The sequence below is a fragment of the Salvelinus fontinalis genome, chromosome 19 (genome assembly GCF_029448725.1).
Source record: "Salvelinus fontinalis isolate EN_2023a chromosome 19, ASM2944872v1, whole genome shotgun sequence".
Lineage (NCBI taxonomy): Eukaryota > Metazoa > Chordata > Actinopteri > Salmoniformes > Salmonidae > Salvelinus > Salvelinus fontinalis.
Window position 1 is genome coordinate 32,409,385 of NC_074683.1, and position 72,089 is coordinate 32,481,473.

General features: G+C 45.0%; 3 protein-coding genes across 4 annotated transcripts in view; 2 read left to right on the forward strand and 1 right to left on the reverse strand.

Annotated features, from left to right (window-relative positions):
• Nucleotides 1-30,604: 30,604 nt before the first annotated feature.
• LOC129816628 (dnaJ homolog subfamily B member 11-like) lies at nucleotides 30,605-43,463 on the reverse strand. Its single transcript, XM_055871343.1, has 10 exons — nucleotides 43,258-43,463; nucleotides 42,557-42,713; nucleotides 41,730-41,827; nucleotides 41,178-41,313; nucleotides 40,550-40,692; nucleotides 40,028-40,110; nucleotides 39,874-39,931; nucleotides 32,583-32,694; nucleotides 32,168-32,327; nucleotides 30,605-31,782 (listed from the first exon to the last, which is right to left on the reverse strand). Exons 1-10 carry the CDS (start codon nucleotides 43,329-43,331, stop codon nucleotides 31,718-31,720), a joined length of 1,086 nt encoding a protein of 361 aa, XP_055727318.1. The 5' UTR covers nucleotides 43,332-43,463; the 3' UTR covers nucleotides 30,605-31,717.
• A 45-nt stretch (nucleotides 43,464-43,508) lies between these two features.
• LOC129816627 (TBCC domain-containing protein 1-like) lies at nucleotides 43,509-49,172 on the forward strand. The gene is made up of 8 exons (XM_055871341.1): nucleotides 43,509-43,990; nucleotides 44,551-44,885; nucleotides 45,139-45,294; nucleotides 45,829-45,966; nucleotides 46,240-46,468; nucleotides 46,681-46,867; nucleotides 47,005-47,508; nucleotides 47,730-49,172. The coding sequence occupies exons 2-8, from the start codon at nucleotides 44,553-44,555 to the stop codon at nucleotides 47,941-47,943; spliced, it is 1,761 nt and encodes a 586-aa protein (XP_055727316.1). The 5' UTR covers nucleotides 43,509-43,990; nucleotides 44,551-44,552; the 3' UTR covers nucleotides 47,944-49,172.
• A 19,676-nt stretch (nucleotides 49,173-68,848) lies between these two features.
• Nucleotides 68,849-72,089, forward strand: part of LOC129816632 (ras-related protein Rab-5B-like) — an 8,169-nt gene continuing 4,928 nt past the window's right edge. The window contains exons 1-3 of one of the 2 annotated variants that reach the window (XM_055871358.1): nucleotides 68,849-68,937; nucleotides 71,541-71,802; nucleotides 71,999-72,089. The exon at nucleotides 71,999-72,089 is cut by the window's right edge and continues 61 nt beyond it. In XM_055871358.1, the coding sequence (XP_055727333.1) occupies nucleotides 71,640-71,802; nucleotides 71,999-72,089 (254 nt within the window). In that variant the 5' untranslated portion in view covers nucleotides 68,849-68,937; nucleotides 71,541-71,639. Of the gene's footprint in view, nucleotides 68,938-69,294; nucleotides 69,394-71,540; nucleotides 71,803-71,998 lie in introns of those variants that run through there. The other variant, XM_055871357.1, reaches the window with a different exon arrangement.

The window sequence follows — 72,089 nt, forward strand, 5'->3', positions numbered from 1 at the left end:
CTATAGTTAATGGGTTTTTTCAAACTTTAACGATAAATAATGTAATGGTCCACTGGCCAAAGTATAAGCCATGGTGTGGCCAGAGAACTGTGCCCGAAGCCACAGGCCAAGGCCCTCTGTGAAACCTTTACTGGCGAATTCAAATCGTCGGGTGCCACGGCAGCACCGCTCCATGCTGTCACAAACACCAACGTGGTAATTTACTATAAACTGCATCTGTGACCACACATTCCTTTAACATGGTGGATTTTGAAGGAGTATATTCTCAGTGCTAAGAAGTGATACCGAGAGCAAAGGCAAATAGGCTAGTAAAAAAAGCAATCGCCTAATATTTATAATAATTTAATTAACCTATAGATAATAACATCAACCACAACTAAATTATATAGGACTATTAATAGTCATAATAATAGTAACAATAATTATAATAAAATAATTCCTGGAAAAATAGTCTTAATTTAATTAACGTAAAATGTCTCAGTATTCAGTAAAAGGTCTAAGCAATGTAAACCTTCGCTTTAACGAAAATGCTCAATGAACCATGGCTTAAATCACCTATAATTAGAGCGGAAGGAGACTAACGCGAAATGAATGGCTGACGTTAAAACAGAAAACAGACAATTAAACAAAATCTAACAAAAATAAATAGCCTACATATTTTGCAGAACACCGATTTCTTTCACCAGATTCGTCACCTACGTCAATTCATCCTAATTAATGTAGATATATAAGGACATGTCATGGCTACGATTCAAGTTGGGGGTAGGAACGCACACATCTTTACAGTATCACTTGTGGTCACACAATTCTTGGCCTCTATATTTGCACAACATAGTCCTTTTGGTGGCTTGTCGACAGATATGATCAATTCATAAACATTGTATTCAAATCCATTGCCAATCTTGTTCAACACCGATTATAGCCCATCTAACACCATCCACAAAAATAAATAGTGTAGACCAGTAGTAGCCTATGTATGTAGTCTTCACCCGAAGAATATTAGGATACCTTTCTATCTTAAACTACCAAAATATAAAGGCCACAGCTCGACAATATCAAACAACTCAAACTATCGGTTGGCGCACGAGTGAACCTTACAGTGCAACTTAATGTTCTGGTTCAAGTGATCCGCGAGGTTTTGAGTGAATTTGAGGCGCGTCTAATGGCTTGTTTTTAAAGGATGTATCTCGTTGCCGGTTAGGATTAATGTGTCTTTTAATCGACATTCAAAGAGACGGAGCGGCAGTTGGAGCGCACCTTCAGCCCCAGTCTAAATTGCTTCCATACAGAGGTCATGACTCAGAGTCCATTATTGCCCCGAATAATTTTTGTTCGCTAATGGCCCTGTGCGCTACAGCGCTGCTGTCAGTAGGATTACATGAGCTACTCGTGACTGTATAGGCCTCTTAATACTAAAGATGGTCGATAACATCCCGAATGTTCTGTTTACTCAGCAGGTAGGACTACCGTATGTGTCTATTATTATTATTATTATTATTAGCCTATTATTATAATTATTATCACTAATATACTATTAGTATCACTATTATTATTATAATATTTGGCAAAGCAATTTAGTAACTTCACAGACAATATTAAAATTAAATCAGTCGTGCATTTTCAAGAAAAAAACGTATATGCGTATGAAAGTAAGACAAATTATGTGTTCGTATTCCCTTTGTGCATGTTCGATAGCCTATTTACGTTTTGGTTCAGCTATTCATTGCGAAAAAGGTTGAAGGATGGCAGCCTAACATAAAGCCCATATAGGATACATTAAAAACGCCAGCAAGGTATGCTGGAATCAGTTTTACTGTGCAGTAGGCCTAAAATGAAAATGAGATATCCTATCCGGAAATATGCACTTTGATACTCACTTCAATATCTCAATACTTTAGATAATATGAACCCTGAGCAAACTCAAGAAGTTTTAACTTTTCGTGCAAATTGCGTTTATCAAGAAAAACAGTAATCTTCTTATACCTGTTTCGAAATTGAGTCCTTGGGAGCTATGACATGCAACAAAGAGGATTGTTTTCCCTTAAGCTAAATGCCATGAACCTGGCACCCTCGTCGCCTTTTTTTCTCTGAATACGTTTTTACCTGAAATAAAATCCGTCTGACCTAAGACGCAGAGAGAGAGAGTTAGGGAGGGAGAACGCGAGTTGTTAGCGGCAGCACTCTGCACTGTGTCATTGGGCAGAAGTATTTGACAGTTGGAATGATCTGTAAATACTTCATTAAACTGTATATGAGTTAGACTACCCCTTGTGCCTCATGGTCCACTTCTGGTAAGATTTACAAATGATAACATAAACACACACCCCCCAAAAAATCTATTCGTGTTTGAAAGAGGTGGAGGTAGGAGGGGCTCGCGAGCTTCCAGAATTCGATTGGCCCACTTAAATTAAGAACAAACAGCGGAGGTCAAGTAATGATGGATGGAGCGCGTGCACAATGTTTGGGCCAGGAATAATTTGACCCGCTACATGGATTGTCCTCCAGAAGGACACCATGCCAGATGTGCATTATTGCAATAATTGTACAGCATTTTTCATATCACTTCCTATGGGATGTATGAAAAGCCTTTACTGGAAATCAAGAGGAGAAATCATGGAATATCAGACTGGGCAAAGCTCTATTCTTGAACATCTAGAAATTGAGACAAACAATTATCCAAATGGGGAACTGAGTGACTTAGTCATCTTGATGAGCATGTTATAGCTCAATGAAGGACTCAACAGGTAGTTTATTATGCACATTATAAACTGGGTGGTTCGAACCCTGAATGTTGATTGGCTGACAGCCATGGTATATCAGACCATATACCATGGGTATGACAAAACATTTATTTTTACTGCTCTAATTACATTGGTAACAAGTTTATAATAGCAATAAGGCACCTCGGGGGTTTGTGGTATTTGTCCAATATACCATGGCATGAGGGCTGTATCCAGGCACTTCGTGTTGCGTCATGCATAAGAACAGCCCTCATGCCTTATTGCTTAATTATGGAATGGTGTTTGCTTGACATTTTAATATCTGAAATAAGTTAGCGGTCTTTAATGGGTGTTGACAATACAGGGCAGGCACCAGAGAGAGGGTGAGTGAGTACCTGCCAGACCAGGGGCACAACAGCAAAATGACAGGTCCACTGGTTGTTGAGGGTATAGGGTGTATAGATATTGAAACAGGATGTATGGCTACAAGTCTAACTCCATTTCCATCCTGTCTCTTTAACCTACAGTTAGATTAAAGCACCGGGGAGGTGTAGCTCAGCTGAAAACACTGTTTTTCCAACACCGATGTCACACATTTACCCTCTGACCCAACGCCTAAAAGGGGACGTCAAGCTCAGGCATATGGTTAGAGCACATGGAAACAGATGTGGTTGAATACTAGCCCTATATTCAACCTAGGTACAACTATTCATGTGAGTAAGGAGGTAGATAGGCAAGAAAGAGAGAAGGAGAGAGAGAGAGGGGGGAGAGAGAGAGGTGGGGGGAGAGAGGAAAGAGAGAGAGAACGAGCGAGCGAGAGAGGGGAGAGAGAGTTGGGGAAAGAGAGGGAAGAGAGAGAGAGGAAGAGAGAGAAAGAGAGGGCGAGAGAGAGAGGGAGAGAGGGGAGAGAGAGAGAAAGAAGGAGAGAGGGGAGAGAGAGGAGAGAGAGAAGGGGAGAGAGGAGAGAGAAGGAAATCTTATCTGTTCATCAATGAAGGAGGGGCTGGGGGGGGTGACCATTTTATAGCTACTGATGCTGCAGCCATTTGAGAGTCGTCAAAGGCAAGCTGATAGGGTTTGAAGTCCACCTCACTAAGTCAAGGAGACAGAACAACAAACACATTTCTAACTAATCAACACACAGGTCCAACATCAAACATATACACTGATGTACGATCGCACATGCACATACACGCACGTACGTAGGCACATAAGCACGTAAGCACACACACGCATGCGCTCACACATGCACACACACACACACACACATTTATCGCTGCACCCATCAATATTGGTGGCCTTGACTCTGAGCTCACATGGGTATCTCTCACCAATGAGCACTCAGGAAGGAAGCCTTGAATTCTGGGAAAATAAACTTCAGGCTCAGCATTTATATCACACTACATTGTTTTGTACATTGTTTTGGTGTGAAGTTCGGTTGCCCTGATGCATGTAGATGTTGAAGTCTTCTTACCATGAGTTTCATCAGACCCTGGGGTCTTGTGGTTTTGCAAGGTCCTGTCCCAATCAGTGTGTCACTGTCTCAGCCGTCCCCCAGTGTTTCCGTCTCAAATGCATCTGAAGCGCTTTTCCGAACCCGGACATGAGAATGGCTTTGTGGGTAAGACAATAGCGGCAAAGACAGTTTCTCTTCGTGAATCCCTTAGTGGGCGGAGCTAGCTGCATGAAGAATGTCAATCATTGACTGACAGACACCAATGAGGAAGCTTTAAATCTCCCAGGTAAATCCCTTTGATTTGCTAAAAAACTAAAAGCTACAAAAAGCAGTTAATCATTGAAAGCCCTAGTGAAAGACATTTAATGTCCCAAAGATGAAGGGAACAAATACCTTGGTCCCGAGCGTCCGACACATGAACAGAAACTTCAGGATGGGTTGGAGATTCAACCATTCAGGTAACACAGATTTCGGTTCCACACAAGGGATTTCAATGTTTCTTATTGAGCGTTTCTGTGTGTGCGTATGCTTGTGTGTGTTTGTGTACGTGTGTGTGCTGCAGCTGTCCCTGTGTGGCAATGTTGGTGTGATACTGATCTATTCCTTGGTGAGGAGAGGCCAGGGTTTAGAGGCCAGGGCAGTGCTGTGATCTCCTATTTGTTATTGCTATGCTGCCCTTGGACAGGTTAACAAAGCACTACATCAACCCCCTCCTTTGAGTTTGACAGTATGGTAGTACTACCACCTCCCCCCACCGCCTTATCCATCAATCCATCTATCCATTCTTCAAAAGCCCTCTGTGGTCCTGCTAACATGGAACATATTGAGGGCCGTGTAGTGCCCAGGCCAGGAAGAAGCAGACGGCATCCGAAATGCACCCTTATTCCCTACATAGTGCAATACTTCTGACCAAAACTGATAGGGTTCTGGTCAAAAGTAGTGCTCTATGTAAGGAATAGGGTGTCATTTGGTGATGGCTTTGGTGGTGGCTTTATAACTGCTAATCACAAACAGATATATTCATCAGACCTCACCACCACCACCAACACTACAACCACCACCACCACCAACAATACTACTAGACCACCAGCAGCAATACTACAACCACCACAAGCACTATTAATACCACCATTACTTCCACTACCACCACCATTACTTTAACCACTACCACTACTGCAACTACCACCACCACCACCACTACTACTACGACCATCACTACCACCACTACAACCACCACAACCACCACAACCAATACTAATACCACCACTATCACTACCTCCACTACAACTACCATCATTACCACCACCACTATCACAACCATTACTACCACCACAATTACCACCACCACAAAACCACCATTACCACCAGCACTACCAATACCACAACTACCACAACTAACAACCCACCACTACCATCATGACCACCATTACTACCACCACCACCACTACTACCACCATTACCACTACCACCAACACTACCACCACCACCACTACCACCAATACTACCACCACCACCACTACCACCATTACCACTACCACCAATACTACCACCACAACTACCACTACCATCACTACCACTACTAAAACCACTACAACCACAACTACCACTACTATCACCACCAGGAATTCTACAACCACAACCACTACCACCACAACCAGCACCACCAATCCCACTACCACCACCACTACTACTACCACCACCACTACTACTACAGCCACCACAACCAACACCAATACCACACAAAAAACACTACTACCACCACCATAACTACCAGTACCACCATCACCACCACCACTATCACTACCTCCACTACAACTACCACCACTACCACCATCGCCACCATTACTACCACCACCGCCACTACCACCATTATCACTACCACCAATACTACCACCACCACAACTACCACTATCATCACTACCACTACTAAAACCACAACTATAACCACCACTACTTTCACCACCAGCAATTCTACAACCACCACCACCACTACCACAACTAGCAGCACCAATTCCACAACCACCACCACCACTACTACCAGCCACCCCGAACAACACAACCACCATCACCACTACTACTACCATCACCACCATTACTACCACCAGCAACCCTAAAACTACTTACACCACCACTACCACCACCACCACTACAACTACCACCACCAGCAGCAGCAATACTACTACCACCACCACTACTCTAACCACCACTACCACAACCACCACTCCCACAACCACCACTACCAAAACCACCACTACCACAACCAGCACCACCACTACCACAAACACCACTACCACAACCACAACCATCACTACCACAACCAGCACCACCACTTCCACTACCACCACCACTACTCTAACCACCACTACAACTCTAACCACTGCTACAACCACCACCACTACCACCACCACAAACAGCACTACTACTACCAGCACTACTACTAACACCACCACTATTACTACTACCACCATTACTTCCACCACCATCACCACTAGTACGACCACCACCACTACTACTACCACCATTATTTCCACCACCACCACTACCACAACATCTACTACCTCTACCATCACTACCACTACTAAAACCACCACAACTACAATCACCACCACCACAACTACCACCACCAATTCCACAACCACCACCACTACTACTACCACCACCCCGAACAACACAACCACCATCACCACTACTACCACTATCACCACTATTACTACCACCAGCAGCACTAAAACTACTTACACCACTACTACCACCACCACCACCACCAGAAGCAATACTACTACCACTACCACCACCACCACTACCACTACTCTAACCACCACTACCACAACCACCACCACCACCACCACAACCACAACCAGCACTACTACTACCAGCATTACTACTAACTCCACCACTACTACTACTACCACCATTACTTCCACCACAATCACTACTAGTACCACCACCACCACTACTACTACCACAATTATTTCCACCACCACCACTACTACTACCACCACCACCACAACTACCACCACCACCACCACTACTACTAACACCACTACCACAACCACCACTACCAACACCACTACCACAAAAACACCACTACTACCACCACCATCATAACTACCACAACCACCAGTACCACCATCACCACTACCATGACCTCCACTACTACTACCACCAGCACCACAACCACCAGTACCACCATCACCACCACCACGACCTCCACTACTACTACCACCACTACCACCACCATTACTTCAACCACCACACCAACCACTACCACCACAATTACCACAACCACCACTACTTCCACCACCACCACTAATACCACCACCACCACTACTACCACTACCACAAAAACCACCACTACTACACCACCATAATAACTACCACGACCACCATTACCACCACCACCACAACAACCACAACAATTACCACCACCAATACCACCACTACCAACCCACCACTACCACGACCACCACTACTACAACCATCACCACCATTACTACCACCCCCACCACTACCACCATTACCACTACCACCAATACTACCACCACGACCACCACCACTACTACTAACACCACTACCACAACCAAAACCACTACCACAAAAACCACCACTACTACCACCACCACTACTACCACCACCACCACCATCATAACTTCAATGACCACCACTACTACCACCACCACCACTACCACAATACCACCACTCCCACCATCACCACCACCACCACTATCACGACCTACACTACAACTACCATGATCACCACCATTACTACCACCACCACTACCATCATCACCACCACCACCACTACTACCATCATTACCATTACCACCAATACTACCACCACCACCACAACTACCACTTCAAGTATTATCACCACAAGCAATTCTACAACCACAACCACCACTACTACCAACACCACTACCACAAAAACGACCACTACTACACCACCATAATAACTACCACAGCCACCATTACCACCACTAACACTAACATTAACATCACCATTACCACTACCACCAATACTACCACCACCATAACTACAACCACCACTACCACTAATATCACCACCAGCAACTCTACAACCACCACCACTACTCTATCCACCACTACCACAACCACCACTACCACAACCAGCACCACCAATTCCACAACCACCACCACAACCCCGAACAACACAACCACCATCACCACCACTATCACCATCACCATTACTACTACCACCACCACAACCACAACCACTACCACTACCACCACCACTACTACTACTAACACCAGCACTACTACTACTACCACCATTACTTCCACCACCATCACTACTAGTACCACCACCACCACTACTACTACCACCATTATTTCCACCACCTCCACCACCACTTCTACTAACATCACTACCACAAGCAACAACACTAACACAAAAACCACCACTACCATCACTACCACTACTAAAACCACCACAACTACAACCACCACTACCACTACTATCACCACCACCACTTCCACTACTACCACCACTACTCTAACCACCACTGCAACTCTAACCACCGCTACCACCACCACCACTACAACTATCACCAATACTCTAACCACCACTACCACCACCACCAACACCACTACCACAACCAGCACTACTCTAACCACCACTACCACTACAACTACCACCACCACCACTACTCTAACCACTACTACCACAACCAGCACTACGACTACCAGCACTACTACTAACACCACCCCTATTACTACTACCACCATTACTTCCATCACCATCACTACTAGTACTACCACCACCACTACTACTACCACTATTATTTCCACCACCACCACTACTACTAACACCACTACCACAACCACCACCACTACCACAAAAACCACCATTACCACTACCACCAATGCTACCATCACCACCACCACTACTACCACCACCACCACTACTACTAACACCACTACCACAACCAACACCACTACCACAAACACCACCACTACCACCATCATAACGATCACGACCACGACTACTACCACCACCACCACTACCACAATACCACCATTACCACCACCACCACCACCACCACTACCATCATTACCACTACCACCAATACTACCACCACCACCATAACCACTACTACCTCTACCATCACTACCACTACTAAAACCACCACCACCACAACTACAATCACCACTACCACCACCACCACCACCAGCACCACCAATTCCACAACCACCACCACTACTACTACCACCACCCCGAACAACACAACCACCATCACCACTACTACCACTATCACCACTATTACTACCACCAGCAGCACTACAACTACTTACACCACTACTACCACCACCACCACTACCACCAGAAGCAATACTTCTACCACCACCACCACTACTCTAACCACCACTACCACAACCACCACCACTACCACCACCACAACCAGCACTACTACTACCAGCACTACTACTAACAACACCACTAATACTACTACCACCACCATCACTACTAGTACCACCACCACCACTAGTACTACCACCATTATTTCCACCACCACCACTACTACTAACACCACTACTACCAACACCACTACCACAGCCACCACTACCACAAAAAACACCACTACTACCACCACCATCATAACTACCACGACCACCAGTACCACCATCACCACTACCACAACCTCCACTACTACTACCACCACTACCATTACCACCACCCTTACTTCAACCACCACACCAACCACTACCACTACTACCACCACAATTACCACAACCACCACTACTTCAACCACCACCATTAATACCACCACCACCACTACTACTAACACCACTACCAACCACCATAATAACTACCACGACCACAACAACCACAACAATTACCACCACCAATACCACCACAACTACCACCATCACCACCACTATCACGACCTACACTACAACTTCCACCACTACCACCACCATTACCATGATCACCACCATTACTACCACCACCACTACCAACATCACCACCATTACTACCACCACCACCACTACTACCATCATTACCACTACCAGCAATACTACCACCACAACTACCACTACCATCACTACCACTAACACTACCACCACCATTACCACCAATAATACCACAACTACCACTTCCATTATTGTCACCACCAGCAATTCTACAACCACAACCACCACTACTACCAACACCACTACCACAAAAACCACCACTACTACACCACCATAATAACTACCACAACCACCATTACCACCACTACCACTAACATGAACATCACCATTACCACTACCACCAATACAACCACCACCACCACTACCACTAATATCACCACCAGCAATTCTACAACCACAACCACCACTACTACCAACACCACTACCACAAAAACCACCACTACTACACGTCCATAATAACTACCACAACCACCATTACCACCACTACCACTAACATTAACATCACCATTACCACTACCACCAATACAACCAGCACCACCACCACCACCACCACTACAACCACCACGACCACTAATATCACCACCAGCAACTCTACAACCACCACCACTACTCTAACCACCAATACCACAACTACCACAACAACTACCACAACTAACAACCCACCACTACCATCATGACCCCCATTACTACCACCACCACCACTACCACCATTACCACTACCACCAATACTACCACCACCACCACCACTACCACTACCATCACTACCAAAACCACCACAACTACCACTACTATCACCACCAGCAATTCTACAACCACCACCACGACCACTACCACCACCACTACCACCACCACTACTACTACAGCCACCACAACCAACACCAATACCACACAAAAAACACTACTACCACCACCACCATAACTACCAGTACCACCATCACCACCACCATCATCACTACAACTACCACCGCTACCACCACTACCACCGCCGCTACCACCATCACCACCATTACTACCATCACCACCACTACTACCACCATTACCACCAATACTACCACCACCACAACTACCACTATCATCACTACCACTACTAAAACCACCACCACCACAACTACAATCACCACTATCACAACCACCACTACCACAACCAGCACCACCACTTCCACAACCAGCACCACCCCGAACAACACAACCACCATCACCACTACTACCACTATCACCACTATTACTACCACCAGCAGCACTAAAACTACTTACACCACTACTACCACCACCACTCTAACCACAACCAGCACTACTACTACCAGCACTACTACTAACACCAGCACTACTACTACTACTACCACCACCATCACTACTAGTACCACCACCACCACCATTATTTCCACCACCACCACTACTACTACCACCACCACCACCACCACTACTACTAACACCACTACCACAACCAACACCACCAACACCACTACCACAAAAAACACCACCACTACCACCACCATCATAACTACCACCAGTACCACCATCACCACTACCATGACCTCCACTACTACTACCACAACCACCAGTACCACCATCACCACTACCTCCACTACTACTACCACCACCACCACTACCACCACCACCACTACTACCACCATTACCACTACCAGCAATACTACCACCACAACTACCATCACTACCACTAACACTACCACCACCATTACCACCAATACTACCACTTCCATTATTATCACCACCAGCAATTCTACAACCACCACCACTACCACAAAAAAAACCACTACTACACCACCATAATAACTACCACAACCACCATTACCACCACTACCACTAACATTAACATTACCATTACTACCAATACTACCATCACCACAACTACAACCACCACTACCACTAATATCACCACCAGCAACTCTACAACCACCACCACTACTCTAACCACCAATTCCACAACCACCGCCACTACTACTACCACAACCCCGAACAACACAACCACCATCAACACAAGTATCACCATCACCACTATTACTACCACCAGCAGCACTAAAACTACTTACACCATCACTACCACCACCACCCCCAGAAGCAATGCTACTACCACCACCCCCACCACCACCACTAGAAGCAATACTACTACCACCACCACCACTACTCTAACCACCACTACCACAACCCCCACTACCACAACCACCACTACAACCACTACCACCACCACAACCACTACCATCACCACTACTACCACCAGCATCACCAATACTACTACCACAACAACCACCACCAACAGTAACCCCACCACCACTACAATCACTACTACCGCCACCACCACGACCACCACTAACACCACCACCACTTAAACCACCACTACTAGTACAGCCACTACCACCAATACCACAACTACTACTACCACAACCACCACTACCACCACTACTACTAGCACAACCACCACTACCACCACTACCAAAACTACCACCACCACCACTGCTACTACCACCACAACAAACAATACTACTACCACCACCACTAACACGACCAGTACCCACACTACCACTAACACCACCAATACCACAACCACCACTACCACCACGACCAGTACCCACACTACCACTAACACCACCAATACCACAACCACCACTACCAACACTACCACCACGACCAGGACCCACACTACCACTACCACCACCACCACCAATACTACTACCACCACCAACAACAACACTACCAACACCACCACCACCATTACTACCACCACCACCAGCAATACTACCACTACCACCACCAATACTACTACCACCACCACAACCAGCACTGCTACTACCAGCACTACTACTGTCACCACCACCACCACTACTAGTACCACCACCACAATTACTTCCACCATTACTTCCACTACTACTACCAGTACTACTACAATACCACCACTAAAACCACCACTTTTACCACCACCATTACTTCAACTACCACCGCTTCCACAACTACATGTGGTGGTGATATAAATATTATGCATGCCAGTCTCTCTTGGCTAAGAATTCAGGAGAGACTGACTGCATCACTTCTTCTTTTATAAGAAACATGAATGTGTTGGAAATCCCAAATTGTTTCCATAGTCAACTTACACACAGCTCTAACACATGCACACTTACCCCACCAGACATGCCATCAGGGGTCTTTTCACAGTCCCCAAAGGCAGAACAAATTCAAGAAAGCGTACAGTATTATATAGAGCCCTTATTACATGTAACTTCCTCCCATCTCATATTGATCAAATAAACAGCAAACCTGGTTTAAAAACAGATAAAGCAACACCTCGCTGCACAACGCCTCTCCCCTATTTGACCTAGATAGTTTGTGTGTATGCATTGATATGTAGGCTGTGTGCCTTTACATTTTCTTTGTTCTGTCTTTGAGCTGTTCTTGTCTGTTGATGTTCTGTATTATGTCAGGTTTCATGTTTTGCGTGGACCCCAGGAAGAGTAGCTGCTGATTTTGCAACAGCCAATGGGGATTCTGATAAAATACCAAATATCACTACCACCACTACCATTACCAGTACCACCACCAGTACTACTACCACTACCAATACCACCAGTACTACTACCACTACCAAAACTACCACCACCAGTACTACTAACACTACCAATACCACCACCAAAAAATATTTGACCTGCAATCAAAAAGGGTTCTACCTGGAACCAAAAAGAGTTCTCCTATGGGGTAGCCAAAGAACCCTTTTGGAACCATTTTTTCTAAGAGTGTACCTCCCATCTCTTCCAATCCCTTGTCTACCCTCCACTATCTCAATCCTCTACATCTCAATCCTCTACATCTCAATCCTCTACATCTCAATCCTCTACATCTCAATCCTCTACATCTCAATCCTCTACATCTCAATCCTCTACATCTCAATCCTCTACATCTCAATCCTCTACATCTCTCTCTCTCTCTCTCTCTCTCTCTCTCTCTCTCTCTCTCTCTCTCTCTCTCTCTCTCTCCTCTCTCTCTCTCTCTCTCTCTCTCTCTCTCTCTCTCTCTCTCTCTCTCTCTCTCTCTCTCTCTCTCTCTCTCTCTCTCTCTCTCTCTCTCTCTCTCTCTCTCTCTCTCTCTCTCTCTCTCTCTCTCTCTCTCTATCTTCTAATTTCTCTCATCCTAGTCTCCTTTCATTTCAGACGGTTTGTCACCTCTTCCCCCCATTTCGCCGTTCCCTTTCTCCCTCCAGTAAATCTAGAACCCAGCCAGGTTCTAAGCATCACCATGGCTACAGAGGCACAAGAAGTGATGTCATAACTTAGACTGCTCACTAAAAGGAGGGGGTGATGGGGCACGAGAGAGAGAGGGAGAAGGAACAGAGAGAGAGCGGGGAGAGAGAGAGTATGTGTATATGGCCAAAAGAGGTTTGGGAAATTAAAACAAATGAGAATCCTGAGTAATACGTGAGCAATGGAGCACCTTGGAAAGCAACAAAAGCATTAGCGTGATGGTGAATAGTCTTGTTTGGCAGGTAATGGAGGGGAGAGGGGATGGAGGGAAGAGGGGAAGGAGGGAAGAGGGGAAGGAGGGAAGATGGGATGTAGGGAAGAGGGGAGAGGGAGTGGAGGGAAGAGGGGAGAGGGGAGAGGGAGTGGAGGGAAGAGGGGAGATGGGAGAGGGGATGGAGGGAAGAGGGATGTAGGGAAGAGGGAATGGAGGGAAGACGGGAGAGGGGATGGAGGGAAGATGGGATGTAGGGAAGAGGGGAGAGGGAGTGGAGGGAAGAGGGGAGAGGGGAAGGAGGGAAGAGGGGAGAGGGGAGAGGGAGTGGAGGGAAGAGGGAATGGAGGGAAGACGGGAGAGGGAATGGGGGAAGGGAGGGAAGGGAGGATGGAGGGAAGGGAGGATGGAGGGAAGGGAGGATGGAGGGAAGGGAGGATGGAGGGAAGGGAGGATGGAGGGAAGGGAGGATGGAGGGAACAGGGGATGGAGAGAAGGGAGGACGGAGGGAAGAGGGGATGGAGGGAAGGGAGGATGGAGGGAAGGGAGGATGGAGGGAAGGGAGGAAAGGGTGGATGGGGGGAAGGGAGGAAAGGCGAGGATGGAGGGAAGGGAGGATGGAGGGAAGAGGGGATGGAGGGAAGAGGGGATGGAGGGAAGAGGGGATGGAGGGAAGAGGGGATGGAGGGAAGGGAGGATGGAGGGAAGGGAGGGAGGAAAGGGAGGATGGAGGGAAGAGGGGATGGAGGGAAGGGGGGATGGAGGGAAGGGAGGATGGAGGGGAAGGGAGGGGAGGAAAGGGAGGATTGGAGGGAAGGAGGGGATGAGGGGAAGGGAGGATGGAGGGAAGGGAGGATGGAGGGAAGGGAGGGATGGAGGGAAGAGGGGGATGGAGGGAAGGGGGGGATGGAGGGAAGGGGAGGATGGAGGGGAAGGGAGGGAGGAAAGGGAGGATGGAGGGGAAGGGAGGATGGAGGGAAGGGAAGGATGGAGGGAAGGGGAGGATGGAGGGAACAGGGGATGGAGAGAAGGGAGGATGGAGGGAAGAGGGGATGGAGGGAAGGGGGGATGGAGGGAAGGGAGGATGGAGGGAAGGGAGGGAGGAAAGGGAGGATGGAGGGAAGGGAGGATGGAGGGAAGGGAGGATGGAGGGAAGGGAGGATGGAGGGAACAGGGGATGGAGAGAAGGGAGGATGGAGGGAAGAGGGGATGGAGGGGGGAAGGGAGGATGGAGGGGAAGGGAAGGGAGGAAAGGGAGGATGGAGGGAAGGGAGGATGGAGGGAAGGGAGGATGGAGGGAAGGGGAGGAAAGGAAGGATGGAGGGAAGGGAGGAAAGAGAGGATGGAGGGAAGGGAGGATGGAGGGAAGAGGGGATGGAGGGAAGAGGGGATGGAGGGAAGAGGGGATGGAGGGAAGGGAGGATGGAGGGAAGGGAGGATGGAGGGAAGGGAGGATGGAGGGAAGAGGGGATGGAGGGAAGGGAGGATGGAGGGAAGAGGGGATGGAGGGAAGGGAGGAAAGGGAGGATGGGGGGAAGGGAGGAAAGGGAGGATGGAGGGAAGGGAGGATGGAGGGAAGAGGGGATGGAGGGAACAGGGGATGGAGGGAAGAGGGGATGGAGGGAAGGGAGGATGGAGGGAAGAGGGGATGGATGGAAGAGGGAATGGCTGGAGGAGAGGAAACACTCACTACGCAAATTACGGGATAGAAATTTGTGAGGTGGGTCAGAACGTGCCAGAACTTTCCATGTGTCATTGATTAACTAAGTAGTGATGAAGTGATTTAGAGATGACAAAGCTTCACATAAGGGATTGGGCGGACTATTCCTAAAGCATACATGTAGAAGTATTGTTGGAAAGCCAGTTAAATCCTGATTTATCAATTCAGATTTTAAGTGCCATGGTGATTTATTTTACACTAAATACTGTTATTCACAAAATAATTTGGTAACTATGGAATACTTTATTCCCTGACAGAGAATTTAACAGAATGTCTGAGCAATAAAACTAATGAGTAATTCATTATTATGTTATTACCAATTTACCCTGAAATTGGGGTGGCAGGTGGTCAGAGCATTGGGCCAGTAACCGAAAGGTTGCTAGGTAGAATCCCCAAGCTGACAAGGTAAAAATCTGTCGTTCTGCCCCTGAACAAAGCAGTTAACCCACTGTTCCTAGGCCGTCATTGTAAATAAGAATTTGTTCTGAACTGACTTGCCTCGTTAAATAAAGGTTAAAAAAATAAATAATACAATTACAATGTAGAAAACCAGATAAGTCTACTGTAAAATAAAGCGTGACCCTCATTTGTTACAACACATTACAGTACTGTTGCTAAAAGAGATCCGTTTTGATTACACAGAACAATATCATCTCTCTTGCTCAACTACATAGTCGAAACAACATGGAAATCAGAGTACATCTGCTTCCCAACAAACCCCCCTCACCACGTTTGTTTGCCTTCTTCTTCTCTGACCCCACAGAGGATCAAGAACATAACCCCACTCAGTCAGGGAAAATAGAAGGAGGCTTTGGGGTGAGACGATGGGTGTCTGAGTCTGAGAGGGGGGGGAGGGTAAGAGGAGTGGGAAGCAATAGCCCAAAAGGTAAGAGAAAGAGAGCAGCCAAACACTTTTTTGGAAACTGATGTGGCACCTGGTTTCTCTCAGTGTGTCTGTGCGTGCTGTGAGAGAGTGCATGAAGGGGAGACATGGGGGAGACAGCAGGGGAGGCGGAGGGTGGGAGAGAGGGTCTTGTCAAGGACAAGGCCAAACCAGTTTTGTTTAGTGTGGCCTGCTGCGGCAGGGGAGGTGGATTCGGGCTATGGCTACAGTAAGGGTGGCTTGTGGCTGCTGGCTTGGGGGTCTGCCTGGAAGCCCCGCTCTGGGGCTAACTGATTAACCCTTCATTTTGAAGGGAGCCAAGAGGGAGCAGATCCCTTCACCCAGAGCCCCAAGACCCTGATCATCTCCCTGCCAGCCAGACGGGCGGGCGGGCCTAAGCCAGGGCAGGGACAGGCCGAGGTGGGTGTGCGGACTGGGGGGGGGGGGGGGGGGGTGAAGTATAAGCAGACGCAGGGATTGAGAGCAGGAAGTGATGATTTAAACAGAATGCCAGAGACTCCCCGAACTCTGAAGTGCCAGACTGGGGTCTTTCACCGGGTGAAGCCGCTATATCAATAAGCTACGTGTGCGTTTAAAGGAAAGGTAAGCCTTGCGTCATCCCACTTACCGGCCGGTGTCTACCATCCACTTAGTGTCTGGTTCGTTTGCCACTACGGTACCTGTAGTGTACGTCAGTGGATAAATGGGACTAATTGAGTTTAAATTTCTAAGAATCTATTGAAATTATCATGAATATTCAAAAAACGCCTGTACCTCACACACAACAGAGAAAATAAATGTACCTGCAGTTTATTATTCATAGATAGATAAATTGATACAGTTGTGCTTCTTTTATAATCCTAATTTGGTTATCAGAATCAGATATACTAGGTAGGTTTACCTTCAGGGAGAGGGTCCTTAAGACCTCCACTGAACCATATCTAATGTGAGTGTCTGGGAGGAAACTTCAGCACCGTAGCCGCTTCAGCCCATCAATATCAGACCTTCATTGACCCTCTGCAGAGCAGGCCAGAGCTGTAATTACCTGTTATCTGCTCCTTTCTCATAAAGCAGGTACTCTGGACGAGAAGGATTTCAAAGGACCGCTTGGTCCAATGAAGAAGGGTCTCATCTTGGAGTGGGTTTTATTTCCAGTTAAACAAGACAGGCAGTGACTGAACAATCTGCGTTCTTCCGCTGGGGATTCAAAGTCCACATCTCATCCCTGTTGGTGAGATTAGATAAACGGTTTAAAAGCAGGTATCCCTGCAGCCTCTCCTGTTTACCCAGTCATAATATTCCCGCCTAACAGCATCTGATCTAATGCCAGATTGCAGGGTAACTAGTCACTGTTGACAAAAGTGGCTAAAGTGCCATGGCAATGACAAGGATGTGGAAATAACAGGGCAAATCACAGGCCGCTATTCAATCAATCACAGATGAAAGAAAACATCATTGTGGGTTCACTGAGAATGTTCAGGCTACATTAAATGTGTTAATGGGTAATGGTCTTTTTCCTGAATAGGAAATTAACTCCTCAACAGTCAAATCATGTCAGCTTGGGAAATGGATAGTCTGCCCAAACTATATAAAGCCACAGCAGCCGACAGCCTACAAACAAATTCAACCACTCAAACACACATACAGTTACATTTCCAAGATCCATTTGTATAAGTCTCTCCATCTCCATTTTCTGACCAGCGTTCCTTTACCTATCTGTCCCCACCCCAGTCCAGGTGGCTGTGCTCTCTGGTCCCATGCCTGGGTGCTCCTGCCTGCAGCCACAGGCCGGGCAGAGGAGAGGCTCTGTTCGAAGGCCCTGTCTGTCCAGCGTCAGGCTAAGTGCCTCTGACAGCCCACCCCACAGTTATTAACTGTGATCCGCCACCACAAGGCCCGGGCACCGCCGAGCTGAGGGGAGGCCCCAGAGAGAGGCTCCCTTCGCTAGCTAGCTCCCACACAAAGGCTGCTTTGACCCAGAGGCCCCGCGGCCCACCACCCCATCCCAGTACTACAGCCCCCAGCCCCCCCCACCACACTAATATATATTTACAGCATTTCATATGTACATACAGTGCATTCGGAAAGTATTCAGACCCCTTGACTTTTTCCACATTTTGTTACGTTACAGCCTTATTCTCAAATGGATGAAATCTTTTTTTTTGTTGCATCAATCTACACACAATAGCCCATAATTTAAAAAAGGGATTTATTTGCAAATGTATTAAAAATAAAAAACTGAAATACCTTATATTCATAAATATTAAGACACTTTGCTATGATATTTGAAATTCAGCTCAGGTGCATCCTGTTTCCATTGATCATCCTTGAGATGTTTCTACAACTTGATTAAAGTCCACCTGTGGTAAATTCAATTGATTGGACATGATTTGGAAAGGCACAAACCTGTCTATATAAGGTCCCACAGTTGACAGCAAAAACCAAGCCATGAGGTCGAAAGAATTCTCAGAGACAGAATTGTGTCGAGGCATAGATTTGGTGAAGGCTACCAAAAAATGTCTGCAGCATTGAAGGTCCCCAAGAACACAGTGACCTTGATCATTCTTAAATGGAAGAAGTTTGGAACCACTAAGACTCTCCTAGAGCTGGCCGCCCGGCCAAACTGAGCAATTGGGGGAGAAGGGCCTTGGTCAGGGAGGTAACCAAGAACCCAATGGTCACTTTGACAGAGCTCCAGAGTTCCTCTGTGGAGAACCTTCCAGAAGGACAACGATCTCTGCAGCACTCCACCAATCAGGCCTTTATGGTAGAGTGGCCAAACGAAAGCCACTCCTCAGTAAAAGGCACATGACAGCCCGCTTGGAGTTTACCAAAAGGCACCTAAAGACTCTCAGACCATGAGAAACACGATTGTCTGGTCTGATGAAACCAAGATTGAACTCTTTGGCCTAAATGCCAAGCGTCACGTCTGGAGGAAACCTGGCACCATCCCTACGGTGAAGCATGATGCTGTGGGGATGTTTTTCAGCGTCAGGTACTGGGAGATTAGTCAGGATCGAGGGAAAGATGAACAGAGCAAAGCAGTGGCGGACTGGCCGTCGGGAGCACCGAAACATTTCCCGGTGGCCTGAGGGTCATTTTGGCCTGCCGTGAATAGTCAACTTGACCAGCGATAATATAGTTGGCAGGAATGAGTTGACAGAGAATCCTCCCATCAGGCGCGACTCTCACTCTCACTCCGCGACTCTCACTCTCACTGCAATGTCCCCACCTGAGGGTGCATGTGCCAAAAATGACATCAGGTCTCTCCGCAACGAACAAAACAACCGTCTACCTGCTTCTCTACCGATAACATTCTACACAAGTCGCACGGCGAAATGGACAGTCAAAAAAGGAAAGGTGGAGCAGAGAGGGAGAGAATGAAAAAGAGAAAGGCCCTTGCCACAGACACAGCTAAATGCTGCAAAATAAGCGACATGTTCGCCAGTAAGGGACCAGGTCAGTCAGAAACACACACACTGACACACACACACGACACCCAGCATGTCTAGCTAAGTAGCCTAGCTAATAATAGTGACACGGCGGCCGGTAGGCTAAACAGTTTGCACGTCTTACGTCTTCGTGGAGAAATTATATCATAGCAATGAGTGCAACATAGCGATCATAATATGACATTGAAGGCAATATGTTTCAACTAATAGTAAAACCTAGACTATGGACTTGCCAGAATTCGGTCATGACTCATACCACATAAGCTAGGGAAAGTGCACATACACTGTACAGCGAAACAGGCTACAGTAACGTAACCATAATACATCCATGAACATAACACAGTAGCCTGTGTGACACAGCACAGGCATTGACAAAGATCATTAGCGCCAAAGGTACCAGCATTACAAGTTACTACAATAATATACAGCTCTGGGAAAAATTAAGAGACCACTCCAAATTAAGAGACCACTCTTCATTTTTTCCCAGGGCTGTATTAATGTAGACTACTGATACACTACTGATAGTGAATATGATAATATAGTATTTTCTTTGTAAAGGTGGAGGAGGAAGCAGCAGCAGCGCTAGAGCTTCAGGTGCTCCTGCAGAACTGGAGATGGTGGTCAGTTCAGAGTCAGACTCAGAGCAGGAACCTTCAGGTGCTCCTGCAGAACTGGAGGTGGTGGTCAGTTCAGAGTCAGACTCAGAGCAGGAACCTTCAGGTGCTCCTGCAGAACTGGAGGTGGTGGTCAGTTCAGAGTCAGACTCAGAGCAGGAACCTTCAGGTGCTCCTGCAGAACTGGAGGTGGTGGTCAGTTCAGAGTCAGACTCAGAGCAGGAACCTTCAGGTGCTCCTGCAGAACTGGAGGTGGTGGTCAGTTCAGAGTCAGACTCAGAGCAGGAACCTTCAGGTGCTCCTGCAGAACTGGAGGTGGTGGTCAGTTCAGAGTCAGACTCAGAGCAGGAACCTTCAGGTGCTCCTGCAGAACTGGAGGTGGTGGTCAGTTCAGAGTCAGACTCAGAGCAGGAACCTTCAGGTGCTCCTGCAGAACTGGAGGTGGTGGTCAGTTCAGAGTCAGACTCAGACTCAGAGCAGGAACCTTCAGGTGCTCCTGCAGAACTGGAGGTGGTGGTCAGTTCAGAGACAGACTCAGAGCAGGAACCTTCAGGTACAACTGAAGAGCACAAACCTAAACATGGAGGCTATGATTTTACATTGATATGTGCTTTATTTATGAGATTATCAGTAGGACTGTAATCGGGGGGCATACAATCGATGACTGCACAAGTTATACAAGTTTAGGTTATTTACAATGTTATTCTCATTCTGCAGAGCAACCAGATGTGCAGATAGATAGAGAGAGATAGAGAGAGATAGCGATAGAGAGAGATAGATAGAGAGAGATAGAGAGAGATAGCAATAGAGAGAGATAGATAGAGAGAGATAGAGAGAGATAGATAAAGAGAGATAAAGAGAGATAGATACAGAGAGATAGCAATAGAGAGAGATAGCGATAGAGAGAGATAGAGATAGAGATAGAGAGAGGTTCAGAACCCAGTACAGGGAAAATAGAGAGGGACAGCGAAAGCACTGAATATCCATTTGATTATTTTGCCCGTCCTCAGTCCAAGGATTTTGACTTATTTTTTCAGTTCCACCCAAAGCAAACCCCTCAGAGTCATTCCCAATGTATTCCACTCCAAAGATGGCACAGACAGAAAATGGCTGACCTACAATGAAGTAACTCACTCCTTGTTCTGCTCAGTATGTCTTGCATTCGCAAAACCTTCAGCCAGTGATTGTGCATTTGTCAAAGGAGGCATGCAGGCCTGGAGACATGCCCATCAGAGAGTACAGGAACACGAGAGAAGCAAGACCCATAGAGAAAGTGCAGAAGCCTTTTTCTTCAGAGCCAGCAAAGCAGACATCTGTACCCTTCTGTGTGATAAGCAAATGTCAGTTCAACGAGACCAGGTCAGAAAGAGGAGGCAGGTCATGGAACGTGTGATTGATGTATTTAAAGTTATTGGTAAATGTGGGCTTAGCTACAGAGGACACAGGCATGAAGCTGCATGTAACTTGGAAAACATGGCCGTCAATCATGGCAAGTTTCTTGAGCTTATATTGTTGCTAAGCAAATATGATGTCTGCCTACAAGAGCATGTTAGTGGTTGCATTGAGAAGAGCAAGAAGCAGATGGGAAGTAAAGGACGAGGGTCCTTGGTAACTATGACGTCCAAAACAACAGCAAATAAAGTAATTGACGTCATCAGAATGTTGATCCAGCAGACAGTTGCTGTTGAAGTGAGAAAGCCAGGGATGTTCTCAATACGAATGGACACAACACAGGATTTAACATCCAAAGACCAGTGTGCAGTAGTTCTGCGATATGTCACTGATGTTGTCCACCAGAGACTCATTGCGGCCGTTGACTGTGAGTCATCGACTGGACAGTACTTTGTGGACCTGGTGAAACAGACCCTTGAGAAGATGGACATATATATCAAACACTGTGTTGGTAATGCAACAGACGGAGCAGCTAATATGCAGGGACAATACAGGGGCTTCTCTGCATTGCTCACAGGAGAGTCTCCTAACCAAGTATCCATATGGTGTTACTCACATGTCCTCAACCTTGTGCTAACTGACACCACTGGGTTTGTTGTGGCAAGTGAATCCCTTTTCTCACTACTGAATGACATTGCAGTGTTCGTTCGAGATTCCTACAAGCGCATTAAGCTATGGGAGGAAACCAGTGAGGACAGGAGACACAGACGGCTTGATGTAATTGGTGAAACATGCTGGTGGGCCATAGACGAGGCCTTGAGGAAAGTATTTGGAAGCTTTGCAAAGCCTGACCGTGCACTTTACACGGATGTGGTCATCCCTATGGAAAGAATTGAAAAGGATGTGACCAGAAAACCTGCCATCCGAAGCAAGGCCCAAGGGTACGAGGATGCTCTCCTAAAGTATGAAACCATACTTACAGCTGAGGTTTTTCTCTGGATTTTTGAGCAGACGTCCCCTCTCTCTAAATACTTGCAAACAAATGGCATGGATATCGTAATAGCACAGCACTTGGTGACGTGAACGGAGGATAACCTGAGAAAGTGTGGCCAAGACTGAGTGAGTGAAGAGGGCTGCAGACGACTTTGTTTAGTGGGCCAATGGCATTCTGGAGGAGCAGCAGGACTGTGATGCCGAAGCTCAGAATGCTCTCCCAGAGAAGAGAACAATAAAAAAAGAAGAGAAAATCAGGTGAGTTGGCAGAAGACGAGCCCATTGCTAATGCAGACATGGATTACAAAATCAAGATCCACAATGTGGTACTGGACACTGTTGTTGAAAGTATTCACCGCCGTTATGCAGCAAATGCAGTGCTGTGTGCAGATGTCTCCTGCATGAATCCCAAGCATTTTCCTTAGATCAGAGAAAAGGGCCTTCCAAAGACAGCCATGAAGGAGCTCAGCAAATGCTTACTGGAATTTGATGAACATGCCACTTTTGAGGATTTCCAGGCTGAATTGATCAGCCTTGCAGTGGGAAAGACTGAAACAGTCAGCATTGGAGGAGTACAACACCAGGGCCGCCTCCGCCAGTGATGAATCAGGGGAAGGCTTTGAGGATCCTGATGAAAGTGTGGAGTTGGTGAGCAGAAGTTGTTCCACGTGTAAAAACTGCCCAATATGCTGCTATCTTCTCCTGTCTCAGTACAATCTGCTCATGGATGCGTATCACATCATTGGTTTGGGCTACAAGTTCCTCCTCACCCTATCCATCACTCAGGTGGCGTGTGAGAGGACCTTCTCCACCCTGAAATTCGTGAAGAACCGCCTAAGAACCTCTCTCACTCAAGAGAACCTTGAAGTGTTCCTTTTGATGGAAACAGAGAAGGAGATTCTTTTGGGACTTGACAAAGATGATATCATTGACAAGATGGCAGAGAGCAGTGAGTTACTGCGCTGCCTACTGGTGTACTAGTGGTAATTACTTCCTGGTTACTCTGAAGTAGCTATGCCATGACTCTTCCTTAACAGGCTGACATGGGTGAAAGAACATTTGCTGTGAGTTAAAGCTTTTGTACAGAGGCATGTTTTTTGGACTTTCATATTATACTTGCAGTTCTGTAGCCAATGTTCAATTTCATTGACTCAGGGTATAGATGTGTTTATGTTTGTGCTGTTTGCTTTATGGACACCAGTAGTGAACATTGTAATCTACATTTTTTTGTAGCGGAGTGCTTTTTTGACTTTTGTATTATACTTACTTACATTGTTGTAGCTTATGTTCAAGTTCGGTGAATGTGTGTGAAGTTGTTTGATACTTTTGATATGCTGGATGCTTGAATATAAAGATAATAATTTGAACATTTGAGCTAACTCTGTATATCTCATTCTCTTTTTAAAAAGTGTAGGCTAATTGTTTTGTATGTCTAGCCGTGTACATTTGTATGTGCAATGATTGGTGTATTCCTAGTGAGTTTTTGAGGGTGCACCCATAGCCATGGCATACCTTGAAACCTCAGTGTTCAGATAGGCTACTTGTTGGTCAGTCCCAAATGTTTGTATTTTGTAATGTTAATAACTTTCTTCCCAGATTAACATAGTGGCCAAATGTATAACTAGTTCTGTACCCGTTACGTCAACAAATAGGGTTATCCTACAAAATTAGCGGCCTCGTGGTTTGCATGAACAGGGTGGCCTGGGATGGAGTCAAATTCCCAGCCTGAATTATTGCCCCTGGAGTAAAGTACAGAGAAATCCTTGATGAAAACCTGCTCCAGAGCGCTCAGGACTTCAGACTGGGGCGAAGGTTCACCTTCCAACAGGACAACGACCCTAAGCACACAGCCAAGACAACGTAGGAGTGGCTTCCGGACAAGTCTCCGAATGTCCTTGAGTTGCCCAGACAGAGCCCGGACTTGAACCCGATCTAACATCTCTGGAGAAACCTGAAAACAGCTGTGCAGCGACACTCCCCATCCAACCTGAAAGGATCTGCATAGAAGAATGGGAGACACTCCCCAAATACAGATGTGCCAAGCTTGTAGAGTCATACCTAAGGCTATAAACGCTGCCAAAGGGTCTGAATACTTATGTAAATGTGATATTTCCATTTTGTTGTGTATTGTTTGTAGATTGATGAGGGGAAAAAAACAATTTTATCCTTTTTAGAATAAGGCTGTATGTAACGTAACAAAATGTGGAAAAAGTCAAGAGGTCTGAATACTTTCTGAATGCACTGTATATGTACACATAAAATATATAATATGGCCCCATTCAAATGGCCCTGGACCTTGGCCCTTGGACTCGGTCCTGACAGTCTGAGGTTTATCAATGTCCTGCAGGGAATGTGACTCTACAAGCATCCAAACCCTTGACATTCGTTGGTAAAAGTTTAGGGAAGAAGGAAAAAAAATCTCTATGTATTGGCTGAGTGCACAACTGTACAGTTAAATTCATTGAGTTTGATCATTTAATGAGTGATTATGCCTGATAAAGGAACATGCGTACAAACCACGCAAGCTGGAAGACAGGGCTTTACGTTGATTTGAAACACTGTCCATGCTCTTTCATCCTGATAGGTGGTCTATAGCACTGTTTGTCCTCTACAGGCTCAAGAGAGACTGCCTCCCCTCCGCTGCCTCGAGTCACTACCCTTTCAAATCAAATCAAAGTTTATTTGTCTTGTGCGCAGAATACAACAGGTGTAGTAGACCTTACAGTGAGATGCTTACTTACAGGCTCTAACCAATAGTGCAGAGAAAAAAAAAGTGTGTGTAGGTAAGTAAAGAAATAAAACAACAGTAAAAAGACATTTGAAAATAAGAGTAGCAAGGCTATATACAGACACCGGTTAGTCAGGCTGATTGAGGTAGTATGTACATGTAGGTATGGTTAAAGTGACTATGCATATATGATGAACAGAGAGTAGCAGTAGCGTAAAAAGAGGGGTTGGCGGGTGGTGGGTGGGACACAATGCAGATAGCCCAGTTAGCCAACGTGCGGGAGCACTGGTTGGTCGGGCCAATTGAGGTAGTATGTACATGAATGTATAGTTAAAGTGACTATGCATATAAGATAAACAGAGAGTAGCAGCAGCGTAAAAGAGGGGTTTGGGGGGGGACACACAATGCAAATAGTCCGGGTAACCAGATGGTTACCCGTTCAGGAGTCTTGTGGCTTGGGAGGGAGGGAGACTCAGCTAGTCTCTTCAACCACAAAATGGGTCATTAAACTACAGAATTGGGACATAAATAAATACATGTTTGAGGGGAATAGGAAGAATAGCCAGACATAATGACAGCTGACTATGTTTAGCCCAGGAGCATTTAGATAAACAGCAATTCTTCCTGCCTACAGCCCCACTATTCATTGTTGAATAGTTGAGGCTTTTCCCTTTGAGGTGACTGGCTTTTATACAGCAACACGACATGCACAGTGACGCTACAGCCGCCCCCAGCCGTGTTCAAACTAAGCTACAGCGAGAAGAGCAGAGGACACTGCTGACACAAAAGCTGCCTATTCTTTGCTTTATGCTCAGCCACAAATTGTAGGCTTTGTCCGTTACCATTTATTTTTCGGGGTGCTCGTTCCTCCCTTCTGAGACACATGTTGGTGCTGCATCGATAACCACACAGGGATGAAACAGATGACGTGTTGTGTGTTGTTGAACTCATCCCTGCTCTGTGTGTACGGTTTTCAGGCATACTCTCTCATGAATATTCCCTGTGACAATTGATTGAATTTTAGTAACACAGAAAGCGGGACGTTCTGAGCGTTTGCATCAGTCTAAAGTTTGGACGTGTTATTTAATGAAATAAAAGATAAAGGCTGTGTGTAAAGCACACTTACATTTGTAAGGCGTTATTATTTATTTTTGAAAGACAGACTAGTAAATCTTTTCCAGAGTGTTCATATTATTATAATAATTTTTGTAAGGCGTTAAAAAACATTCTCCATTAAAGAAGTCATAATACACAGAGACTTTCAGTGCATGTCATCATTACTGCTTTGGGTTACTACTACTAGCAGTGCTACCATACTGAGCTGTTATCCCCGCACTCTGAACCCCTCCCACACACACTCTGAACCCCCCCCCACACACACACACTCTGCGCCCCCCCCCCACACACACACACTCTGCGCCCCCCCCCACACACACACACACTGCGCCCCCCCCCCCCCCCCCCACACACACACACACACACACTCACACTCTGATCCTCCCCTACACACACACACCCCCCTGAACGCTTGCCTCACACAGGGTCAGGCTCCATCAGCTGAGCACACTGCTCAGTCAGTACAGGTCAACATGGCGCCATCTCTCTCTCCTCTCCCTCAGCCACTTCCCTTCCCTGGCTAGCAGATTGTGCAATTAGACATCACATCACATGGTCCACTTAACACTTAAAGAGTGTCATTGCTCTGGGTCAAGTGCACCTACGCTCTACCTACAGCCGGGTCCCACAGAGCTCTGAAGTGTGCTTGGACTGACTGAGGTCCCCTGAGAGGCTGCAGGGGAGGTCTGTCGGCCCATCATACAGGCAATGCTGCCTTATTGTACCTTAGAGGGGTAGTTCATAATTTCAAAATCAAAGTTTGTCAATCCAGATTCCCTAAATGGTGCTTTCTAGGATCCTTGGGATGACCCTACGCTAAACCCTGACCTTAACCATCACCCTTACCTAACCTTACCCATTTTACATTTAAACTTCAATGGGATAGGGGATGTCCCAAGGATCACGGAAAGCAAGGACCATTCCTAAATTAATGGGAAAGATAGTTACCATCTAAAATGATTAAAGTAGACAGTGGCAATCTTTCTCATTCATTTGGATTGCAGGCATATTTATGCAGCTGGATCTATAAAACTTTGCGGGACTTATACTCGTCTCACCAATAGACGACATTTGAAGTATGAAAACATCTGTGAATTATCACTGCCAGTAACTATAGGTGAAGATACGTGGACTGGGTTGGGAATCTCCCTATGCAGCCAGAGCCATATCTAAAATAGACGGCTATGCAGCATGACATCGAGAGAGCTGTATGTTGTGCTAATTAGAGGTTAAACAGAGTCTTTATACATCCTAATCACCAACCAACCCTGCTTGTTGGGTCTCATCCAGATTGATAATGACTAAAGGATGTGTGTGGTTGGCTGTGGAGAAGCTTCCCAATACCACAGAGCCATCTCTGTGGGGGTTCATCATACACACAGACTGCACACAGATTCACACAGTTGTGTGCAGTTTGGACACAAAGCCATCATTGTAAGATGGGAGAAAATAAATGCAATATCTGCATAATAAACCTGATTTACTGTCAGATATTAGAGATGTATGGGGTAATCAGTTTTGGGAAAGCACCTCCCAGACACAGGAAGACCTCCCATGTATTCTCTCTCACACACACACACACACACGCACGCAAGCACACACACAAATGCAGACAAATACAAACACATGCATGCTGGTGGGCAGATGCGCTTGTCACCACACTATAAAATCCCCATACTGAACTGAGTCATGTGGACATCCCCTGCTGCACCCAACCAGGGACTCCCAGACAACCTTCCGCCCATTGTCCCTCCCACAAGCGAGGTAGAGGGGTGGAGGAGGAGGGATGGGTAGATCTCATCTGGGGACAAAGTTGAGATTGACTCTGCATCTCAAAAGGCACTCTGTTCCTTATATGTAGGGCATACATTTTGACCAGAGCACTATGAGCCCTGGTCAAAAGTAGTGCACTATATAGTGAGGGGCACTATGGGCCCTGGTCAAAAGTAGTTCACTATATTAGGGAAGAGCACTATGGGCCCTGGTCAAAAGTAGTGCACTATATAGGGAAAAGCACTATGGGCCCTGGTCAAAAGTAGTGCACTATATAGGGAAGAGCACTATGGGCCCTGGTCTATGGTAGTGCACTATATAGGCAATAGGGTACCATTTGGGACGTAACCTCAGTCGGTGACAGACAGTCTTACAGAATAAGTTGAACCAGCTGGGTCACAAGGAGGTCAGATACAGAGTGGAGGTGTGAGTACAAGGGGTTAACAGCATCATACGGACCACATACACACACACACTGCCTGATCCTCTCATTCAAGCACATGATTAGAGACACCACAGTCCTATAATCTGACCAATAAAGTCAGCCAATCACAGCAGTAAAACCAGAACAAATGCGGGAGATAAGGAACTGCCCATCAACAAAATTCATAGATCACTAACAATCAATCTATAAAGCCATAACAATCATGTGAATGCAATCATATAACGAAGAGCTATGTGAGGTCCTGAGGCCTGGATATAGAGTGGACCAATGATTCCTCAAGGAGTGGTAGCAGCAGGCATCCTTGGCTGCCTTACATTCACTGTACACTTGCCGCCCTCTACTGGTAATATAATGGAAAGGGCGATACCTAGTCAGTTGTACAACTGAATATATTCAACTGAAATGTGTCTTCCACATTTAACCCAACCCCTCTGAATCAGAGAGGTGCAGGGGGGCTGCCATAATCGACACCCACATGTTCGGCTCCCAGGGAATAGTGGGTTAACTGCCTTGCTCAGAGAGAACAACAGATTTTTACATTGTCAGCTCGGGGATTCCATCCAGCAACCTTTTGGTTACTGGCACAATGCTCTAACCACTTGGCTACACGCCGCCAATTGGGCCCTTTACTGGTAACATGTCGGGCCCTCTCCTGGTAATATATTGGCTCGCTTGTCTTTACCACAGCAGGCTGCTAAGGGGAGGATGGCACATAATGTCTGAAACGGTACAGATGGAATGGCATCTAACACCTGGAACCCTTATGTTTGATACCATTCCTCTCCAGGCATTACCACCAGCCTGTTCTCCCCAATGAAGGTGCCACCAACCTCCTGTCGTCTCCATGTACATAGTGACTGATAGACATGCTAGAGACATAGCTCACATCCTTAAATTGACACACTAAAATAACCCTTGAGTCATTATTTATATAAACTTTTAATTGAACTCTCAGCTGAAAGTACACTTCTCCCTCCTGTACTGTAGCACTCTGGAAAACAGTAGCCCCATTCCGCCAGGAAGAGTAGTCCAGAGAACCTAGGTCTGTGTCTGACGTGGAACCTTATTCCCCATCTAGTGTCCTACTTTTGAACAAAGCCCCATGGGGCCCGGTCAGAAGTAGTGTAATATACAGGTAATAGGGTGTCATTTGGGACGCAGACAGGCTGAAAGGAGGAGCAAGAGGTGTGGATGGTGGTGGGTGGAGCCAAAGAGGGGCTCTCCATGGTAAAATCATACCCTGATGACGAGGTTATGCGAGGCAGCTCAACAGGTCCATTCTCTGTGGCCTCTCGTTCAGCAGACAGAACACTCAAGACATTGCCCCAAAGAAGACATCTAAAGATGCAATCCAACTCAACAAAAGCAACAACAAAAATAACAATATGTAGTTTCTTTCCTATTTACACAGCGTTTTGAGATATTACTGAAAACCTATACGACCGAAAATCCATAAATGACAGAATTGTTGAAGGTGTCAGAGGAGTCAAAAATAACTCAAGATGAAATACCCTAGTACAGTATTACATCCGTAAAACTGATCAAAACAACAGAGGGGAATAGTATTCCAGTCTTGCTGATGTCCATGAGATAGTCCTTTGATTTCAGAGTTAGTCCTTTGCCTTAGTCCAGCTCCTCTTTTAGTGCCCAGTCAGGTGTGATAAAGGTTTAACATCAGATAGTGGATTTGATGGTCAAACATGTCTGTGATAGTGGTTCACATTGGATGACAGTAGTTGAAATTGAAGGTGAATTAAAAAAGACAAAAGGAAAATGAGTGACAAAGAAATGGTGGTAGTAAAAAATTGGGACGAGGGCAAGAAAATGAAAACCCGTCAATGTGATATATAACAAGGACTTCTTTAAAAGAAAATAGACAACGTCAAGTCACCTTCAGAATGTAGAATATTAAAAAATACAACAAATCAAGTCAACCCATCCTGAGAACAATCTGAAAATAAATACACCCCTGTGCTTGTTCCTTTGTGTGTTTTGTAGCACAGAACTCAGTCCAGATTCTGTCTGTTGGTGTGTCAGTATCCCTGTAGTCCGTTGTAAACCTTCTGTACAGATGCCTGCTTCAGAATCCCCCTCACTCCTGGAACAACAAAAGCAAGCACCAATTGTAAATGACTATACATTATGATCACAATTACATTTTTCATCATCTTTCATATCTGAGAAGTTAATGTGTACCTTTATTGTCTTCCGGTCAGTCGTGTAAAGTCGGCAATTCGAAGACGATTTATATGTGTCGCTTACAGTTTGGGGGGGGGGGGGGGGGGGGGGTGTTCGCGTGTTCTACGGGCATGTCCTTTGCCTCAGTCTTAATATGCATCAACAATACCCATACCTCGTATGTAACAGCTCTGATATATAACATGCAGCCTACTTTCTCCTGGCATCATTAACTCAAACTCATAAATAAATAAATACATTACAAGTCACACCCCCCCACCCTTCTTTATCGGCCTCCTCCTTACCCTCTTTCTGATTGTCATTCAGCTGTGTCTCTGGGAACTCTACGTCGAAGGAGACAATGAGAGAGCCACGGATGTTGTTGTTGTCGAAGTTGGGCAGGCCTTCTCCTTTCTTCCACACCCGAGCACCAGGCTTAGTGATCTTGTCCCTCACAATGTGGACCTGTAGTCAGAGGAGCAGTCAAAGTGTGTCACTGATTCCTTAGAATACCTTTTAGTATATACTTTATAATGAATAAATACTTTATTTTATTGACAAAACAAAAATGCATTTTTTTGCTTTTCAACCAGTCTTTTTGTGTGCTTTTTGAGAACGGGGCAATGATGGCTCAAGACAAGCTCCCCTCCCCAAAACATTTCAGTACATGGCAGTAAAAGTGTATGCATGTATTTCTTAGCTTCACTCGTCCATAGTTACCTTATGTCCGTCCAGGTGTATGATGTCCATCTCAAAACCAACCAGAGCCTCCACCAGGGAAATGGTGACGTTAGTGTACAGGTCATCTCCTCGCCGCTCAAACACTGGATGTCTGTCAGTACACATATACATTACTAAATCACTCTTCAACAAAACAGCTTCCACAATTGACAAGATGTTACTTAACCAATAAAGACCCGAGGGGGTGTGGTATATGGTCAATATAGAACGCTAAGGGCTATTCTTAAGCACGATGCAACGCGGAGTGCCTGGATACAGCCCTTAGCCGTGGTATATTGGCCATATATCACAAACCCCCCGAAGTACCTTACTGCTATTATAAACTGCTTACCAACATAATTAGAGCAGAAAGAAATACCGGTGGCGGTAATGCACGTAATTTATGAAAGTTGCCAATCGCAATATAAAGTCAAGAGAAGAAAAAGTCTGGAAGGAGGATAGATGACTAGAAACGATTCAGTTGACCGTTTTATGTGTGGATTAATTGTTGGAGTAGAGGACCTTGTGCATTTCAGGTAAAATAACTCAATGTTTATATCCTAGGACAAATTAGCTAGCAACAGCAAGCTAGCTAAGTAGGACAAATTAGCTAGCAAGTGCAAGCTAGCTAGCTAAATTTACATAAATGTTTAATGCTATTCAACCAGTCCCCAAATTAATGTCATTGGTTCAGTTTGTTTTGATATTTTAACCTGCGTGTCGTAATCGCGTTTGGTGTAGGGGGACAAAATACATTTATGCACGATGGCGCACGCGTGCAGCCGGTTTGGTGTTACTGTCTGTCCCTCCGACATTTGCAACATTGTTTCAATATTCAGATCTCCAACTGTCCCTTAGTAATGAACGTGTCATGCTTCCCATAGTAATGAACGTGTCATGCTTCCCATAGTAATGAACGTGTAGGGGTCGGCAGTCGGGACGAGAGGGAGGCAGGCAGCGTTTCGCAGCCAGTCAAAATGATGACTCAGCTGGCATAATTTTTTAGGGATATTGTAAGAAATTGTAATAGATACTGGAAACTTGTTTTAACAACTTCTCAACACAAGCTATACTTGACACAACAGGCACCCATCCCCCTCTTTTCCCCCACACATGTTGTTCTCATCAGATAACAACCACAGACCCACACACACTCCCCTCCCCCATGAACAGGCCCCTGCTAAAACAACCCAACATACATTATATTCAAGGTTGAGACTTTGAGACAAAGAACCATGTTAAGAGCCAATGGAACGTCGACACCAGGCCCGAACAGGACTACCCACGACCCAGAGCGACCAATCAGAAGGCCAGGCTACCAGATTCAACCTACTTCCTTTGCTGTATAATGAACTGTAAAATATGTTTAGGCTCTCTTTTTCTGATGCTTCTATACGAGCTGAACGAACGAGACCGTGCAGCACGCTTTGCCAGATATTTTTACCATTTAATAAACTGCCTTAAATATAACATTATCCACCTTGTCCAGTGTCTCAACTTGATCTCAGTTCTCTATTAACTGTTTTATCAACAATATACAAAGAAAGGTCAATTGAAAAAAGTTCAAAAGAAATGAAGTGCAGCTAGTTTGCAGTCTTTCCAGCTTCAGTTTGAAGTGATTGTGTTAACTGTGTTGTTGGCTAGCTCCTCTGAACAACAGTGTTCTGACGAGAGAGCACATTTTCTATGCCAGGTGAATTCATGCCTCATTAGCTCATTGTTATGGATGTATTCAAATAAATATCACGGGAAAAGAGCTTAAACAAGTGCAGCTCCTTTTGTTATTCTGGCTGCACTGTTTGATGTGACTAAACTAGACGTAGTTGGCTAGCTAGCAAGCAAGGGATATGAATGTTGCCAGCCAGTATGGCAATGGAACATTTAGAACAAACGACTGTCGCATCCATAGATACAGAACAAAATGACTGAATAACTGGGTTACGTCTCTGGCAACCAAACCGATAGAACAAACAACCAGCCGGCTTGGGTAGCAACCCTAGATTTGTGTCGGGACAATATCTTGTAGAAGGATTAAATAGTATGAAAAAAAATCAAAAATAATGCTTTCAAGTAAAATATGTCAATCAATATTTGCATATGTTGGTAACCTGTTGCATAAAAGTGATAATGCCCTCGAAGCCGGTGTTGAGGATATATTGGCACGGTTTTCTGGCCCTCGACGAACAACACCCATGCTAAATATACAGTTGAAGTCGGAAGTTTAAATACACTTAGGTTGGAGTCATTAAAACTCGTTTGTCAACCACTCTGCAATTTCTTGTTAACAAACTATAGTTTTGGCAAGTTGGTTAAGACATCTACTTTGTGCATGCAAAGTAATTTTTCCAAAAATTGTTTACAGACAGATTATTTCACTGTATCACAATTCCAGTGGGTCAGAAGTTTACATAAGCTAAATTGACTGCCTTTAAACAGCTTACAAAACTCCAGAAAATGTCATGGCTTTAGAAGCTTCTAACAGGCTAATTGACATAATTTGAGTCAATTGGAGGTGTACCTGTGGATGTATTTCAAGGCCTACCTTCAAACTCAAGTGCCTCTTTGCTTGACATCATGGGAAATAAATCAACAGAAATCAGCCAAGACCTCAGAAAAACAATTGTAGACCTCCACAAGTCTGGTTCAACCTTGGGAGCAATTTCCAAACGCCTGAAGGTACCACGTTCATCTGTACAAAAAAATAGTACGCAAATATAAACACCATGGGACCACGCAGCCGTCATACCGCTCAGGAAGGAGATACGTTCTGTCTCCTAAAGATGAACCTACTTTGGTGCGAAAAGTGCAAATCAATCCTAGAACAACAGCAAAGGACCTTGTGAAGATGCTGGAGGAAACAGGTACAAAATGATCTATATCCACAGTAAAACGAGTCCTATATTGACATAACCTGAAAGGCCGCTCAGCAAGGAAGAAGCCATTTCTCCAAAACCGCCATAAAAAAAAGCCAGACTACGGTTTGCAACTGCACATGGGGACAAAGATTGTACTTTTTGGAGAAATGTCCTCTGGTCTGATGAAACAAAAATAGAACTGTTTGGCCATAATGACCATCGTTATGTTTGGAGGAAAAAGGGGGAGGCTTGCAAGCCGAAGAACTCCATCCCAACCGTGAAGCACGGGGGTGGTAGCATCATGTTGTGGGGGTGCTTTGCTGCAGGAGGGACTGGTACACTTCACAAAATAGATGGCATCATGAGGTAGGAAAATGATGTGGATATATTGAAGCAACATCTCAGAACATCAGTCAGGAAGTTAAAGCTTGGTCGCAAATGGGTCTTCCAAATGGACAATGACCCCAAGCATACTTCCAAAGTTGTGGCAAAATGGCTTAAGGACAACAAAGTCAAGGTATTGGAGTGGTCTTCACAAAGCCCTGACCTCAATCCTAAAGACAATTTGTGGGCAGAACTGAAAAAGCATGTGCGAGCAAGGAGGCCTACAAACCTGACTCAGTTTCACGAGCTCTGTCAGGAGGAATGGGCCAAAATTTACCCAACTTATTGTTAAAAGCTTGTGGAAGGCCACCCGAAACGTTTGACCCAAGTTAAACAATAAAGGCAATGCTACCAAATACTAATTGAGTATGTAAACTTCTGACCCACAGGGAATGTGATGAAAGAAATAAAAGCTGAAATATAATTCTCTACTATTATTCCGACATTTCACATTCTTAAAATAAAGTGGTGATCCTAACTGACCTAAGACAGGGAATTTTTACTAGGATTAAATGTCAGGAATTGTGAAAAACAGAGTTGAAATGTATTTGGCTAAGGTGTATGAAACTTTCAACTGTATCCTCCAAACACTGGCATTATCACTTAAATAGACACTGGTGTATCAAGTTAGCTAACAGGGAGAGGGAAAGAATGCATCCTGTAGTGGCCATAGACATAGAAGGGTTGAGTCACATAAACAACACAAAACAGCTTCCACAACTGACAACCTACATCTTATATAATAGAGAGAGAGTGAGAAAGCATTTGCATAAAGCAAGCATATAAACTCAGCAAAAAAAGAAACATCCCTTTTCAAAGACCCTGTCTTTCAAAGATAATTTGTAAAAATTCAAATAACGTCACAGATCTTCATTGTAAATGGTTTAACTTTTTAGAGATAGGGGGCAGTATTCTGAAGTTTGGATGACTGAGGTGCCCAAAGTAAACTGCCTGTTACTCAGGCCCAGAAGCTAGGATATGCATATGCATGGTAGTACTGCATAGAAAACACTTTAAAGTAAAACTGAAAATACTCTAAAGTAAAACTGTTAAAATAATGTCTGTGAGTATAACAAAACTTATTTGGCAGGCGAAACCCAGAGGACAATCCATCCAGGGAAAAATTGAGGTGATTGGATATTCCAATGCTTTTCTATGGTAAACCCACATTTTTAGGACAGATTGCAGTTCCTATGGCTTCCACTAGATGTCAACAGTCTTTAGAAATTGTTCGATGTTTGTTTTTTTTAAATGAAGTAGTAGTCGTATTTTTTCTAAGTGTCACTCAGAAGAACTCTAGTATTTTGGTGCGGGTGAATGACTACGCGCTCCTCATTTTTCTCCGGTATTGGAAACAGTTTATTCCGTCTTAAATTTGATTGATTATTTACATATTAGGATACCTAAGGTTGGATTACAAATGTTGTTTGAAATGTTTGGACCAAGTTTACAAGTTACTTTTTACATTCCTTTGTAGGCATGTTGGAACAGGTGTATTTCTGAATCAAACACGCCAAATAAAACTGACATTTTTGGGATATAAAGAAGGACTTTATTGAACAAAACGACCATTCATTTTGTAACTGGGACATTTGGGTTAGCAAAAAGATGAAGATGTTCAAAGATAAGCGATTTATTTTATAGCCATTTCTGACTTTCGTGATGACTCTGCTTGGTTAGACAATGATTGTGACGTGCTCCGGTGAGGGCACACACTTGGTTATTTATCTCCGGTATTGAATATACTATTTTCTGTCTTAAATTTTATCGTTTATTTACATATTAGGGTACCTGAGAATTGATTAGGAACGTTATTTGACCAAGTTTATTGGTAACATTTGGGATTCATTTTGAACGAGGGGAAACCGGTGGATTATTGAATGAAGCGTGCCAAATAAACTTTTTGGGGATATAAATTAGGACTTTATCGAACAAAAGGACCATTTATTATGTAACAGGGACCCCTGTGATTGAAACCAGATGAAGATCTTCAAAGGTAAGGGATTTATATTATTGCTATTTCTGACTTTCGTGGTGCATCTGCTTGGCTGGATAATATTTTTCATGCTTTTGTATGCGGGGCGCTGTCCTCAGATAATCGCATGGTGTCCTTTCGCCATAAAGCCTTTTTGAAATCTGACAAAGCGGCTGGATTAACAATTAGTTGATCTTTTAAATGATGTATGACACTTGTATTTTCATTAAAGTTTAATATTAAAATTTCTGTAATTTGAATTTGGCGCTCTGCAATTTCACCAGATGTTGTCGAGGTGGGTCGCTTGAGGCGCGCCTAGCAATAACAGGTTTTAAACACTGTTTCCCAATGCTTGTTCAATGAACAATAAACAATTAATGAACATGCACCTGTGGAACGGTCGTTACGACACTAACAGCTTACAGACGGTAGGCAATTAAGGTCACAGTTTTGAAAACTTGGGACACTAAAGAGGCCTTTCTACTGACTCTGAAAAACACCAAAAGAAAGATGCCCAGGGTCCCTACTCATCTGCGTGAACGTGCCTTAGGCATGTTGCAAGGAGGCATGAGGACTGCAGATGTGGCCAGGGCAATAAATTACAATGTCCGTACTTTGAGACGCCTAAGACAGCGCTACAGGGAGACAGGACAGACAGCTGATCGTCCTCTCATTGACAGACCACGTGTAACAACACCTGAACAGGATCGGTACATCCGAACATCACACCTGCGGGACAGGTACAGGATGGCAACAACTGCCCGAGTTACACCAGGAACGCACAATCCCTCCATCAGTGCTCAGACTGTACGCAATAGGCTGAGTGAGGCTGGACTGAGGGCTTGTAGGCCTGTTGTAAGGCATGTCCTCACCAGACATCACAGGTAACACTGTCGCCTATGGGCACAAATCCACCGTCGCTGGACCAGACAGGATTGGCAAAAAGTGCTCTTCACTAACGACTCGCGGTTTTGTCTCACCAGGGGTGATGGTCGGATTCGCGTTTATCGTCGAAGGAATGAGCGTTACACCGAGGCCTGTACTCTAGAGCGGGATCGATTTGGAAGTGGAGGGTCCATCATAGTCTGGGGCGGTGGGTCACAGCATCATCGGACTGAGCTTGTTGTCATTGCAGGCAATCTCAATGCTGTGCGATACAGGGAAGACATGCTCCTGCCTCATGTGGTACCCTTCCTGCAGGCTCATCCTGACATGACCCTCCAGCATCACAATGCCACCAGCCATACTGCTCGTTCTGTGTGTGATTTCCTGCAAGACAGGAATGTCAGTGTTCTGCCATGGCCAGCGAAGAGCCGGGATCTCAATCCCATTGAGCACGTCTGGGACCGGTTGGATCGGAGGGTGAGGGCTAGGGCCATTCCCCCCAGAAATGTCCGGGAACTTGCAGATGCCTTGGTGGAAGAGTGGGGTAACATCTCACCGCAAGAACTGGCAAATCTGATGCAGTCCATGAGGAGGAGATGCACTGTAGTACTTAATGCAGCTGGTGGCCACAACAGATACTGACTGTTACTTTTGATTTTAACCCCCCTTTGTTCGGGGACACAGTATTCCATTTCTGTTAGTCACATGTCTGTGGAACTTGTTCAGTTTATGTCTCAGTTGTTGAATCTTATGTTCATACAAATATTTATACATGTTAAGTTTGCTGAAACTAAATGCAGTTGGCAGTGAGAGGACGTTTCTTTTCTCTTGTTTAGATACAAGATTTGAGTCGCATAGACAACGGTGAATGCAAGTAGCGAACATTCCAAAAATCTTTACCAGTGGAGGCTGCTGAGTGGAGGACGGCTCATAATAATGGCCGGAGTGGAGTAAAGGGTATCAAACATGTTTTTCATGTGTTTGATACCATTCTATTCACTCCAGTCGAGACATTATTATGAGCCGTCCTCCCCTCAGCAGCCTCCACTGATCTTTACATAACACTAATGTATTAGTGTTGACATAATGTCCTATACCAACAAAGCATGGCTCCTAGTGGAGTTATAGAAGTTAATAGTAGCCTGATTAGAGCCACTATATTATTTGTGAAATAAGGAAATGCTGCTCTTACTTCATAACTTTGATGCGGAAGCGTAGGTCCCCTGGCTCTCCATCGATGTGAGGTTCGCCTTGAGACAGACGTAGTCGTGAGTTAGACACTGATACCACTTGTAAAAACTTTTTTATTTACACCCATTATCCTGATGGTTGAGTAAGTAGCTTACCTTCCCCAATGAAAGGGTACTCCATCTCATCTCTCACTCCCTGTTCAATCTCTACCTCCAGAGTTCTCTCCTCATTCACCAGCCTGGGATCATAAGACAGTCACATTATCATCCTCATCACATAAAGAAAGAACCCATTGACTCTGTGTTAACAGTCTTAACCAGATGCACAGTCAATATGACAGTATAGAACAGAGGTTCCCAACCTTTATCAGTTACTGTACCACCAACTACATGTTGTTCTGCCTGGAGTACCCCTGAAGTATCCCCTCATGTGCATTTTTACCAGTAGGCCTATGGTCTCATGAGTCTTCGCAAGTCACCCCTGTGGATTTGCCAAGTACCCCCAGGGTCCTAGTACCCCTGGTTGGGAACCACTGGTATAAATCACATCTTTAAAATGTATAAATTTGCACATTATTTTAGTTTTTTTGCTGACAGCACCCAACCCAACATGCACACGACAGGGTAGGAACAGGACAGAGTCATCCACAAAGCAGCACCCCTGAAGCAGTGACTCACTTTATATTGGGGCACTCATCACACACTACTTCCTGGCTCATCTGGAAGCGTCCAGGTCCGAGTTGCGTCGTCCTCATTTCCTGTCTGCAGTTGCATTTCCGTTTCCCAGGGGCCTCTTTGGCTACAGGCTTGTTACGAACAACCTGAGATGTACATATAGGTGACGTGATGAGATTAGGATGTGTTGGAATAGGGTAGGCCTGGTGGAGCATACAAATCGTATACAGTGGCCATGTCCGAATACCCGTACTTGCGTTCTAAATAGTAGCATTTTGGGTATGCGAAAATAGAAAGTTCTATAGTAGGTGACATTTTTTAAATTCAGTATGCTTTCAATGCCAGGATGTCATACTCCATTCAGCTTGATATCTAGTAGAATTCACTGCACACCATTGAGGAAGAGAGTCGCTGATAAATCACACAAGGGTACGCAGCGTACCAAAATTAACGAATGGCGGGAATGTACGCAATTTAGATGACGCATTCTCAGTATGGAGGAGCCTAGTATGTTATTTTATGCTTATTACATACATTTTTACTAAACAGTATGTAGTTTAAGTAAGTAGTAGGCAAGACATATTTTGGATATGGACAGTATATACAGACCACCATAAGGGTTGAAGTGTACCTCTACAAAGTTCCCAGAATACACCTCTTCGAGTGTGACCTCCAGATCCAGCACAATGTCATTTCCTCTGGGGATGTTCCTGTCCTGTTGTCCTTGCCGGTTTCCTCCAAACATGAAGCCAAAGTCGCCAAAGAAACTGGAAGAGGCAACAGAGTGTGAGGTAACAGTGGCTTAAGAGACATTATTTGGAATGTAGCCAGTGCTTGACATAGACAGGAGCTCAGTACCGGCTCAGTACCTCTCATAGAACATTATCTCAAAAGTATTGTGTAGATCCTGCACCTAAAAATAAACAGTACCGGCACCCAAAATGAGTACCAGCACCTATTTCAGTCCAAGTCAAGCACTGCTTGTAGCGGGAGCTTGTAATTTAACGCACTTCAGCCCGGTATTAAGCATTTATTACAAAGTAAAGCCCTGGTAAGCCTGGTCTCGGAGCGACCACATAGACATATACCCACAAGGATGATGAGGTTATCATTGTTAAGCACCGAGATCCTATATTCTGAAACCATCATGTACAGTATAGTAATCTATTAGGTAAACCTGTACCTGGAGAAGATATCATTGTGAGAACCATGGTGGCCCTCTTTCAGACCATCCTCTCCATATGCATCATACTGCTTCCTCTTCTCTTCATCAGAGAGCACCTACAAACAGCACAACATCAGGGATTGACTCTTTTTAAGTCACAAAATACTGTAGAGTACATGGTTTCTTTACATTAGCAACATGAAATTAACTTTATGTACAAATTCTTAACATCACATTTCACCCACTTAAATAGCTTAACCATGCAAAATCTATCAATCATGAAATTGGATGATGTTTCAAATCTACACGTTATCAGTGATCATGATGACACTGGTGAGGTGCGCATCATGGGATGTTTCACTGAGCCGCTCCGAGTGCTCCACTTCGTGCTTTCATGAGAGAACACTGATCACAGTATGAGCCAATCAGAGGCAGCCACACGGTCTTCTTGGCCAATCAAAATCACTATGTCGTTTCCAACAACAACCAAATAGGTCGCTTCAGTTTCTTACAAAATACTTTCGTTTCTGTGCCTCGATCGTAACGAAAATGAGATAGCATGCTTAAGCCAAATATTATTACACACCCAGATCAAATTACTATTATAAAAGGTTAATAAATTATACATAACAATAGAGTACTATCATCTCAACACTCAGTTGCCATTCATATCTTTTACATCTCTTCATGAGACTGACAATGATGTTGATGGGTATTGTTTCTGAGACTAGCTACACAAGACAAGATCATCATGGCATGTTATTGATAGCACATATTGTAAAACAAAAGTGCCATGCAAATAACAATTACCAGAGAGATAAGTGATACAGGGGTTCACTTCCTACCTCATAGGCTGACCCCAGGTCTGCGAATTTGTCAGCAGCAGTTGGGTCATCTGGGTTTCTGTCAGGGTGCAGCTGGAGAGCCAGCTTTCTGTAAGCCTTCTTGATGTCCCTCACAGATGCAGACTTGCTCACCCCCAAGATCTTGTAGAAATCTCGCCTGTAGATAGGGGTGAAAATAAGAGGGGGTGTCTAGCTACCTACCGGATCTTAGATAGTTCCCCTTCATGATAATGACAAGTGGAGTAGGGTTCACAAGCGTGTGGTTTATCAGACTAAGAATCTTTGTGAAGTAAATCATTCTAAATGGGCATCACCCAGTCCAGAGTAATTCAGTTTGATATCAACGGCTCTCGTTTTTGGAGTACAAAACCAGGTTGAGCAAGTTAGCCCACTCTTCCATGTCATTCCCTCGAGTAGATACACACGATTCACGATACTGGAAACAAAGGATCAGGCAGGGTGATGTTGACTACCCTATGGACAAGGACTTTATTTAAAGTGTTGTTCACATTGCTGAGATTGCTTCTTTACCCCTCCAAATAGTAGCTAGCTAACGTTAGCTATTTTACACATGGAGAACGGGCTTCGGAAGCGTAGACCAATCACAATGAAACATGTGTACCAGCTAGCGATACCGCGTTTGAACCGGTTTGACCATTGCAGAGACGGTGTGTTCGGGTTATTAGGAAACACGTACTTACCCTGCAAGCACTGCTGTAACGAAATAAAGGGCAAGACAGCAAACACTGCATAGATTCATCCCTTTAACGGCCATAGATACCAGTTTCTTCAAGAAACCAACAGAACAACCCGGCTTTGAGGTATGGTTCCTTTCTGTCACTGATCCTCTTCCTTCTGTCAAATCAGAACCGCCCACATGCTGCCTGGAAGTCCCGCCTCTCGTGCTAACGCCCGCCCACCGTATAAATCAGAGGCACATCCTACATTCATCCACTAGAAAATATACTGCCAATTATATATATAGCTCTTAAAGCGACAGCAATAAAAGCCGGTGTACACTTTTTAAATATCTTTGCAATATATTTTCTAGTGAATGAATGTAGAATGTGCATCGGATTCTTACAATATGCCTGGTGCCTTTCAGCATTTCTCCCTTTATGTCGGACTTGATGCACCACCAGGCAGTGCACTGTGCGCGCGACCTTCGCTCTGTGTAGTCGCGCGCAACAGATGAGAACATGCAAGGGCGCCAAATAGGAAGAACGTCGAACGTTCTGCAGCTAGCTACGTGCTGATCAAATTCACAGCATAGTAAACAAACCATACCAAAAGCCAGGTAGCTAGCTAAATACTGTAAGGTACTAAACTTTAATTTTACTTATGAGGGAGCTTGATCACCAGTTACTTTTCCTGGAACTTCGAGGCAGGACCAGAAATCGCTTGGACTAGTGGAAACTTGCTGAACAAGCCAAGGTAAACTAAGCGTCAAGTGTTTTGTCTGCTGCTATGCCATGTTGCTAGCTAACTAGCTCGCTAACGTTCCCTTGATAAATAAATAAATCAAGCAAATGCTGTTAGCTACCTACAGATCATCTCTAGTGGCCAGTTGTTGTCATGGGAACATCCGGCGTCCACTCTGTTAGCCAGGAAGGAACAGCAGAGTCAGACAACACAGACATTTGCAATGGAACAAGCAGTCACATATATAAAATAAAACATTATTTAAAGTGCTTTAGTGCACTTGCTAGTTATAAAGGGGATATTCTGTTTGCCCATAAGGTTCAAATTCAGTTTTTATAATACAGCTAGTTAATTACCCTTTTAAATACGAGTTATCTAATAATACTGGAATATTGAACAGCAGACCAGAAGTCACCAATGAATAGGTGAACTCTTGTCTACAACCTTCTTAATTCAATGCACTACCATAGCTCAGATATCTTACCACACTCACTGTATGCTCATCCCTCTGTCTGACCTCTCACCCAGTTATTTTGTTCTTCCACTCCCTCCTCCTCCTGGCCCACTAACAGCCATGGACCAGGGTGGTGGTGTGGCAGTGTGGCCTCGCATGGAGCCCTTCCTCTTGGGGGCTCTGCAGGTGGCACCCCCTACCAAACTCAGCCTGCACTACCTGCGCAAGATGGCTGCCTACGTGCACTCGCGAGAGGGCTGCTTCCCCATGCTAGGCTGGCTCATGTGGAGGCACATTGCCTGTGGCAAGCTGCAGCTCCCTGAGGACCTGGCCTGGCTCTACTTTGAGACCTTTGACCTGCTGGCTGGTCACCCTGCAGAGGAGAGGCTGGAGTGGGCTGAGAACCTGTCCCAGTGCTCCTCCCCCAGAGAGCTGGACCGCCAGAGGAGCAAGGTGAGCTGTGAGCACACTAAGGAGGGATGAGAAAAGGGCAGAGACCTGTATGACTATGTCCCCCAGGGATGTGTTGTCAGTTGGGCTGTAATAATATCTATCCTGTTGTATCCTGCACATTTTTTTTTGTTTAGACAGACTTTGATACAAGAGTCTGTCTATTATCCTTTTAGGTATTGTTTGTGAGACTGACCTATGTCATGTATTGGTTTGTGTTCAGAATCTCTGTATTGTCCTCTTCTCTCTTTTCTAGTTGTGTGTGGACACGCTGCAGTTCCTCCTCTTCCTCTACATTCAGCAGCTGAACCGGGTGTCTCTGCGTACGTCTCTGATTGGTGAAGAGTGGCCAAGCCCCCGCTCTCGCTCCCCCTCCTCGGACCGCGAGGCAAAGACCAGCTCTCAAAACAAGGTCCTGTTGCTTTATATTGCTTACAAGTTTAACGGCAGACTGAGAGTGTAAATGTACACAATCCGTTTTTACGATTAAGTCTCTAACCTATCTCTATACTTGGACATTATTTCCTTTTCTTTCTTGAAATGCAAAGCAAAACATATTCTGATGGTCTAGTTACTGACATTTTATTATAAACTGGGTGGTTTGAGCCCTGAATGCTGATTGGCTGACAGCCGTGGTATATCAGACCGTATACCATGGGTATGACAAAACATTTATTTTTACTGCTCTAATTATGTTGGTAAAAAGTTTATAATTGCAATAAGGCACCTCGGGGGTTTGTGGTACATGGTCAATATACCACGGCTAAGGGCTGTGTCCATGCACTCCACGATGCGTTATTCATAAGAACAACCTTAGCCGTGGTATATTGGCCATATACCACACCCCCTCATGCCTCATTGCTTAAATATACTACCCCATTGCATTAGCTTCCATATCCATGCAATGTATCATTGTTCAGTCTTTTCCCCCTGTTGCTGTGATCAGAACTGGGACGACCAGGCCCACCTGTCCTTCCTCCAGACCCACCTGTGTGAGCTGCTGGAGCTGCTAGTAGAACCAGGCCAGCTGTCAGGGTCCGGCCAAGCCGTGAAGGACAGCCAGGTCTCTCTGGAGGCTCTACAGGTGAAGCGAGGGAACATGGTCCGCATCCCAAATAGAAACCTATTCCCTATACAGTGCACTACTTTTGACCAGAGCCATCTGGGCTCTGTAGTAGTGCACTATATAGGGAAATGGATGACATTTGGATGCACTCATCCTCAACTATATATTCTTGTATAAAACAGTGAAAGGTTCCATAACATGCCCAATATGTTGCAGTGTTCATTACATTTTTACAATACGACAATTTGCCTTTTCAGTAAACAACAATACAATAAAATATTTTCTCTACAGGGCCTCAGCCTGCTGCTGGAGGGCTCAGTGTCCCGCGGCCGGACCGTCCACCCCATCCACAAACTGCTCTCCAGAGCCCCACTCCAGGCCCAAGCAGGGTACTCCAAACTCAGCCGCTCCTTCTCCCTGCACCCCCTGCTGGCATGGCTCAGACAGGCCCTCGTCCCCAACCCCTTTGGGATGTCAACCTGCCTGAGGTCTGGGAAGAAGCTGGCCTGGGCTCAGCAAGGTATGTTACTACCACCCAAAGTAAACCCTAATGTGGATCATTCATTTATATTTAGATGCACAGTCAAATAGGTGTGTTAGTATGTTTTATAGAAATGAGTGCGTTATCTTGTAACTCTTTTCTAGCTCACCTTTTTCTGTGGGAGATTTAGAGAGCTATCAGGATTGAAGCATGGCTGTCTGTCCGTGACTGTCTGTTCTCCTGTCCTCTAGTGGAGGGAGCCATGAAGAGAGCTAAGATCGCCCGGAACACCCACACGGCCCCCCCAGGCAGCAAGATGGTGCTGATGTCACAGGTGTTCAGACAGACCCTGGCCAAGGACTCAGACAAGCTAGCAGGAGCTAACGTCAAAATACACCGCTGCAGTGACGCCTTTATCTACCTCCTCTCTCCACTCAGGTGAGAGGTTCTCTACACATAGTCAGACTGGACACTACACCTGTAGCATGCCCCATCTAACTACAAAAACAGATCCATTTCAGTAGAAATATCCCTTTTCTTAGATGAGATGGCATTCCCCATGGTGTGTGTTTCAGGTCAGTGAGCCTGGACAAGTGTCGTAACAGCACGGTAGTCCTGGGTCCCATCGAGACCAGTATCCACATCCAGAGCTGTGAGAACGTCAAGGTGGTGTGTGTGGCTGGCCGTCTAGCCATAGGGTCCTCCTCCTACTGTACCATCCACGCCCTCACCCCCACCCGGCCTCTACTGCTCCCTGGGAACACTGCACTCACCCTGGGGCCCTTCCACACACATTACCCCTCCCTGGAGGATCACATGGCCAGTGTGGGTCTAGCTGTGGTGCCCAATGCCTGGGACCAGCCCTTACTGGTGGGAGTGGAGGGTACCATCCCAGACCCTGGATCCTACAGGCTGCTGCCGCCGGCTGAGTTCTGCCCCCTTGTGGTGCCCTTCAGGATGGAGGGGGATACGTGTGAGGTGCCAGGTGGGCTGCCATCGCTGTACCAGAAGGCCCATGAGGAAAGGGAGAAGAGTGTACAGGACTGGCAGAAGATGGTGAAGGATGCCCACTTGAACAAGTGAGTCATTAACAGAGAAGACCAAACTGCTAGATTTATTAATAATGGAAATTTGACCTGGACTCAGACTGAAAACATGAACTGCTTCCCAGTTTCCATGATCAATGTGAATTATGAAGCAACCCTTTAAAATGTCAGATTTTTATACAGGGTTGTGAGCTCCGAGGAGTCTGGTAATGTTCCCCTTGTTCCTCTATTCAGTCATGCGTCTCTGTTTTCAGGGAGCAGCGGCGTCAGTTCCAGGCCCTCGTGGAGCAGAAGTTCCATGAATGGCTGTTGGAGTCGGGACACAGGCAGGAGCTTGATAGCCTTATCCCCCCCTGCATCGCATCCCAGGACCCCTCGGACAGCGACAGCCTGGAGGCCAGGACCAATGACACCAGACAGGAAGGGACATCTATACGGGAAGTGGGACATACCCTTCTGCCTTGCTGACTTTTTGGGTTCTTGTTGATGGAGATCCCCATACAAAGCTCTTGCCTTTGCCTCTCAGTCAGCGGTTTGCCTCACAGCCACTAGCACTTCTAATCCCTTTGTTTGCCTGCTGTCTGTCCACAGTTCCAAGCAGGATCTGATCTGAGGATCAGTAGACTACAGAAGGAGGATGGTCTGGTATAGACGACTGACTTTGTTCTAGTCCCCTTCATCCAGCTGAGACTGTTGCGTCCCGATTCTCTACCCTTCTCCTGAAGTGTGTACTTGTACACTCCCTCTCATGTATTTTACAACGGTGTGGATGTGCAGGGTAGAGAATCAGGACAGAGCCAGTGGTCCTAGAGCACTTGGGGTACAATAACATGGTACCTATTGTTAGCCACACTGGTTAGATCTGTGTAGTGTGGTACCTCTGTAGTGGGTACTGTACTATTGAAATAATAGGGAATCAGGTTGTGCTGTTAATCCAGAGATTCACCTTGTCCAGTATGTAGAATAAATGAATTAATGTATTCATGTGATTGTACAGTATGTATGATATTACGTCTTAATATGCCTTTTCTGGTAGCATAGGAGAAAGGGTGTGATGAATTTAAAGGTCTGCCTCTTCAACAAATTCCAATGAATTTAGTACCTTCCTAGCCTGAGTGCCAATCTATTGTGCTATCATGTCAACTCCTGAATACTGTTTCAAAATGTTTGGCTTGACAATGATCAATGGAGATGGCAAGAGCACAAACAGATGTGGGACCAGGCTAGTACTTCCCTGGGATGGGTATTTGAAGCCTTTAGACTTTAGACAACACGCACCTCTAAGAGGATGGATGACAGGGCACATTAGTGTAATGAGAAGAGAAACATGCCTTTGAGGGAGCAGTTCTGTTCCATTATATGGGTCAAGGGACAGTGGACCTAAAGCAAAGATCTGTGTACTGTTAAAATTAGCCTAGTATGCACCAGAGGATGCTGATGTGCTAGGTAACCTAAGTCTATCCCTTTGTTAGTCCTCTCCCTTTCTTCAGTGTGTAGAAGGATGGATGATATTGTGGTTATTATGCCTTACTGCTGTAGCTTAGTTCTCAGTGACTTGCCTTTCAATTCAATTGCACTATGCTTCCCTACCTACACAATTACAATGGAATTCATTTACAATGGTTTCTAAGAGCACAATTTTGTTTAGTTCTCAGGTGTTCTTTAGACATCAATAAACTATTCGTTTTTTGCCTTGACGTGCCATTTTATGTGTTGTTGATGATTAGTGTACTTTCCTAGAGACCCTGTATATCGACCTCAATGTTTACTTATACTGTTAGACTAATCACACACCATTACAATTAGCTGTAGCACAGTTAACATGTATAGAGATTATGCCAATGACCTTTTAAAGGGGGAATCTGCAGTTCAAACAATAAAGCGGACACCCCGCCACTGATTTGGTAAAGAGCTGAGGGATGGGGCTGGAGGCAAGGACTGACCATCTGTAAGATCAAAATGATAGTTTTAACCATGTTTGAGGCTATACAGTGGTTGTTCACTACTAAATGTTTAATATATAAATATATCTCAACTACATTGTTTACAAACACTGGAGTAAAACAAGCTGATGTTTGGGGTTTTGATGGGGTATGACAGTTGAACTAAGCTCATGAGGCCTTTACAAGTTATATTGTTCATGTAACGGTCGTCGTTGCATGAAGGAGGATTGGACCAAAGCGCAGCGTGTTAAGTGTTCATGATATTTATTAAATCAACAAACACTCGAACAAAATAAATAAAGTGAGAAACGTAACCGAAACAGTCCTGTCAGGTGCAGAACACTAAACAGAAAATAACTACCCACAAAACACAGGTGGGAAAATGCTACCTAAGTATGGTTCCCAATCAGAGACAACGATAGACAGCTGTCCCTGATTGAGACCCATACTCGGCCAAAACATAGAAATAGAAAATCATAGAAACATAGAATGCCCACCCCAACTCACGCCTTGACCAAACCAAAATAGAGACATAAAAAGGATCTCTAAGGTCAGGGCGTGACAGTTCAAGAATCAATGGGTATATGTCATGAATTTAAAAGTCAAATGTGTGTAGCAATCCCATTATATCCTTTTAAAATGCTCTCTACTTATGAACTACCTGGAAATGTTCCCAACCAAACTGTCTTGGCTCTGTTCGGGCTCATGATATAGCTTGACTATATTTTGCCAATTCAGGGCAAAGGGACTGTGAACTGGTACATCAACTATTTTTGGCTAAGACTGGAGGGGAACAGATGTGGCACAATTCCACCTCAGTGTCACTCCTTCCTTCGTCTCTTTTGAACATTCATTGGCCCCAGAGAAGGAATGGAAGAGATAGATTGGCCTGCATACTTGACATATTTTCAGATTTCCATGCTTCTAAATGGTCTTCTAGTGTAATGGAACTTGTGTCTGATGTACACCTCCAAGCACACCCACACACCTCTCTGCCCTGCTGTTGTTAGTTGAAGACGTGACTACGCCTGCAGAGAACTTGTGCCACTTCAACTATTGGGAGGACAATATCCTCCTGCATCTGGGCAGAATTTGTCACACTTGGCAGACTGTTGGCATGAGGTGGTGGGCACAGTGGGCATAGGCTGGGTGGGGGTGAGGGGAGCAGGGTGGCATACAGGGTGGGTCTGTGTTGTGGTGGGTATGGCGGTTGAGGTGAGTTGAGGGGCATTTCAGGAAACCAGCAGAGAGGGGGTCAAAGGGCACTGTCACCATGTTGCCATTATGCTGTAATCCCACTTTGCATTTCTGGAAAAACTGAATAGAACTAGAATCACTGACTCATTTTTTTAATCAAATTTTCATGGCAGCAATTGTTCCCCTCATAGTTTATAAAACTGGGAGGCTGGTTATATAAAAGGGATTGGGTGGTACGACCAGAGACATCCAGACTTCAGGGGGACCATCAGACCACTGCTATCTATCAAGCCAAGCCCACATACAATGTCCAAAATGGGCAGGGTGAGTAACAGAGATATGGCCGCTTGGCTCTGGGCTGCCACCGACTCCATCAGAATAGGTTTTAATGCAGATGTGGACAGGACACTCAGGTTTGCCACAGGGATTGTATTGTGGCAGTAGCATAGCAGTGATTTTCTGTGGTGTGTTTGGTTTAGTTATGGGATGGTCCATTTGAATATTTTCTGTCAAACTTGACTGATTTATCCTGCCAGCCATAGTAATAACAATGTAATAGTCTAAAGACTGTCATGGAAGTGTAATATTTACAGAGTAATTGTGTGTGATGCCATGGGATATACACAGTAAGTGGATGGCACTATTGCCAGACATCACAGCTCAACCCCATCTGTGAACTGGAATGTGGGTAAAAGCTTGTCAGCACTGATGTCCTACAGACACCTGGCCTAAACACTTAACGTGATTGGAAATCCAGTCTTCTATTTGGCATTCAAGTGCCATTGAAAATATTTACATGAAAGTTTTCCTGTGCTGGAAAAACTAACTCAAACAGATGGGTTTACCCCCGTCCATGGCTTTTAAACTGAACAAAAATATAAACGCAACATGCAAAGTGCTGGTCCCATGTTTCATGAGCTGAAATAAAAGATCCCAGAAATGTTCCATATGCACAAAAAACTTATTTCTCTCAAATTTTGTGCACAAATTTGTTTACATCCCTGTTTGTGAGTATTTCTCCTTTGCCAAGATAATCCATCCACCTGACAGGTGTGGCATATCAAGAAGCTGATTAAACAGCATGATCATTACACAGGTGCACCTTGTGCCGGGGACAATAAAAAGCCACTCAAATTTTGCAGTTTTGTCACACAACACAATGGCACAGTTTCTCTACCATAAGCCACCTCCAACGTCATTTTAGAGAATTTGGCAGTACGTCTAACCGGCCTCACAACCGCAGACCACGTGTACACACGCCAACCCAGGACCTCCACGTCTGGCTTCTTCACCTGCGGGATCATCTGAGACCAGCCACCTGGACAGCTGATGAGGAGTATTTCTGTCTGTATTAAAGCCCTTTTGTGGATAAAAACACATGCTGATTGGCTGGGCCGGGCTCTCCAGCAGGTGGGCCTGGCTCCCAAGTGGGTGGGCCTATGCCCTCCCAAGCCCACCCATGGCTGCACCCCTGCCCAGTCATGTGAAATCCATAGATTAGGGCCTAATGAATTTATTTCAATTGACTGATTTCCTTATATGAACTGTAACTCAATAAAATCCTTGAAATTGTTACATGTTGCGTTTATTGTTTTGTTCAGTACTAGCTGCAAAGAAAGCATCAGGAATGTATTGAGTGGATTGACTTGTTCTTTGGTAATCACCAGGCACTGGGAGGGTTGGAGTCTTCTGGATGATTTGAGCAAGGACCACATTACTTCAATATTTTAGGTTGGAAAAAGCCATTAATTGTGTGAAAAGGTAAATGTGTCCTACAGTGCAATCCAGAGCATTTAACAAGCATAAGAACACAAAGTCAACCCACTCTCTCCCCTCTGATCTCTTTTGCTTTCTTTCAGATTGTCTTTTTACGAGTATAAGAACTTACAGGGCCATTGTTGAGTGTGAAAGCGACTGCACAGACTTCCATTCCTACCTGAGCCGCTGTAACTCCCTCCGTGTAGAGAGTGGTGCCTGGGTGGTCTACGAGCGGCCCAACTACATGGGCTACCGGGGGGGGGTACCCTGAATATCTGCGCTGGATGGGCCTCAACGACCGTCTCGGCTCCTGCAAGATGATCCACTTTGTAAGTCAGCCACTGCCTCCATCTCAGTCCTAGAGGGCATATGCAAGATGGGCATATTAGGCATCCCAATGCCAATGAAGCCGAGCACAGGACAGGACAGTGACAGTTCCCCCCGGCCTCAGGGCTTGGCCAATGAAGATCAATACCAGCATATAGCACTGATCACACTGATCGAGTGATCGCTATGGGCTGACCTAGTGCTGGCAGAATCAGACATACACTTCCACTGTAGAATCAATACATTTTGCAACTTTGACACAACAATTCTGCAGAATATAGTGGTGGATATATTCTCTATAACACAGGAAGTATTGTGAATTTTACAGTAGATATGTGGCAATTATTTATTTCAGAAGGAGCCAGCAAAACTAGTGCACTCCATATGTGCTCTGGGTCATTAGGCACCATTAGACATGCACCTGTCTGGGGTTGGACACGACTGGTTATTCCTGTAATTGTGTTATGGCCTACTATGTACTGTTGCTATGGTTACACCTCTTGGGTTTTTTCCAGAACATGGGTGTCTCTTTAGGGGGAGTTAGCAGGATGACATGTCTGGTTATTTTTGTAAAGTATGGTGGCTTGGGTCCTACATGTATGCACCTGTCTTAGTTGAAAAAATGTCTGTCTATTTGAACTACTTCTGTGGTTCTACGGGTTCCATGCCCTAATATGAAACCAAACTAAACTTAGTGCAAGGCAATAAGATACCGGTGGCTAAATGCCAGAGGGGAGGAGTCATTAAGAGGAGTTACTCTGAGTGTGACGTAAAGAGGAGTAATGTATAAAACGTGTGTGCCAAGAATGGAAGGGAGTTGTTATGTTGTATATATATATTTGAACTCACAGGCTCCGGTATTTGTGAAATATGATTGACTGAATATTTCCACGACAGAAGCCATAAACGATGCAAACAGCAGAAGCGAGGGGGGGGGGGGACATTAACAGACATTGTTATAAAAAGAGATGTTTAGTTTCTCAAGAATATAAAAACATTGTATTGGTGATGGATCGGTAGACAAATTGATTTTTAGATTGAACAGAACATGGACAAAAACAGAACAATACAAACCTTACATTGTAGCCCCCAAACTAAACTACAATCGGAGTAAGAATCTCCCTACATATCCCTCCTCTCTTTTTCTTACCCCACATCCCCTCCCCCTTCTTTCCCAATTCCTTGCCTTCACCTCCACTACTACCACCACCCCTCACCCCCATCCCCACCACGGCAAAGTGACTGGGAATATGGCAGAATACAAACTGTAGTTATTCCCTCCGCAAGGCAATCAAACAGGCAAAACGTCCGTATAGAGACAAAGTGGAGTCGCAATTATACGGCTCAGACACGAGATGTACACTACCGTTCAAAAGTTTGGGGTCACTTAGAAATGTCCTTGTTTTCCATGAAAACATACATGAAATGAGTTACAAAATTAATAGGAAATATAGCCAAGATGTTGACAAGTTTATAAATAATGATTTTTACTTGAAATAATAATTGTGTCCTTCAAACTTTGCTTTCGTCAAAGAATCCTCCACTTGCAGGAATTACAGCCTTGCAGACCTTTGCCATTCTAATTGTCAATTTGTTGAGGTAATCTGAAGAGATTTCACCCCATGCTTCCTGAAGCACCTCCCACAAATTGGATTGGCTTGATGGGCACTTCTTACGTACCACACGGTCTAGCTGCTCCCACAACAGCTCAATAGGGTTGAGATCCGTTGACTCTGCTGGCCACTCCATTATAGCTGTGCTTTTGGTCATTGTCCTGTTGTAGGAGGAAATTGGCTCCAATTAAGCGCCGTCCACTGGGTATGGCATGACGTTGCAAAATGGAGTGATAGCCTTCCTTCTTCAAGATCCCTTTTATCCTGTACAAATCTCCCACTTTACCACTACCAAAGCACCCCCAGACTATCAGATTGCCTCCACCATGCTTAACAGATGGCGTCAAGCACTCCTCCAGCATCTTTTACATTTTTCTGCATCTCACGAATGTTCTTCTTTGTGATCCGAACACCTCCAACTTAGATTCGTCTGTCAATAACACTTTTTTCCAATCTTTCTCTGTCCTGTGTCTGTGTTCTCTGCCTAGAAGGCTCTAACCAGAATAGAAAGAGGAGTGGAAGGCCCCAGTGCACAACTGAGCAAGAGGACAAGTATATTAGGGTGTCTAGTTTGAGAAACAGATGCCTCACAAGTCCTCAACTGGCAGCTTCATTAAATAGTATCCCGCAAAACACTAATCTCAACGTTAACAGTGAAGAGGCGACTCCGGGATGCTGGCCTTCTAGGCAGAGTTCCTCTGTCCAGTGTCTGTGTTCTTTTGCCCATCTTAATCTTTTATTTTTATTGGCCAGTCTGAGATTTTTCTTTGCAACTTTGCCTAGAGGGCCAGCATCCCGGAGTCGCCTCCTCACTGTTGACGTTTCAGACTGGTGTTGTGCGGGTACTATTTAATGAAGCTGGCAGTTGAGAACTTGTGAGGCATCTGTTCTCAAACAAAACACTCTAATGTACTTGTCCTCTTGCTTAGCTGTGCACCGGGGCCTCCCACTCCTCTTTCTATTCTGGTTAGAGACAGTTTGCGCTGCTCTGTGAAGGGAGTAGTACACAGCGTTGCACGAGATCTTCAGTTTCTTGCCAATTTCTCGCATGGAATAGCCTTAATTTCTCAGAACAAGAATAGACTGACGAGTTTCAGAAGAAAGTTCTTTGTTTCTGGCTATTTTGAGCCTGTAATAGAACCCGCAAATGCTGATGCTCCAGATACTCAACTAGTCTAAAGAAGGCCAGTTGTATTGCTTCTTTAATCAGAACAACAGTTTTCAGCTGTGCTAACATAATTGCAAAAGGGTTTTCTAATGATCAATTAGCCTTTATAAATGATAAACTTGGATTAGCTAACACAACATGCCATTGGAACACAGAAGTGATGGTTGTTGATAACGGGCCACAGTACGCCTAGGTAGATATTCCATAAAAAATCTGCCGTTTCCAGCTACAATACAACATTGTCTACACTGTGTTTCTGATCAACTTTATGTTATTTTAAAAGGACAAAAAATTTAGCTTTTCTTTCAAACACAAGGACATTTCTAAGTGACCCCAAACTTTTGAACGGTAGTGTGTATGGCAGGGTCTTCAGACAATCACGGACTACAAAAGGAAAAACAGCCATGTCGCGGACACCGACGTCTTGCTTCCGGACAAGCTAAACACCTTCTTCACCCGCTTTGAGGATAATCCAATGCCACCGACGTGGCCCGCTACCAAGGAGTGTGAGCTCTCCTTCTCCGTGGCCGACAAGAGTAAGATATTTAAGCATATTAACCCCTGCAAGGCTGCCGGCCCAGACGGCATCACTAGCTGCATCCTCATAGCATGCACAGACCAGCTGGCTGCTGTTGTAACGACTCTCGTCGTTGATTGAAGGAGAGGAGGACCAAATTGCAGTGTGGTATGTATCCATATTTATTCGAACACTTATTCAACACGAACAAAAACAATAAACAAAACGAAACCAACGACGCTACAGTCCTGAACATGTGAATCTAGAAAACAAAGAACGCAATGAACAGGAACAGTCACCCACAAACAAACAGTGAGAACAGCCTACCTAAATATGGTTCCCAATCAGAGACAACGTAAAACACCTGCCTCTGATTGAGAACCATATCAGGCTAGTTAGACAACCCTAAACCAATGAAAACACATAACATGGAATATACCCACCCAGCTCACGTCCTGACCAACTAAACAAAGACTAAACAAAGGAAATAAGGTCAGGAACGTGACAGGTGTTTACGGATATAATCAATCTCTCCCTATCCCAGTCTGTTGTCCCCACATGCTTCAAGATGGCCACCATTGTTCCTGTACCCAAGAAAGCAAAGGTAACTGACTAAATGACTATTGCCCCGTAGCACTCACTTCTGTCATCATGAAGTGCTTTGAGAGACTAGTCAAGGATCATGTCACCTCTTACCTTACCTGACACCCTAGATCCACTTCTATTGGCTTTCCGCCTCAATAGATCCACAGACGATGCAATTGCCATTGCACTGCACACTGCCCTATCCCATCTGGACAAGAGGAATGAATACCGATGTAAGAATGCTGTTCATTGACTATATCTCAGCATTCAACACCATAGTACCCTCCAAGTTCATCATTAAGCTCGAGGGCTTGTTTCTGAACCCCGCCCTGTGCACCCCCCCCCCCCCCCCCCCCCCCCCATCCACATCAACGGGACCGCAGTAGAGAAGGTGGAAAGCTTCAAGTTCCTCGGTGTCACTGACTGAAATGGTCAACCCACACAGACAGTGTGGTGTAGCCGCAATAGTCTATCTTCAACCTCAGGAGGCTGAAGAAATTTGGAACCTAAAACCTTCACAAACTTTTACAGATGCACAATTGAGAGCATCCTGTCAGACTGTATCCTCACTAGCCCATTAGACTGCTGCCTATATACATAGACTTGAAATCACTGGCCACTTTAATAAATGGAACACTAGTCACTTTAATGTGTTTACCTATTTCGCATTACTCATCTCATATGTATATACTGTATCTTAGTCTATGCCGCTCTGACATTGCTCATCCAAATATTTATATATCATTTGTGTGTATATGTTGTGAAATTGTTAGATATTACTTGTAAAGATGCACACTGAGAGTCAGGAAGCAAGTTCAGGGAGTGAATACATTTAATTAATAAACAAAACAAGAAACACAAACAGCGTACCGACATGACAGGGACAATTACGAAGAAACCAAAGGGAGTGACATATATAGGGCAGGTAATCAAGGAGGTGATGGAGTCCAGGTGAGTGTCATTATGAGCAAATGCACGTAGAGCTGGTGACAGGTGTGAGCCATAAACGAGCAGCCTGGTGACCTAGAGGCCGGAGAGGGAGCACAGGTGACAGTACCCCCTACCCGACGCAGTCAGCTCCAGCCGCAGGACGCCGACAAGATGACAATCCTGGTGATCAGGAGCGGACCGGTCACCTCTGCAAAGGCGCGGGAGCATGACGACCTAGAGCGCCGGAGAGAGCATACGTGACAGTATCCCCTACCCGGCGCAGTCAGCTCCAGCCGCAGGACGCCAACCACAGGGCGATCCCGGGGATCCGGAATGGACCGGTCGCCTCCGCTGAGACGCAGAAACCTGACGAACCGGCTGAGGAGTAAGAGCCTGATGAGCCAGCTGAGACTTCCCCGGTTGCCTCGGCTGAGGCATGGGAACCTGTTCATCCATCACTCACTCACTCACTCACTCACTCACTCACTCACTCACTCAGTCAAATCCATTCAGCCCGCTGACGCAGTCAAATACATTTACCCTTCGTATGCCTTGTCCTGGAACCTGTGTGTCTGTGCAGTTGTTTCTGGGTAGTCTCTGAGCACGTGCAAGGTGGAGTTGAGCTTCAGGAAGTGGTCCTGCATGACTCGACCAAAGGGATCGTGGGGGCGGATCTGCTCGTACATCACAAACAGAGACTGGGGTGAGGAACCTGGCAGCCCAGCCAATCACATCATCCGACCGAGGTTAAATCAAAATATCAAAATATATTTAAAAATTTGTCATATTAAGCAAACCATGAGGCACAATTTTTTTATTTTTTTATTTACGGATAGTGTCACGACTTCCGCCGAAGTCGGCTCCTCTCCTTGTTCGGGCGGCGTTCGGCGATCAACGTCACCGGCTTTCTAGCCATCGCAGCTCCATTTTTCACATTTCCATTTGTTTTGTCTTGTTCCATACACATCTGGTTTTCATTCCCTAATCACACTGCATGTATTTAGTCCTCTGTTCCCCTCCATGTCTTTGTGTGAAATTGTTTTATGTTATCTGAGTATTGTCACGCGCAAGACTTTTGTTTATGTTCCGTGTTTTGGGCACGTTTATGTACTTATGTTCTTTCGTTTGGACCGGAATAAAAAGTGTGCCTGTTAACTACACTCTGCTCTCCTGCACCTGACTTCGCCTCCAGTACACACCCGTAACAGATAGTCAGTGTCACACTCCAACACACATTATTTTAAAACAAAACATTTGTGTTAGTGAGTCCGCCAGATCAGAGGCAGAAGGGATGACCAGGAATGTCCTCTTGATAAGTGTGCAAATTGGACCATTTCCTCTCCTGCTAAGCATTCAAAATGTGAAGAGTACTTTTGGGTGTCAGGTAAAATGTATGGAGTAAAAAGTACATCATTTTCATTAGGAATGTAGTGATGTTAAAGTTGTCAAAAATATAAATAGTAAAGTAAAATACACATACCCCAAAAAACTACTTAAGTATTACTATAAATAATTTTTACTAAAGTAGTTTATACCACTGATGACCACCATGGACATACACAGTGCCTGGAAACACACACAGCTGTTAGATGAATCACAGGCCAGCACTAGATATAGCGTCCACTGTGTGTTTGTGTGCATGTGTGTGGTGTGATACATACCTGTGGCTGAGGATGAAAGGGTATCCAGCACCTCATTGAGTTGAGTGTTGTTATTGATAACAGAAGCCTTGCACCGGGCAACATCTGGGAAGTCTAGCTCAAACACCACCACCCCCTACTGAGTCCCCTCTGCGCCCAGACAGGGAGTCAAACCCCGCTCCCAGAGACAACACCTGGAAACAAAGTTTGTGTTATATTAGGCATGCCAATGACCATAGGATTTGGCAAAACAGCACAAACAGACCTTGGACCAGGCTAAGCTGTTTCCTGGGGCAGCTTTCTGTCAGCCACAGAAACTGCTTGACACAGTGGTCTACAGCTCTCCAGCGTACATAGTAACCCCATAGTAACCCTTGCACCAGAGATATAGTAGAAACACATAAACAAATACATAGAGGAAGGTCATTCTAACTATACAAATCTATTGAGTGTGTGTGTGTGCGCACATGTTATGTTTCTATCTTAGCGACCTGTTGATGAGAGGGGCTCTCCTAAACTCCTTAAACACAAACTGCTTCAGGTAGTCATCCAGGAAGTAACCCTGAGCTACAGCAGACACCTCACCTCACCTCCCCTGCACCTGACACAGCAACAACACAACACTGTCACAACAGTATAATGACGTATAGCTAGTAGCCACAAACGCATAGTTTCCACATTACAGACAAACCAATGAACAGAAAGGCCACCTGCATAACAGCAGTTATTACACTGCTATCCTACTGATATTACTGCAATACTACTATTGCTCCAGTAATATTATGGCAGTTGCTGCATTCAATGTAAAGTCAATGAGCAGAACATAATGCAGCATCTCTCCCCTGATTTAGCTTTCTTTTGTTGGTTACTGGCATTATCAGAACATCTGTCAATGAATTAGCTAGCTAGCTCACTTCGTTTATTCATTAAAACGTGTGCAGTTCTTCTCTCGCCAATGCTATAAATTCTCAGACAACCCAAAGATTCTGTGATGCCCTTCCAGACTCCCTCTGCCTACCCAAGGACATCAGAGGACAAAAATCAGTTAACCACCTAACTGAGGAACTCAATTTAACCTTGCGCAATACCCTAGGATGCAGTTGCACCCCTAAAAACAAAAAACATTTGTCATAAGAAACTAGCTCCCTGGTATACAGAAAATACCCGAGCTCTGAAGCAAGCTTCCAGAAAATTGGAATGGAAATGGCGCCACAGCAAACTGGAAGTCTTCCGACTAGCTTGGAAAGACAGTACCGTGCAGTACGGAAGAGCCCTCACTGCTGCTCTATCATCCTATTTTTCCAACTTAATTGAGAAAAATAAGAACAATCCAAAATTTATTTTTGATACTGTCGCAAAGCTAACTAAAAAGCAGCATTCCTCAAGAGAGGATGGCTTTCACTTCAGCAGTAATAAATTCATAAACTTCTTTGAGGAAAAGATCGTGATCATTAGAAAGCAAATTACAGACTCCTCTTTAAATCTGCGTATTCCTCCAAAGCTTAGCTGCCCTGAGTCTGCACAACTCTGCCAGGACCTAGGATCAAGGGAGACACTCAAGTGTTTTAGTACTATATCTCTTGACACAATGATGAAAATAATCATGGCCTCTAAACCTTCAAGCTGCATACTGGACCCTATTCCAACTAAACTACTGAAAGAGCTGCTTCCTGTGCTTGGCCCTCCTATGTTGAACATAATAAATGGTTCTCTATCCACCGGATGTGTACCAAACTCACTAAAAGTGGCAGTAATAAAGCCTCTCTTGAAAAAGCCAAACCTTGACACAGAAAATATAAAAAACTATCGGCCTATATCGAATCTTCCATTCCTCTCTAAAATTTTAGAAAAAGCTGTTGCGCAGCAACTCACTGCCTTCCTGAAGACAAACAATGTATACGAAATGCTTCAGTCTGGTTTTAGACCCCATCATAGCACTGAGACTGCACTTGTGAAGGTAGTAAATGACCTTTTAATGGCGTCAGACCGAGGCTCTGCATCTGTCCTCGTGCTCCGAGACCTTAGTGCTGCATTTGATACCATCGATCACCACATTCTTTTGGAGAGATTGGAAACCCAAATTGGTCTACACGGACAAGTTCTGGCCTGGTTTAGATCTTATTTGTCAGAAATATATCAATTTGTCTCTGTGAATGGTTTGTCCTCTGACAAATCAAGTGTAAATTTCGGTGTTCATCAAAGTTCCGTTTAAGGACTACTATTGTTTTCACTATATATTTTACCTCTTGGGGATGTCATTCGAAAACATAATGTTAACTTTCACTGCTATGCGGATGACACACAGCTGTACATCTCAATGAAACATGGTGAAGCCCCAAAATTGCCCTCCCTAGAAACCTGTGTTTCAGACATAAGGAAGTGGATGGCTGCAAACGTTCTACTTTTAAACTTGGACAAAACAGAGATGCTTGTTCTAGGTCCCAAGGAACAAAGATATCTTCTGTTGAATCTGACAATTAATCTTGATGGTTGTACAGTCGTCTCAAATAAAACTGTGAAGGACCTCGGCGTTACTCTGGACCCTAAACTCTCTTTTGACGAACATATCAAGACTGTTTCAAGGACAGCTTTTTTCCATCTACGTAACATTGCAAAAATCAGAAACTTTCTGTACAAAAATTATGCAGAAAAATGAATCCATGCTTTTGTTACTTCTAGGTTAGACTACTGCAATGCTCTACTTTCAGGCTACCCGGATAAAGCACTAAATAAACTTCAGTTAGTGCTAAATGCAGCTGCTAGAATCGTGACTAGAACCAACAAATTTGATCATATTACTCCAGTGCTAGCCTCCCTACACTGGCTTCCTGTTAAGGCAAGGGCTGATTTCAAGGTTTTACTGCTAACCTACAAAGCATTACATGGGCTTGCTCCTACCTATCTTTCTGATTTAGTCCTGCCGTACATACCTACACGTACGCTACAGTCACAAGACGCAGGCCTCCTAATTGTCCCTAGAATGTCTAAGCAAACAGCTGGAGGCAGGGCTTTCTCCTATGGAGCTCAATTTTTATGGAATGGTCTGCCTACCCATGTGAGAGACGCAGACTCGGTCTCAACCTTTAAGTCTTTACTGAAGACTCATCTCTTCAGTAGATCATATGATTGAGTGTAGTCTGGCCCAGGAGTGTGAAGGTAAACGGAAAGGCTCTGGAGCAACGAACCGCCCTTGCTGTCTCTGCCTGGCCGGTTCCCCTCTCTCCACTGGGATTCTCTGCCTCTAACCCTATTACAGGGGCTGAGTCACTGGCTTACTGGTGCTCTTCCATGCCGTCCCTAGGAGGGGTGCTTCACTTGAGTGGGATGAGTCGCTGACGTGGTCTTCCTGTCTGGGTTAGCGCCCCCCCCCTTGGGCTGTGCCGTGGCGGAGATCTTTGTGGGCTATACTCGGCCTTGTCTCAGGATGGTAAGTTGGTGGTTGAAGATATCCCTCTAGTGGTGTGGGGGCTGTGCTTTGGCAAAGTGGGTGGGGTTATATCATGCCTGTTTGGCCCTGTCCGGGGGTATCATCGGATGGGGCCACAGTGTCTCCTGACCCCTCCTGTCTCAGCCTCCAGTATTTATGCTGCAGTAGTTTATGTGTCGGGGAGCTAGGGTCAGTCTGTTATATCTGGAGTATTTCTCCTGTCTTATCCGGTGTCCTGTGTGAATTTAAGTATGCTCTCTCTAATTCTCTCTTTTTCTCTTTCTTTCTTTCTTTCTTTCTCTCTTTCAGAGGACCTGAGCCCTAGGACCATGCCTCAGGACTACCTGGCATGATGACTCCTTGCTGTCCCCAGTCCACCTGGCCGTGCTGCTGCTCCAGTTTCAACTGTTCTGCCTGCGGCTATGGAACCCTGACCTGTTCACCGGACGTGCTACCTGTCATAGACCTGCTGTTTTCAACTCTCTAGAGTTGCGGTAGGAGCAGTAGAGATACTCTCAATGATTGGCTATGAAAAGCCAACTGACATTTACTCCTGAGGTGCTGACTTGTTGCACCCTCGACAACTACTGTGATTATTATTATTTGACCATGCTGGTCATTTATGAACATTTGAACATCTTGGCCATGTTCTGTTATAATCTCCACCCGGCACAGCCAGAAGAGGACTGGCCATCCCTCATAGCCTGGTTCCTCTCTAGGTTTCTTCCTAGGTTTTGGCCTTTCTAGGGAGTTTTTCCTAGCCACCGTGCTTCTACACCTGCATTATTTGCTGTTTGGGGTTTTAGTCTGGGTTTCTGTACAGCACTTTGATATATCAGCTGATGTAAGAAGGGCTATATAAATACATTTGATTTGATTTTGATTTGAAGAGCGATGTACCTATTGATTATTTAACTTACGTCACCTGAAATTAAATAAATGAGTAAATGGATTCAGGAGCTAGTTACATTGTTTATACAGATGAAGAGAGAGAAGTGTTTTGATTTTGCAGCTTTGTCACATGACGCCAGAGCTAGAACAACGAGGGTTAGTTACACAAATCTTTTGTGACGCTTAGGTTCTCTCGGGATGAGAAGAGCACCGTTATGTTGATCAAAGCTCTACTGCGCCGTCCTGGGGTATGGAGGGAAATGTGTCTTTGTTCAAAGTCAGGTCAGGTACTTCTATGTTGTGCATTATAACCTCTGGCAAAACACTAAGCGAAGGTATTGATAAATGAACTGTGACCTTACCTATCTATGAAAAATTGCCAGGATAATAATAATACATTCACCCGAATCAAATCCATGTTGACATAAGAGAAAGGTCATGTATAGTGCTGTGCTTTTTTGACAACAATGAAATCTGATCATATAATGTGAAAACTATGGATGAAGCCATCGATGACGTCACCACATTGTTTCCTATGAGAATGCTCAATGGCGCATTTGAAGTTCAGGAAGTGTCATTTCAGCATGTCACCATCTTGCTACATGGAGGAGTTTTTAGAAACATCGCATGTGCAGTTTGATATACTCTAGAAAGTGACGTTCCAGGCAAGCTCAGTGCTGCCTGCAGAAAGGCAGAGGGCTCTGCTTTGTGACAAATAACAAGTGGTGAGATAGGGAAACATACAGGAACTTGCAAGCTTCTGCTCTCCCGACTTGGAATACTTGGTCATCAAATGTCGCCCTTTTTTACCTTCAGAGAGAGTTCTCAGTGATTATCGCCACGGCTGTTTACATCCCGCCACAAGGCGACACCAAAAATGCTCTCAAAGATCTTTACTGGACCCTGAACAAACTGGAGACCGCGTACCCAGAGGCAGCATTCATTGTCGCGGGGGACTTGAAGAAAAGTAATTTGAGAACCATGCTCCCGAATGACTATCAGCACATTGACTGTCCAACTTGTGGAGATTCTACGCTGGACTACTGCTACACGCCTTTCGACACGGTATAAGGCCATCTCCCGTCCTCCTTTCGGCAAATCTGACCAGGACTCCATTTTGCTCCTCCCCATCTACACACAAAGACTCAACAGGGAAGTTCCTGTAGTCATGTCAGTACAACGCTGGTCTGAACAATCAGAATCCATGCTCCAAGACTGTTTGATCGTGTAGACTGGAATATGATCTGGGTCGCCTCTGGAGATAACATCAATGGCTACTCCAACTTAGTCACCGGATTCATCAAAAAATGCATAGATGTGATACCGACGGTGTCTTTCAAAATGTATCTGCATCAAAAACCGCTGTTTATAAACACGGCAAGGTGACCGGGGACAATCGTAAGGTTAAACAGTACAAATTCAACCAACACAGATCGATCAAGATGGCGAGACACAAGTATAGGGACAAAGTGGAGGAGCAATTCAGCAGGTTATATACAGGGCACATGTGTCAAGGGCTTCTAACAATCACAGATTACAAAATGAATGCCAGTCACGGCCCTACAGGACGAGGTAAACAGCTTTTTCTCACGCTTCAAGCAAAACGACTAAGCTACTGAGGAGAGTCCCTGAGGACAACAAGGGATATGTGCTTACGGTCTCCACGTGTTGACCCTCGCAGGGCTGCCAGCCAAGACAGCATCGCTAGCTGCGCCCTCAGAGCATTTGAAGACCAGCTATTTGTTGTGTTTTCTGACATTTTCATAAAAATGCCCAAGAAAAGGAAAGTAATTGAACTGAATGACTACCGACCCAATGAAGTGCTTCGAGAGGCTAGTCGAAGACCAAATCATCTCCTCCCTCCCCTCCCCAACACACTCGACTTTCTCCAATTCGACTACTGCCCCGACAGATCCATGGACGTCACAATCGCCATTGCACTGCACACTGCCCTCACCCACCTGGACAAGAGGAATGCGTACGTGACGATGCTGTTCATCGCCTACAGCTCAACCTTCAATACCATAGTGCCCTCTAAGCTCACCACTAGTGTTGCAAAGGGTCTGAAATGTTCCATGGGAAGTTAAGCCTGGGAATTTGGGGAATTTTGCTTAAATTCATCAAAAAAATTACCTTATAACAGTGAACCTTTTTTGTGGGATACACATAAGGCAATTCCAGGTCTTGTGGCATATTTTGGTAAAACTATCCCCAATTCAATGGAATTGCAACCCTCTGCATGCACAGTGCATTATTCCATCACATGTGCAGCTGATTCTCAAGATCTTGCACACTAATGAGATACTATTGAGACAACACTACTACACTGTCTGAGACAAGAACTACAATCTGGTAAGTTTTGATTACAATACTGGATGGGGTGAATATATTTAATTTGAAATACATGATGTTTTGTTAACTAGTAAATAGTAGCCTACAGCAAAGTGTGTTTAAATAATTTAGAACTTGTTAACCATTTCTGCTAGTTAGTTTCTGATACCATGTGGGTTTTAGCTTGCTTGAGCCTGCTAACTGAGGAGTGTTAATTCACCTGTTTCCATACATGTTTCATTTTAAAACATTTATCTTACAAAGGAGTTGTTTAATCCAACTGCTTAACTATTTATCTGTACGCGGAATTGTATTTGGGTTTTTTTATTACTCATTTTTTTCTAATCTAATCAGGAAAATTCCACGGGCACTATCTGATGTGTGGAGACATTTCACTGCAGCTAATGTAGAGGGAAAAGCTGTGTACATTTGCAAATACTGTGCCAAATCAGATGTGAAGAATGCAACAAAGATGCAGAATCATCTGGCCAAGTGCATAAAGTTCACTCAGCGCTCACAACAAGCAACCTCTGACAAAAGTCCCTCTACTTCTATTTGAGGTGAAAATTAGGAATTAGACACCTTATCGATAGCAACAGCTCATGGTTCTCCTGGAATCAGGAGTTTATTTGACTCAATGGAGGAGCGTAGTCAGAGAAATGCTGATGAATGTCTTGCTCAAGCTGTGTATGAAATTAGTTCACCTCTGATGCTCACAGGCAATGTGTATTGGAAGAGATTTCTGAATGTTCTTCGCCCAGTATACAGCCCTCCAACCAGACAGCCCTCCAACCAGACATGCTTTATCTACTCATTTGCTGGATGCAGAGTTCAAGTGAAGGTCAAGCAAATCATAGAGAAAGCAGACTGTATTGCAATCATCTCTGATGGGTGGTTGAATGTTCGTGGGCAAGGAATAATTAACTACATCATCGCCACCCCTCAACCAGTATTCTACAAGAGCACAGACACAAGGGACAACAGACACGCCGATCTCTACATTGCAGATGAGCTGAAGGCAGTCATCAATGACCTTGGGCCACAGAAGGTATTTGCACTGGTGACAGACAATGGCGTGAACATGAAGGCTGCTTGGTCTAAAGTGGAGGAGTTCTACCCTCACATCACACCCATTGGCTGTGTTGCTCATGCATTGAATCTGCTGCTCAAGGACATCATTGCACTGAAAACAATGGATACAGCAACCTGTTGATGAGCCAAGGAAATGGTTAGGTATGTGAAGGGTCATCAAGTTAAGGCAGAAATCTACCTCACCAAGCAAAGTGAAAAGAATAAGAGAACCACTTTGAAGCTGCCCAGCAATACACGTTGGGGTGGTGTTGTCATCTTGTTTGACAGTCTCCTGGAGGGGAAGGAGTCTCTCCAAGAAATGGCCATATCACAGTCTGCCGATATGGACAGCCCCATCAAGAGGATCCACCTGGATATATTTTGGGAGAGAGTGATAAGCACAGTTTTTTTTCTTACCTTAATTTAAATAGGCAAGTCAGTTAAGAACAAATTCTTATTTTTAATGACGGCCTAGGAACAGTGGGTTAACTGCCTTGTTCAGGGGCAGAACGGTTTTTACCTTGCCAGCTCAGAGATTCGATCCAGCAATCTTTCGGTTACTAGTCCAACGCTCTAACCACTAGCCCACCTGCCGCCCCAGTTCTCCTGAAACCTATAGCAGTAGCCACTGCATGGATTGAGGGAGACAATGCCATCCTGTCTGATGTTCAGACTGCTTCAGATGTAAGAGAAGAAATCCGTACTGCCCTGCCCCCTTCCCGGTTGCTCCAAGCAGAGGAAACTGCAGTTCTGAAATACATCAAAAAGCATGAAGACTTCTGCCTGAAGCCCATACACACTGCAGCGTACATGTTGGACCCCAAGCATGCTGGCAAGAGCATCCTGTCTGGAGCAGAGATAAAAAAGGCCTATGGTGTCATCACTACCGTGTCTCGCCACCTTGGCCTAGATGAGGGCAAGGTTCTTGGCAGTCTGGCGAAGTGCACTTCCAAGCAAGGGCTTTGGGATGGAGATGCAATATGGCAGTCGTGCCAACATATCTCACCAGCCACCTGGTGGAAGGGACTTTGTGGATCTGAGGCTCTTTCCCCTGTTGCCTCCATCATCCTCCAAATCCCACCAACATCAGCCGTCTCAGAGCGCAACTGGTCCTTGTTTGGGAACACACACACCAAAGCACACAACAGGCTGACCAATACAAGGGTTGAAAAATTGGTGGCCATACGGGCAAATTTGAGGCTTTTTGAGCCTGACCACGAGCCATCCTCAACAAGGTTGAAAAGTGACAGTGAAGATGTCAGAGTCTAATGTTCAAGAGGTGGACATTGAGGAGTTCTAGGGAGAAGACATGGAAGCCTGAGAGGAAGACAACCAAAGCTTTCGTTTCTTGACTATCATTTTACAGATTATGTTTTTGGGAGATGCGATGGATCATGGGGATCATTCAATATTCCCTTTCTTTTGTTGTTCAGTGAAATCATCCCATGTAAAGAGTCAACTCATTTAATCAAGGTTCCATTTGTAACTATAATTTTTTCTATTGGAAGGATTTAATAACTTGCAATTATGTCTACTTATGATAAGGTAAAATGTTTCTGTTTCTGTCTTGATATGATATGGTAAATATATCCAATGCAAAAAACATCTACATTGTAAAAAGGTATTAATATTAATTTGCATATACTCACCACAAAGCTAAAGGCCCTGGGACTGAACTCCTCCCTATGCAACTGGGTCCTGGACTTCCTGATGGGCCGCCCCCAGGTGATGAAGGTAGGCAACATTAACTCTGTCACAATGAGCCTCAACATGGAGGACCCACAACGTTGTTTCCTCAGTCCCCTCCTGTACACCCACGACTGCATGGCTTCACACAGTTCCAACTCCATCATCAAGTTCCCTGAAGACACGACAGTAGTAGTCCTGATTACCAACAACCTCAGGATGCTAAAGAAATTCTGCAAGTCCATTCACTATAATTTCACAATTTAATATAATGGGCAACCTGTTTTCTGAAAACAATGCCTGCAGTACCGCGGTCAGCCTTCAATTTGATATCTTCAATGCGAGGGGGCAGTCGTTTTCCGCTGCGTCTGATTAAAGGTAGGTAGCCTAGTCGAAGTCCATTCTCTACATTTTACACCTCATGTACAATAATCAGTGGTCCTCATTTAGCTTTGAATTATTTTGTTGTGATTAAACATTTCCATAATAGTCACAATAGACCATTCACATACAGAGACATCAAATTACAACCCACCCTATATGTATTAGCTACTGCAGTTCTGTTCTGATGCGGTTGTAAAGAAACAGTTTAAAGACAAATATTTTTGATAATGAAAGACAGTCTGTTTTGAGACTGCGGGCCTTTGCACCTGACGAACTAAAACGTGGAGGAATGCGGTTAAATATCCGTTTAAGAAAATCGAGAATGCGACACTGACTGCGACTGCGCGAATTTGCAGGAAGTGTTAATAGTCGTTTTACCAGCTGATAAATTGTCAACAGTCTCAAGACGGGGACCTCTGATCGTTTCAGAGGGCGCCGATATTGTCACTGGTATGTATTCATATTTTTCTACTCCCCGAGTGTACGTATGGGATGTGGAGCTGCAAGAATGAAAGTGAGACGGCCGTCGAACCAGAGCTGGGGCGGATTTGGCTTAACCGCAACAAAATGACTGGGCTTCAACGGAGTCCATTCTGTACGGAGATACAGCAGTTAACAGATAAAGCTGACGATACCTGCATAGCGCCTATTTTAATATTCATACCCCGATGTAAAATAAAATATACAGCTAAATGCGTAGCAGATAATGAAAAACAATGGCATACAATGGCATGAGCTCTCGTGGTAATGAAAGTGAAAACACTGCGTGCTGTCACTCCACTGAAATGACAATAGCTCGCTGCCTGGCGAAATTCCAGCGTTTGGATGAATGTGACAGTGGTGAGTGGGACATCAACTCGCCGTTGTTGGTGCATGCGACTGACATGACCAGGTCCATTCGTTCTATCAAATGGACCTGGAACACGAGAAGCCAGCCCCATGTTTCGACCTCTCAATGACCCCTATGGCGGTTCATTTATATCGCTATAATAAAAAGAAAAAAAGAAACATCCTCTCACTGTCAACTGCGTTTATTTTAAGCAAACTTAACATGTGTAAATATTTGTATGAACATAACAAGATTCAACAACTGAGACATAAACTGAACAAGTTCCACAGACATGTGACTAACAGAAATGGAAAAAGGGGGAGGTCAAAATCAAAAGTAACAGTCAGTATCTGGTGTGGCCACCAGCTGCATTAAGTACTGCAGAGCATCTCCTTGTGGACTGCACCAGATTTGCCAGTTCTTGCTGTGAGATGTTACCCCACTCTTCCACCAAGGCACCTGCAAGTTCCCAGACATTTCTGGGGGGAATGGCCCTCACCCTCCGATCCAACAGGTCCCAGATGTGCTCAATGGGATTGAGATCTGGGCTCTTCGCTGGCCATGTCAGAACACTGACATTCCTGTCTTGCAGGAAATCACGCACAGAACGAGCAGTATGGCTGGTGGCATTGTCATGCTGGCGGGTCATGTCAGGATGAGCCTGCAGGAAGGGTACCACATGAGGGAGGAGGATGTCTTCCCTGTAACGCACAGCGTTGAGATTGTGTGCAATGACATCAAGCTCAGTCCGATGATGCTGTGACACACCGCCCCAGACCATGACGGACCCTCCACCTCCAAATCGATCCCACTCCAGAGTACAGTCCTCGGTGTAACACTCATTCCATTGACGATAAACGCGAATCCGACCATCACCCCTGGTGAGACAAAACCGCGACTCGTCAGTGAAGAGCACTTTTTGTCAGGTCTGTCTGGTCCATCGATGGTGGGTTTGTGCCCATAGGCGACGTTGTTGCCGGTGATGTCTGGTGAGGACCTGCCTTACAACAGGCCTACAAGCCCTCGGTCCAGCCTCTCTCAGCCTATTGCATACAGTCTGAGCACTGATGGAGGGATTGTGCGTTCCTGGTGTAACCCGGACAGTTGTTGTTGCCATCCTGTACCTGTCCTGCAGGTGTGATGTTTGGATGTATCGATCCTGTGCAGGTGTTGTTACACGTGGTCTGCCACTGAGAGGATGATCAGCTGTCCGCCCTGTCTCCCTGTAGCGCTGTCTTAGGCGTCTCACAGTACGGACATTGCAAATTATTGCCCTGGCCACATCTGCAATCCTCATGCCTCCTTGCAGCATGCCTAAGGCACAATCACGCAGATGAGCAGGGACCCTGGGCATCTTTCTTTTGGTGTTTTTCAGAGTCAGTAGAAAGGCCTCTTTAGTGTCCCAAGTTTTCATAACTGTGACCTTAATTGCCTACCGTCTGTAAGCTGTTAGTGTCGTAACGACCGTTCCACAGGTGCATGTTCATTGAACAAGCATGGGAAACAGTGTTTTAACCCTTTACAATGAAGATCTGTGAAGATATTTTGATTTTTACGCAGTAAAATCAGATCAAATAAATAAATCCGCACCTTATGGAACAATGTGGACTGTGAGGACACACACACACACACATATATATATAGTGGTATTATAAATGTTGTATTTCAGATGTGTAGTGGTGTAATAATGTTTTTGCCTTCATTTGTTTGGACGCCAGGAATGGGGATCTTTAATAAATACAAATACAAAATCTTCTCTCATCTGCAGAGAGAAAAAGAGGAGAGGTGGAGAAAGACTTCACGTCCCAGAGTCCCCTGTAGTCTGAGCTCCCATCACTGGGAGGCTCCCGCCCTCATCTCTGTCACCATGGCTACCAGAGGGAGTGGCCGGCCCAATTGCATGCTGCCCCAGACAAAGATATGCCAGTTTAAACTGGTGTTGCTGGGAGACATGGCTGTGGGCAAGTCCAGCCTGGTGCTGCGCTTCGTCAAGGGACAGTTTGATGAGTTTCAGGAGACCACCATTGGAGGTGAGGAGAGAAGTTGACTAGCACACTGTTGGCCCCAGATCAGGGTTGGGCAACTCTGTTCCTGGAGTGCCGTAATAAAATCTTCTGTTAAAAACACAGAGTTTTATTCCTGGACCAAGAAGGGAGGGTTTGCTGAGATGAAAGGATTGAGTTTTACATAATTACCTTTACATTCACTCTCTCTTCTCTCTCTCAGCTGCATTCTTGGCCCAGTCTGTGTGTCTAGACGACACCACTGTGAAGTTTGAGATCTGGGACACGGCGGGACAGGAGCGCTACCACAGTCT

What these genes read in the sequence shown, in the direction of transcription:
- LOC129816628 (XM_055871343.1), bottom strand. Translation starts at nt 43,331, where the DNA reads ATGGCCGTTAAAGGGATGAATCTATGCAGTGTTTGCTGTCTTGCCCTT. An exon ending in GTTACAGCAGTGCTTGCAGG is followed by an intron (nt 42,714 to 43,257) that starts GTAAGTACGTGT and finishes CCCTATCTACAG; the next exon opens with GCGAGATTTCTACAAGATCT. An exon ending in GTACCCTTTCATTGGGGAAG is followed by an intron (nt 39,932 to 40,027) that starts GTAAGCTACTTA and finishes GTCTGTCTCAAG; the next exon opens with GCGAACCTCACATCGATGGA.
- LOC129816627 (XM_055871341.1), top strand. Translation starts at nt 44,553, where the DNA reads ATGGACCAGGGTGGTGGTGTGGCAGTGTGGCCTCGCATGGAGCCCTTC. An exon ending in TGGACCGCCAGAGGAGCAAG is followed by an intron (nt 44,886 to 45,138) that starts GTGAGCTGTGAG and finishes TCTCTTTTCTAG; the next exon opens with TTGTGTGTGGACACGCTGCA. An exon ending in TACCTCCTCTCTCCACTCAG is followed by an intron (nt 46,868 to 47,004) that starts GTGAGAGGTTCT and finishes TGTGTGTTTCAG; the next exon opens with GTCAGTGAGCCTGGACAAGT.